The following is a 72,089-nucleotide window of genomic DNA, read 5'->3' on the forward strand; positions in this document are numbered from 1 at the left end:
GTAGTTTGTTCTTCTGTTTCTTTGAGTGAAATAAAATAAATTTAGTTTTTTGCGCGTTTAATGATAATTTGTTAGCACTGAACCATGTTTTAAGATTTTGAAGTTCAAAGTTGACTTTATCAAAGAGGTCATTGATAGAGGTAGATGAATAGAACAGATTGGTATCATCTGCAAACATTATACAATCGAGATTTGTAGAGGCTTTAGGAAGATCGTTAATGTAGATAAGGAATAATAAAGGTGCAAGAATAGATCCCTGGGGGACACCGCATTTAATTTTTAATAACTCCGTATTAGTGATACCGTTTATAATAACACATTGTTGCCTGTTATTTAAATAATTAGTGAACCATTTATTAGTTTGATTTTTTATACCGCATTTTCTCATTTTTTCGAGCAGAATTTTATGGTTGACAGTATCGAAAGCTTTTGTAAGATCGATAAAAACTCCCAATACAAATTTTCCTTTATCAAATGACGAGCTAATGTTGTCCATTAGGTCTAAGGTTGCATGTTCCGTAGAATGATTATTTTGAAAGCCGTATTGACATTCACTTAGAATTTTATTGTCTGCTAAATATTTATAAAGTCGGTTGTACATTATTCTTTCCAGGAGTTTGGAAAACACTGGAAGAATTGAGATAGGTCTATAATTGGTTAGCAATGCCGTGTCTCCAGTTTTAAATACAGGTAAAATCTTCGCAATTTTTAATTTGTTCGGAACAACTCCAGTTCTAATTGATGGCTTGAAAACATTAAATAAAGGATCTGCTACAATGGATAAAATATCATATACTACATTGCTGGAAATGTCATCGATGCCCGGAGCTTTGTTCTTTCTGATTGATTTTTTTGCTTCTTCAAATTCCTCCAATTTTAGGTCACTCTCAGAAAATGAACTAGTATGGTCAGTAAAATAGTTATTAAATGAATTGTTCGAGTTGTTCATCTTGGATGCCAGGTTATGACCGATATTTACAAAAAAGTTATTAAATTTGTCGGAGATTCTTTATCTGTATACTCAATTCCATTTTCCGCAATTCTGGAGGGTAACATTTCGGATTTAGTTTTGGTTTTTCCGATAATATCGTTCATAATTTCCCATGTTTTTTTAATGCTACCATTGTGTTTTTGTAATTGTTTAGAATAATAGATTTTTTTTGATTTATTTTTAATTTTTTCAAAAAGATTTTTGTATTGTTTATAGACAGTAAGATTTTTTTCGTTTCTATTTTTTAAATATTTAATGTATAGTTTTTGTTTTTTCTTTGACGATTTCTTTATTCCGTTAGTTATCAATGGACATTTCAAATATTTAACTTTTATTTCTTTTTCAATAATTGGAAAGTGTTTATTGTAGTGCTCAAGAAAAATATCAATAAATATATTATAAGCAGTATTTGTAAGTCCTCGGTTGCATTGTTGATAAACATTTGACCAATTTGTTTTTGATAAAGTTTCTTTAAATTTGTGAATCGAAGATTTGTTAATTTTTCTTTTATATGTTTTAATTTTTGAATTATTTAATGAGGAAGAGTTTTGTGTAAGTGAGAAGAATATTGGAAAGTGGTCTGATATATCAATTTTAAATATTCCTGTTTTTAAAGATATGTCTAAAAATGAGTTGGTCAGTATATTATCTATGGCTGTAATTGAGGTTGAAGTGACTCTGGTGGGTTTATTAATTAATGAGAATATACCGAGCTGAAACAAATTATCAAAGAAAATTTTAATGTTTTTGTTTTCATTGTATTTTAAACAATCTATGTTCATGTCTCCTATGCAAAATATATATTTTTTTTCATTGTTGAGTTTTATAAAGATTTGGTTCAGATAGTTAGAAAATTTGATAATATTGCCATCAGGTGGCCTGTAACAAGTAGTTACTAGAATGTTTTTTTTATTTTTATTGATTATTTCTATGGTGAAGGCCTCATTGTCGGCATCGGAGAACGAGAGGTCGTTTCTAATTTTTTTTTCAAGATCATTCCGAGTATAAACTAAAATTCCTCCTCCTCTTTTGGGTATTTTCCTTTCAAAAGAAATCACGTGGTAGTTAGCAATTTGAAGGTTTGAATTTGCTTGAGAAAATTCGTCAGTACACCACGTTTCTGTAATACAAATCATGCTGAATGAATAACTACATTCTAAAAGAAAACTTTTCAATTTGTCGATATTTGAATGAATTGAAGTGTGATGTGCTAGAACCCAAAGAATTTAAAATAGTACATATACTTGTCAAAAAGTGTAAATAAAATAAACTATGGAGAAAACGACTTGAAAAATCTTTAGTTAAAGTTTAATTTCTAATTTCTTATTTAAGTAACTTTGAAGAATAATCTTCACAGATCAGCACGTTTTTTTTAAATTTTTGCCAGTAGAATACAGCTGGAAAAATATCTTTTTCTTGACCCTTCGAATATTTAACAGATCAACACTTTTTTTAATTTTCGTCAGTGAAATGCAACTGGCAAGAGATTTTTTTCTTGACCCTTCGAACATTTAATTTAATAAATAACGCACAAAAACAAATGCAGGAAGATCCTAAAATTTACCGGGGGGTTTACGCAGGAAGATCCTAAAATTTAATAAATCTAACCTTTAAAAAAAAAGGATAAAGTTAAACACTATGATGATTCAAATATACCACAATCTATAAAATCAAAAGTATTTAGCATATTTTTTAGAAAGCATAAGAAATACAAACTAAAAAGATTGTAATGTTAATTATAAAATAAATATGAAAAAAAGTTTTATTTGTCTCTCCATCAACTTCTTTTAAAAACTATCGTTATAAAAACATTTAAAAGAGTTTTGTATCTAAATAGTTTGTTTTGACTAAAAGATTTTTTAAATAGTTTTTAACGCGTGTTTTTGAAACGTGACGCGCGCATTGTACGCGTCAAAGCTGATCATGATTAATATTTAACAAATTTGAACTCTTTAACCGAGAAAACTGTTATTTTAATATATAACATGTGTATTTACAAAGTTTGTCAAAGTTTGTGATCATTCTGAGGCATAGCGCGTTAGCGGAGCAATAAGTACGCATTAGCAAGAGATTTATTACATTAGCAAGTGTGTAATTGTATAAATATCCTCCTAACTTTAGGTGCCTTTGACTTTTTTTGAAAATTTGTTTGTTAAAACAAGATTTTATAATTAACGTCAAAATTTATATTTGTAACTTATATTTAAAAAGTTGAATTACATTGGTGTATTAAAACGCATTATTAAGTTTTTTGTTTGCCAAAATTTGATGAAGTTGTGTGAATAAAAATTGACATTTATTTATGATCGCAAAATCTATAAACAAACTGTGTAGAAGGTCAGTAATTAGAAAAGTTTTATGAAATTCTATAAACAAACTGTGTGTAGAAGGTCAGGAATTAGAAAAGTTTTATAAAAAGCAAACTCTGGTCACTCAAGTAAAACAAAAACTTTTATTTTATCATTTGTTTATAAAAAAAATTGTTTATTGAAAAAAATTGTTTATTGAAGTTAGAGAAGTCAGGATAACGTTACTAAAATTTTAGATGTTTTTATCGACAAAATCTAAACTAAAAAACATATGGATGATATAGGTAGCAAAATATCCGAAAGTAAATATTCACGTTTATATTACAAGTGAGTTTTACAAGTTTTAAAAACATGTGTATATATTGCTTTAATATATATTATTTCTTAAACATTCTCGTAAAATAAAATTATATTATAAAATAATATAAAATAAGATTCTAAAACCCAAAATTATAATACAATTTTTAACAATACAGATATAATAATTAAGTATATATTTAGATAAACGACTTCATTATATTGAAAACTCAACTATCAAATAAAAAACTTCGAAGAAAAATTCTACAAAACATTCAAATTTTTCAATTTTGTTGACAACAAAAAACTTTTAAAGAAACAAATGGCGAAACTGTTAAAACTCAAAATAACTGACATAAACATAAACTTAGATTAAAATTAAATCAATCAATAAATAGAATATAACAAAAATTAATATATAGTTTTTACTTAAATTAATTATAATTATATATTTCATGATCCATGTAATAAAAATTATAATTAATGTTTATCAAACAATAAACATAAGAAAAAATCCAAACATCTATTATAAGATATATATATATTTTATATGTATATATTTTATATTATATTAAGTGGTCTTAAAATATATTATATTAAATATATTTTAAGATGAATTAATTATATCAACCTTAAATAATAAAAAGTAAACTATTAAATATTATTAAAATAAATTCGTATATTTTAAAACATTTAATTATAAAATTATATACTAAATATTTCATTAATTAATTTATAAATATTATATTTCATTTAAAAAATTAAATATTTTTCTGTGTTATAAAATATTTTAATTCATCGAGGTTAAGAAAATATTTTCCACAGTAGTAGATCCTCAATTTCTTGACATTCAAACAACGAATCCATTCATAAATCTCTTTAATGAAGTCAATGTCTTTGTGAAGTTGAAGACGTAATTGTTCACAAAGATTAATCCAAGGAAGAAAATTTTCTTCAAAATCTTTTTTCGTTATTAAATCACTTGAGATGTTTATAGACAGCTTTTCAATCTTATCTTTCGGTTTCCATCCTTCGAATTTAATTGGACAACGAATGTCAACATGGCGAACATTTGTTGAACATTGAATAATAAGATTTTTTTCTTCATCACTTAAAATATTTTTATCAACGTTTAACCACGTTAACTTTCTTCCAGATTTAATGTAAAAATTTACGAAATAATTCTCACAAGAAGTTTTGTAAGAAGTTTTTCCATCGTGAATCGAAATCCACCACCACTTTCGTTCATCAACGATGAATTTTATTTCATCAGTAAATGATGATTGACTTTCATAAAAACATTCAATGAACAAATTAACGTAATTAATTTCAAGTTGATAATCAGGTCGGTATTTAATATAGTTTTTAAAATCACGTTGACGAGATAATTTAAGTAGACGATCTAAAGAAAAAATAAACATTATATATAAATTAAACAAATAAATAATAATATAAATAATAATGGAAATTATAAAACATAATATATGCAATAAAAATATCTAGATATTAATACATATATTTATATTAAGTTATAATTATATAAAAAAACTTTATACAATATATTATTATTAAAAACATTATATTTTACTTAATAATATTATATACATTAATATTAAATTAGGATAGTAAATAAAAAAAATATTGAATTATATAAATTTATATCAAAACTTTGAAACTTTTAATAAAATAATTTTTTTATTTATAATTATAAAAATATTTTAATTTTCTTAATTTAAACATAATTTCTATCACATTTTTAAAACAGAATACTTTCATTTTATCATAAATGTAAAACAATTTGAAATAAGTTAATCATTTAAATAAATTAAGAAATACCTTAATATATTCATAATATTATATATTTATTTTATTTTGCAAATAAATTAAAAATTGATTTATATTCAACCATATAATATAATAAGACACCAATGAAAACAAATATTATTTAAACATCGATGTGGAGTGAAATAAATGTTTTTATAAATCGAATTTGTAATTTTAAATTTAGAACTTTGAAAATCTCCTTCGACAATCTTTTTTAAAATAAGTTTGAATAAATTATACAAAACTTAAAGAGCGAGAGTTTATATTTGTTTATTCGAATTTGACGTTGATTAGAAACTTAAAAAAAAGAGAGGAAACAAGCACTTTAAGAGCAGTAAATATTTTATAATCTTTGATAAATTCTATAACAAAAACATTTGGTATAATATTGATACAATCGCAATAATTAAAAATAACTTCATCTTTAAAGCGTAGCTGTAAATCCTATGGTAGCCAGGTATCCGGCTTTTACGTAAAAGCGCGCAGTGCTAATAAGGATGTCTTAGAGCAAGGTGCTCTAAGAAGTCCTTATGGTCTTACCACTGTTAAAATAAAGATTTTCACTATGCTACCCTACGCACAAAGAGGAAATATGGTAACACCTAGCTACAAAAACATATAAATGATTTTAGAAAGAAAAAAGCAACAAACAAAAATAAGATAAAAAATCAATATACTAATCGATCAAATATAAAATTTACCATAATTCATATCAAATAGTTGTTGTTAATAAAATAGATAAAATTTCGTTTTAAAAAATATTTTTTTAAACAAATATTACATGTCATTTAAATTTAAAATGTTAAAAAAGTAAACATTTGTAACAAATGTATACTTTTAAATGCCTAAGTAACAAAGGCAATCGGCGAGCTTTTGTATTTGTTGTGAGAAAAAAATAAATTATAATTTACTTTCTGGAATAATGTCACTATATTTAGATGAACTAAGACTTGTATCAACTGTTAATTTACAGAAGAAGAAAAAAAAAGACCAAATTATGGAAATTTTTTATATAGATATTAAATCGATTGAAAAGAAAGTCAATCAAAAAAACAGTCTGTTGAAAATACAATCGATTAACACCCAAGCTATGTTAAAAATCAATGCCATGTTTTATAAAATCTTTTGACAAATTCGAACAAAACAAAGGAAATGTTAACGAAAGAAACGTTTTTTCCTTTGTTAACAATTCCTTTGTTTTGTAATGCGACCATTAAAGCTTGATCAATAATTTTTCAATGATTTAGAAATTTTTACAAAAACACTAAAAGTTTTAGTGTCTTGTTAAGGTTTTTGCGCACTGAAGTAGATGAATGTTCTCATGTAACACCGAGCATGATATTTTGCTTGTTTAGTTGCGATGGAATCTCATAATGAAAAACTTTCATTCAAGTGAAATTATTTATCATTAACATTTTAAATAAAGCATGAACTACAAACTTATCTATTTTCACTTTGAAGATTATATGATGTTTTGTCTAAAAATATTATTTAGTAACTGATTTAAACAAAGTCTAACCAAACATTTTCTTGCTGAAACTACATATTTTTGTCTCTTATGTATATCATTGTAAATAAAAGAGGTTTTCGCTTAAAATTTTGTTTAGTAATAATTTTTTACCCAACTAATTTATTTCAGGTGATAACCTTTTTTATTTACAAAGATATGGTTTGTCAAAAATCAAAAAAATCTACTATAACCTCCAGAAACTTGTTTGAACTTGTTAATATTGATTAAAACATAACTTTTGAACAAGTTAGTCATTATATTTTTATAAAACCTGTGGGTGGTCAAAATTAGAAGCAAATCTGAGGTAGTACTATGATGCACTTTTGAAAAACTAGGTAATTTCATATGGAATGAACTTTTATCAAAAAACAACTAAAAGGTACAAAGATTTAAACTCATGTCAACATGCAAAAAACAAAAATGATTCTAAAAAAACATTAAGTATAAATAACTTTATCTAAAAACACCTAAAGAAGTCTATTTGATGTGATTTTAAAAACAATCTGACCAATGAAGAACAAGTTATTGTGCTCTGTACAAAGTCACAGAATAAATTTTAGTAAAAACTTTTTAACGCTAGCTTTCAAACCTCGTTTTTTCCTACTTTCCAATTCTATATCTTCTTAATTTCAAAGCACTCACTTAAAGCTTAGACTCAATATTGTACTCAATATTATCAATTTTAAATATTATTTTAAAACTAAAATCAATCAATCAGATCTACTTTTTTAATGGAAATCTTATTTACTACGGCTTTAGTTATACTAATAATGGTTATTGATTCCATGTACCTTAATGCATTACGCATTTATTTTCACACTAGTGAAAGAGTAAAAATATGTATTATATTACATAAATTAACATAAATCAATAAAAAAAAGCATAAATCAATATATAATATTTAAATAAATATGTTTAATCTTAAAAAATAATTAAATAAATATGTTTAATCTTTTAAAATATTTAAATAAATATGTTTAATCTTTAAAAAATTCATCAGTTCTACTGGTATAAAAGTAAAAATAGTGAAACTAAAAAAACTTTTTTTTTTACTTTTAAATCTCAGTGAGGACATTTATTCTATGATTTGCAAAGAACCTAATATTCACATGCTTAACTTAGACATATACTTACATATCAATTTATCTATCTGTTGTTAAATTAGATTTAAATCTTATTCTATTTATATATGCTGTTTTTAACATTTCTTTTGGTAATTCCATGTCAAATCAGCAGAATAAAAACAAAAAATGTCAGCGCATGTTTTGGATTTTTTACATGTTATAGAGTTTATAAAAATTAAAAAAATCTGAAAGTTGGAACCTCCAACCCCTTACTGTTTTTGAGATATTCAAGATTCAATTTTCTTTTTTATGCCGACTCAAAATACTTTTTGATATTAAATAGCTTTATGCCTTACAAAATACTTTTTGATATTAAATAGCAATATTTTATGAACCAAATGAGGTATCATCCTGAAATTTTGTACATTGAGTGTCTTCCACATGGTGGATACAAATTTCAAATAGAAAATTTTTTTTGACCACCATAATCACATGTAAATTAGATAATAAAAGCATACACATTTTGGGCACATATATTTTGGGGTATTTTGATGGTCAAAATGGTGATGTCGACTTGATAATTTTTGTTATAGCTTACAATATAGGTATCAAACATTGATAATTATAAAATATATATTACTGCATTTTTCAACTTTTCTAAATGCAGCCAAGTAAAGCTTATATATATGCAGAGTCAACTTAAAATTTATTGCTAACTTATTTATGTCGAAGTTAGCTTTGGGCAATGAAGCATTTTACCAACCCCCCTTCCTTTTTTTTTTTTAAAAAAAAAGCATAAACTAGTGACTAGGAGAATTTTGTAGTCAAGTTGTGACAATTACACATACTCACATATAGTTGCATTTAAACCAAATTTGAAAAAATAACATACAAATATAAAAATAATAATGCATTATAAATTTTTCTATAAATCTTTATTATTTTTTTCAATAATTTTTTCTCAGTTTCTGAAATTTTATATATGCGACCATTTGTTGTAGATGGCGGATCAATGGTACATAAAATATGATTTGATGGGATCCAATACATATCTTCAGGTGCTGGCTAAAAAAAACTTTGGTTGGGACCATATGGATGCATAAATTAAATTTTATAATCTCCTTATCTTCATCTTTTTTGGTTATAATTCCAATCCACCAAATATGACAATTTTTGGTGTATTGGAATTATAACCAAAAAAGATGAAAGCCACATAATCCATATGATTATAAATAACCTGCTGCACAACCAACTCATTTGGTATCTACACAAGGTTAAATGTCTGAAAATCAGTTTGTTGACTCATTCTTTTAAAAAAAATTGTACATATATTAATTGATATAAAATGGTGGAGGCATCTTGTTCCTGGCAAGTTATCTTCCCAAAGTAAACCTTGGTTCTAATGATGATTGAACGTCATTTATTTCTGTTTTATAAACCAAAATGAATTGAATGTTTTTTTAAATAGGTGACACAAAATTTAAACATCTTATCTACATCTAAAACCTGTCCTGTCATTGTCCTTTTAAAACTGGCTTGTGCAATTAGTCATTTTAAGGTGCCCCCAATACCATCACAAGCAGATTTATCATGGCTTATGGCAAAAAAAACCATTCAGCATCAATATCAAAGTCTTTTTGATGGCAAAGACTAATAAAATTCTTAAGTTTTTTAGAAAACACTTGCAAATTTGTATTAGCCAGCACAACCATCAGACAGATACTGAACTTATGTGGTATTGAGAATCATTTCTTGTACACATTTAACAGTTCTTTTTATTTTACTACAAATAGATTCAACATCATGTGGACTAAGTTTTCTGCAAATTCAACAAAACAATAACTTTATTTGGGGGTATGGATGACTTTAATTTATTCAAACATTTACTTTTTGTTTTAGCAATATAAGAATGGGATGCAGTGAGTGATTTTTTGAACTTTTAATGAATTTGCCTACTGTAGATGCCTAACTTAGAATCTCTGCTCAATATCATTGTACTCCACTGTTTTTATTCAATTATTTCATCATTTTGCAATAGATTTGCATTTACATAATTAATAATATTTTGAATTCCAGGGCAACGATTACTAAGAGATATAGAAATGTAGGAGTGGTCTTAGATTACGATCTAAGACCTCTCCTACATTTCTATATCTTTGTTCTCAATAAGTTCAAGGTAATTCTTCTCTAATTTAACTGCATTAAGTATAAACTATAGATTTTGATGTTTTTAACATATTTAAATAACATGGATTCCATTTTGACAATTATAGATAATCCATTTTAGCTTTAACTGAGCAAATTTGGAAAATCCTATTTTGGTCTGAGAGTGATCTTGCTTGAATTCAATAAATAATGCTTTAAATTGCAAAGAAGAAATTGTTTTGATACTTTTTTTACTTTTGGATACACTTCCACAATTAATTAACCTAGCAACTGCCGACTGAATTGATCATTACAATTACCTTGTTAATTATATCTTATTCAATTCTAATAATGTAAGTTTTTTCTGGATGTGCTAATACTCTCTTTTCATATTTGAGAGTTCTTAGTTTAAGTATGGTTGACGTATTATTGATGTATTAAATACTTAAACTGCTTTCCATAAAGGCCATAAATCTTGAAACTGTCAAAATCTGATTCTTTTTTTTTTTTGTTGTTGCCACTTTCAGCTCAGAAATAATCAACTTTTCTAGATCATCACCTTTATTCTGATGTTCAATGTTGGACTTCTCAGTAACATCAATTTTTCGGTCTGTTTGTTAACATTGAGGATAGCTGTTACCTTTTTTGTATTTTATATATTTTGCTATTTAGGTGCTTCAAGAAGACCTAACGGTCTTGTCACAGAGCACCGCAAAAGTGCATTTAACAGGAAGTTCTTGCCTCCTTCCTTACTGTGACGCGAATATATGTCCAGAGTTTGTTTCAAAACTGGATCTCCTGCTTCTAATGCAAGCGCTCTAACCAATGCGCCGGGGCTGCACAAAAAACAACTGATATAACATTAGTTGCTGCATTAATTTTTTTCCTAAATATTACAGAATTTAGAATACTGAATAATAGAGAATTTAGAATACTGAGCATTCTTCTAAAATATTTATGAACTGCTGGAAGTGTCCAGAAGTCCCAAGAGTTTTCTAAAACTTCAAAGAAATTTTTTTGATAATTCAAGAAATTTCCAGAATTAGGAATTGCAATCCCTTACACTTTTCAATCCCGCAGGATTGGCGCAGAAATTTTGAATTTCTGTGCGGATCCCTCGCGGGATTGGTAGATTTCTTATGCACATTATAAAAGGCAAAATAACAATTGTATTTTTGCTTTAAAGTAAAGGGTGGTTAAATTTTAAGGGCCGATGATGAATGTGAACCAAACCTAAACGTAAATTATTTTTCTGTATTTAATGTGTCATTTCTCAATTTCAGACTGACTCAATTTGAACCATGGAAAGTTACACAATTGAGCAACGCAATAAAGTTATTCAGGCCTATTATGAAAATGGGCGTTCAAAGCAAAATGCATATCGTGCACTTCGTGAGTTTTTCGGTCAATTTAATCGTCCAAATGTGCGTACAATCGGAAAAATCGTGCATAAATTTGAGCAAACCGGGTCTGTAGGAGATGTGAAAAGACCAGCGCATGCTCATACAGCTCGTACTGCCGAAAATATCGCTACTGTTCGCGACAGTGTGGCTGAAGAGCAGTCCACATCAACTTGTCGTCGTAGCCAACAATTGCACCTCTCACGCTCGTCGATGATGAACATTATGCATAAAGACTTGCATTTACACGCTTACAAGGTGCAGTTGACCCAAGAACTAAAGCCCACTGACCATCTCAAACGTCGTCAATGGTCAGAATGGTGGCAAGAAAAGGCAACCATCGATGATCAATTTCCGACGAAAATCATCTTCAGTGATGAAGCCCATTTTCACCTTAGTGGCTTCGTCAACAAGCAGAATTGCTGCATTTGGGCGAATGTTAATCCGAGAGTGATTGTGGAAAAACCAATGCACCCACAAAGAGTGACTGTTTGGTGTGGTTTATGGGCTGGCGGCATCATCGGACCATATTTTTTCCAAACTGATGCCGGTCTGGCAGTTACTGTGAATGGTGTTCGCTATTGTGAGATGATAACGAACTTTTTATGGCCCGAATTGGACCATATGGATGTGGAGGATATGTGGTTTCAACAGGACGGTGCCACTTGCCACACAGCTAACAAAACAAAGGCTCTTTTGCGCGAAAAATTCAATGGCCGTGTTATCTCACATGGTGGGGATGTCAATTGGCCGCCAAGATCATGTGATTTGACACCGTTGAACTTCTTTCTTTGGGGGTATTTAAAAGAAAAGGTGTACCTTGATAAGCCAGCAACAATTCAAGAGCTAAAGGAAGAGATATTTGGCCAATATTTTATTCCATACATAATTGAATCATACCATATTATCATAATAAAAAGATGTTACAATAAATTCCTTAATAATTTGTGTTTTATTCAAATTTAACATCGGCCCTTAAAATTTAACCACCCTTTATTTCAGAAAAAATATACTCAACTTATTAAATTAATAAGATGAGGTAAATAAAAGCCAAAAAACACAATTAATTTGTAAATCAAAATAACTCTTTACATTTAATGAACAAAAAGATAAGCCAAAATATGTAGAACATCTTTTAGCTCTACGTAGAATGTCTATTAGCTTTATTTATTTTTTAAAATATCAAATATGAGAAAATCATTGTAAGAAATGCGCTCTTAAAAAACAGACTTTATTTAAAGCATCATCATTTAATCTACTCCTTAAAGGACTGCATATATAACCGGCAGCTGAAAAAGCTCGCTCGGCCTCTACGCTTGTTGGTGGTGTGGTCATCAAGTAACTGCGCTATATATAGAAACTTGCCTTACACTCCGTTACCTTCATAGGCAGACATTTCCTGTTTCAATAATTTATCAAAGTCTTTCAATAATTTATCGATTTTCCAATTCTTTATTCAGCGATAGAATTATAGGAGTAAGTATTTGGGAATTGTTAATAGAATCTACAGCTTCTTTTTCTTCGAGTTCACTTTCTTCGTCTTCATTTCTTTCAAGTGTATAAACTCTTATCAATATTTTTCTTATTTCTTGACACATGAGGTTTCTTTTTGGCATTGAAAAAGTATTTCATTTTTTTTAACTTTTTGTTCATGTTTTTTAGGATTATGTAAGTAAACTAGTAGTCCATTTAAATTCTTATTACAACGTTGTGTAGACCTCTCACAAAGTGCCGCGGCTAACCCTATGCTTAAAAGTGATGATTGCTTTTGTAATTTATCTAACATAAATTGAAAAGTTGTTTCTGCAGTGACAAGGATTGATTCTTTCCTGCATAATAGTTTGAGACCAAATTTTAGAGGTGCCAGGCAAATAATTAAGTCATTGATTTGGGACCATTCTTCTTGGGTGAAACGAATTTCTGCCCCAACATCAATTAAAGCTTTTTCAAACACAATTTTATTCTAGGAAATCTTTCTAACATATAGAACATACTGTTCCACCTAGTTTTACAATCAAGAACCAACTTAAGCTTTTTCCTGTGTTATTGTAGGACATACTTCTGTAAATATGTATCATTTTTAGCAATACTTTCACAACCTTTCTCACTTTTTTCATGAGATCTTTCTAATTGATAACCAATTCAGCAGATGGTCAGTCCAAAATTATTGTCAAATCATATTCTTTATTTATAATTTCATCATCATCAGTGTATTCATCTTCTTCACAATTTTCATATGTAGTAAACAGTTCTCCATTGTTTTTCTGGTATAAGATATCAAAAACTGCAAGTTTTATTCAATGATAGCAAGACATCATTTTACCGACATTCGCCATCACACTTGCCCCATCAGTGGTCATGGCGATAATGTCTTTTTGGAGGTCAATATCAAAGCTATTTAGCCTTCCTGCAACTAACTTGATGCAATATTCTGCATTACACGATCCATGGATTCAAATCAATCCAAGATTAAAGTGTTTCGCCTCCATATGTACATTTAAGTTTAAGTATCTCTGACTATTTTGTGATGTTCATTTGTCAAATGTTATTGAAAACTTTTTATTTTGCTTTTTCAGTGATATGAATTTTTGCTTTATATCGGCTTTTACAGAATCTGAGAATTGAACTACCATCGATTTCATAGTTTTAGGTGAAGTAGGAAGGCGGAAAATGCTTTTTGAAAACAAATACCGCAAATGTGAAGATGTGCAAAAACTATTATTTGTAAAGCCATCTTTAGTAACAATGCGCGATAACATTTTTTCCATAAAAATTTCATTTACGAAAAACATGTCAATTGTTCTGACCTTTTTCTTAGTTGGTACTTTGGTTTTAAAATCTTGATGTAAATAATTTTTAAAGTCTTTTTAAATAGTAGTTTTTAAAAGTATACTTTTTATTATTAGACATGCATGTTTTCAATTTCATGCTTTCAACATAGTCATTAACAAAAATTTCAACATACTTATTACCAAAATTTCAACATAATCATTAACTAAACAAAAAAAAGATTTGAACGAGTTCGACTAATGTTTTGCTAAATAATTGTTTATTTTTGAATGATTTTTTTATATTTCTAGCTAAGAAAAATATTTTAATAGCTGAAGATATATATACATATATATATATATATATATATATATATATATATATATATATATATATATATATAAATATATATATATATATATATATAAATATATATATATATATATATATATATATATATATATATATATATATATATATATATATATATATATATATATATATATATATCGGAAGTAAAATTAAAATGTTAAAAATCTTAGACAGCTTCTGATAAATTGCTATTACTTATTTAATAAACAACACATCGTTTCTCATAGAGTTAATAAAACATCAAGTAATCGTGACTCAGTATCATCGTGTCTGCATATAGTATAGAAGTTTTTCAGTAAACACTTTATTGTGCATTGTATGACTAGTAAATTTCTAAATGGATTTGTTTCGCAAATACATTAAACACTTTTAACTTGATATCTTTTTTTGTCTTTTTTGTTTAAAAGAATTTACTTTTTTTGTTTAAAAGCAATAGTTTCAAAATCCCACAAATCCCGCAGTAGTTTTTGCGGGATCTCGCATGAGCTAAATTAATGCGGGATCCCGCAGGATTGCAGGATCCCACTATGTGGGATTGCAATCCCTATCCAGAATTATATGTTAATTGGTCAAAATTAGTAATGCAGAATTTATAAAATCAAGATCCTACAATTACTTTAGCATGCCAAGCAGGATTGGGACAGGTCAAGGGCACTGCATATAATATATATACATGTGTAAGTTATCAGACAAAATAAAAACACAAATAACTTATTTATAAACGGAAAAAAAAATTTTTTAGATTTTTTAAAAATAAAGTAGTTATCTGTTAATAAAAATAAGTTATTATTCAAATGAAAAAACACAACCATCTGCAATTGATCTCAATTTTGCTCTGACGCCTTTCATAAGCGACTATAAAAAACTTAAAGCAACTTTTTGTAGTTTTAATTTAGTTCAATCAATCAAAACTTGTTCTGTTGAAGCTTGCCAATCTGCTCTGTAAAATGTCTGTAAAATGTCCCCAAAAGTTTTCTATTGGTCATGCTTGAGGTACATTTGGGGATTGGATTTTTTATTAACGTAATAGACATATTGTTCCGTCCAACTTAGTGAATCTTTGGAACAATAGGAACTTGCTAAATCTGGCCAAAATAAATAGTAAAAGTCTCCATGATACTTGCAAATGAATGGAAGAAGCCATTTTTCTAAACATTTATCAATATAGATTGATGAATTAATTGATACAGCCTTGGAAGTGCAAAACAATGGCTTGGACATACCACAGTCAGATATGGCTAGTCATATTAAAAATTTTTTTGGAAATTTTTGTTTTCCTACAAAACGAACACTTTGTGGGTTTTTTTGTTATTTGTGTAGTATCCAGAATTTCCAAGCATGTTGTTTCCTGCAAAACAAAAGTATTTTTAAAGAAGTGATTTTGTGTTATAGAGTTGGTTAACTAGTTTCCGGCTTCTTTTCTTTACCTTTAATTGTTGTTCTATAGAGTATTTTGGAGTATTTTCACATTTTCTATATTTAATATTCATTTTTTTTAACTGACAACCGATTGCCAATTGATTTACACTAAATTTAAAACTAATTTTTTTCTAACTGACCTATTTTCAATTGTTGACAAGCCTTGTTAATTCGGCTTTCTTTTCCTTAGTCTTAGATATTGAACTATTGGGGTGTTTATTATCAGAAAAGGATTAAATAGTTTTAAATCTTTTTAGGTTATCATTGCACTTCGAATAAATCCTTTCTTATCAAAATTGTTTACGATTTCTTTTTTTTTTAATATTAGGGTTATTTACAAAAAAAGATTTAAATTGCTGTAAAAAAAAGACTCTCGTTCAGCTGCATTTAACCTTATTTTAAATAATTGTATTTAAAATAATAAAGTTTATAATATATTATAATTAAATTTAATTAAAGTTTATAATATATTTTATAGAATGTTTATGCCTTTGCATAAAACCACAAAAACAAATTACTATGCTCAAATAATTAAATTCAGATTTGTCCGATAACTTCCACATCATCCGTTAGCAATTATATTATAAATAGTTATCGATAGTTATGCAATATTACAGGGTGGTACAGGGATGATAACGTTTGCAGCCTCACAAACTTATTGACAATCAATGGACCATGCAGGCAACTGCTAAAATTGTATTATTAATATAATTGTAGCAGTTGTACAAAATTTTTAATCAGAGCAATTGTCAAAAATTGTTGTTGCCTCAAAAGTTAAATGCTGATCTTTTGAAATGCTGATCTTTTGATAAATGCTGATCTTTTGGTTGCAATACCCAGAGCTGCCAGTTCCCACTCTACCTAAAAGGAATCAGTTATCTTTAATCAATCTTGAATCAGAATCTCTAAAAGAAAGCAGTTAGTCTGATAACAAGAAAGTTATTTGAGGTGTAAATTATAGTTTCACCAGTAAAGTTGAGGGAAAGAGGCCATTATTTTCAGTCAGAGAGAATAAAAACTTAATCAGAGACCATCTTCTCTAATTTTGTTGCCTCAAAGGTCAAATGCTGATTATTAAAGGCTTAAAAAGTGGAATTTGTTGGACAAATCACAATTCAGAGAAAACTTAACAAACACTTTACAATTAATTTTGGCAAAAAGGTGGGCTGTGCCTCTGCAATAATGTATATGCTATTTTAGAGGTTATTGGTATTGCGTGCTAAGTAAATGGCACCTATTTAAATACAATTCATGCTAATATTTTGGCGAACATTTTACCTGATACTAAAAGCGAAATTTTGGCAAAACAAAATTAATATAAAATTGCATATTCGCATTTGCTGTTACTTCTTATTGATTTTTTTGATGACTTCTTTCTATCTTATATAATAATAAAAAATTAATATTTCATAAATAAATATTTAGAAAAATCAAACTACTCATAGAAAAACCTATAAAAGCAACAAAAAGATTGCAACTAAATTTAAATAACCTAACTTGTTTTCTTTAAACAAATTTTTATCAGTGCAAGATTTAAAATATTATGCACACCACAATAGTTTTACTATTTAGATTTTTGAAATTTTTAAGAAGTAGATAGATTTAGGCTACTTACTAACTAAAAAGTTAAGTAATTTGAAGTTTTGTGTAGGCAAGAACAATGTGAAGAGGGAGACACTGATAGAACATCAGAAGGTGCTGCCACTACTACACATCTTGTTAGGCTTCATCAAGCTCTTTTTCAGAAGCCATCTGAGGCTAGAGAAGAGGCTTGAAGCTGTTTGAGGCTACAGTTAGAGCTAGTATCTTAGTCAAATCAGAGATCATGAAGATCATAGAATATGATGCCCTGAACATAACCATAAAGAAGGTAAGAGCTTTATCAAAATATACTTGCATTGTACACCGTTATCAAGGACAGCATAACAAAAATATTATGGAGGGCTACATTTGCAGACTACTCTGTGAAATTATTATTTTTTCAGCTCTAGTGCAATTGTCACTAAAGTACAATTGTTGTTAATCTAGTACAATTGTTACTAAAGTTAAAATTTTTGTCTTTCTTTATCTCCTACTCAGATAGTCAATTTTCAGACTCCCTAATCAATTATCTTAAAACAAGACTGCTGTGTCGAGGAGCAGGTTAAGTGCAATACTTCCAGATTTCCAGGTAATATCTTCCAGATATGGATTTAAATATTAAACCTTTTGATTTACAGTACACTCTAAAATCTAGAAAATCTACCCCTAAAATTATTTAGTTATTTTTTACTGTCTTTTATTTACACAACTGTAAATCAGTGATTCGTCAAATCACATTGCCAACCATGTTAAACATTACATAGATGAAAACAAAATCATTAACTTCATCAAGTATACAGAAACTGCACTTAATATAACAGCACTAATACCCTAAATGAGTATTTAGCAAGAGGCAATATTAGCAGAAAAAATTTACAGAAGACATGTTTCTAAAAAACCAGCAACTAGGATATTTGCTTAAAACATTTAACTTTACTTCTTTGTTTTTGGCTACATAAACTTTAAAAAATAAAAGTGTTTAATTAAAACAACCAATTGGTTAATTTAAACATTTAAATATATATATATACACACATAAATTATATATATATATATATATATATATATATATATATATATATATATATATATATATATATATATATATATATATATATATATATATATATATATATATATATATATATATATATATATATATATATATATATGTATGTATATATATATATATATATATATATATATATATATATATATATATATATATATATATATATATATATATGTATGTATATTTATTACATGTTACATTTTTATGTATGTATACATATTTATTACATGTTACATTTTTGTAAGTTATAGAACTTTTTTTTTTATAGTTTGTACAAAATAAAGAACATCAAAATATATATTTTAAGTTTCTCTAATATAAAATAGTCTTGCCAAATACAAAAGAATAAAGTCATTTAGAGAAATTAAGATAAACCTAAATAATGATGAAATGACTTTTAAAATTTAAATTTTAAATAAAATTAACTATGAAAAAAGTCATTTGAACTTTATCTAAAATGACCAACAAAGTATTAAGAACCTACCTAAAATAGAAAACAAAAATAAAGATTCCTCAGAAGACTGTTTTGTAGGATTCAGGTTAACAAGAAACTTTAATAAACTATTTTGACTTTTATTGGTTAATCCACATATCATTGATAAACAACTCTCCAACCTTTTATCAGCCATAATCTCTTCACTACTTAAATAATTATATGCATATACAGATACACAAAACTCCATTATTGTAAGATGTGCAAATTGATAAAAAGAACCTAGGTTCGTTTCAATTCTTTCTACAAATCCAAAAAAATTATCTTTACTTTTATCAAAGCCAATGATAAAAGTTTGAATATCTTCTTTTGAAAAAACTACTTTATTTTCAATAAACAATTGATATGCAATTTTACAAATATTTAAAACATATTTCTTATTGGAATCATTTTTCATTATCTGATAAATCAATTCATTGTTTTTGATGATGTGTTTTTGCAAAAAGAATAAAAAAATATTTGCATACAAATCTGTCATTGTTAAAAAAGAACTTTCATTTTTTGAGTCACTAATAATCTTACACATGGAAGACAAATAAAATGGAACAGATGACATGGATTTTGCAATAGCAGATTCCTTTAAAGTTGCTTTAACAACATCTTTTTTTTCTTCTAAAACATTATTTTCTATGTAACTACTTATTCCTTTTTCATTGAAACCCATTATTTGAATTGATAGCTTATCACTATGCTCTGTCAATATACTTTGGTATTGATCAATTGCATAAACTCTACCAGCAACTACATAATTGTATTTTTGAATTTCTTTTAAAGCATTAACAATTGGATAGTTACAACTCGAACTGTGATTTAATAATTCATTTAAATATTTAAACTCATCTAATCCATCAATTATAAATAGTGCAGTATGATTACTAATACTAAAATCATTTACAATATTTTTGTAGAAAACATTTAGTAACTCATTAACATTTGAAATATTTTGATTTTGATTCAGCCTCCTGCATTCCAAATAAAATACAAGTTTAACATTTTTCCAAATTTGATTATTTGACCAATCAAGCAAACTTTTCCTAAGCAACCATGTTTTCCCAATACCAGCGATTCCAGATATTAATATTACAGATTTTTCTTTCATAAATATTTCACTATATGGAATTGGTGCATAACGTAATTGCTTTTCAAGAAATTTTTTTCGTTCAACACTATAAAGAGCATCTCTTTCGGTATTATCTGCATCAACGATAAATAAATCAACAAATTTTAGCATTAGATCAACATTTGCAGGTGATTTTAATGGTGGTTGAACTTCGTTAATTTCCCCATAATTTGTAAGATAATAACTTTTGAGTGCTGTGGATATCTCAGATATATCTAAAAATAATCATTATCATCATCATCATCATCATCACCATCATCATCATCATCATCATCATCATCATCATCATCATCATCATCATCATCATCATCATCATCATCATCATCATCATCATCATCATCAAGGTTATTTATTTATTATTATTTATACAAAAGATGTAGCACTTTATTTTAAAATGTTGAAGCATAATTTCTTTAATAAAATTTATTTAAACTCATTTTATAGAAATACTGTAACACACATTCTTTTGCTAAATCACTTTTGCTAACTCATTTTATGGTAATACTGTAACACACATTCTTTTGCTAAATCACGGCCGTGTAAAACAAAGCTTTTTTGTGAAATGAAAATATGAAATTATGAACAATTTCTTATTTCTAATATTATCCATCACTTTTTCAAATAAACCAATAGTATAATTTTACATTAACATATGGTGAATCAAAACTGATGTTGATAATTGTAGGAGAGGATGGGTAGGAGTGAACCATAAGTAGAAGTGAATAATTGATCCCATAGCTAAATGTGCCAAGAAAAATACCCCAAACTTTCACCAAGTAATTACAAGCAAACTTGTGTTAAGATTATCCAATTTTTTACTGGTTACCCCCCTGTCTATGTTAATGGTGTTCTACGCTTTTTATTTTTAATTAAATGCAAAATTTTGTCCTGGTTGAAAGTTCTTTAAACAACATGCCGACTATTTCAACATATCAGAAATTATTAGATAAAATTTGATTGAAAAGTAATTAATAAACAATGTAGTATCTGGAACAGTTTTTTATTTATAGATCTCATTCTTACTAGTGCATTAAATATATTGATCCAGTTGGACAGCTTGGGGAGGAATTATCTTCATGGTAGAAGTGAAATGCCACTACCTTTTAGTGTAAAACTTGTGTTTAAAAAAGTGAATATTTGGATTGAGTGTTTTTTTTAACGTAGCAAATTTGTTATCTGGATCAGTTTAAAATAATGGAAAGATTTATTATCATTAAATATTTACTTAATCATGTTATTCAAAAATTTTTAATGGTAATAAACCTTTAAACATTTCACAACTTTAAATAACAAGTAAAGAAAAAGTTTATAAAGATTTATTTACATATACGTTTAAATGTAAATATATGCACCAGATTTGCCTAGACAGTCAAGTCTAAATGAAAAAAATTTTTTTGTCTAAAAATTGAATATAAAAATATAAATTTCAGCAAATTTTTTTAAAATTTTTATCAAACGTAAAAAATTTTCCTTAAAAAATTCAAGTCTTAAATTTTTAATATTTCATCATATATTTGAAAAACTGGTGATTTGGTAATACTAAATTATATATTATTTTGAAAGTACATTTTATTACATTTAATGTAATAAAATTGTACTTTCAAATTTGCAGTGAATTGCGTTTAAAATTGTAGTGTTTATTGCGTTTGATAAATTATGAGCATTGCAACCGATGATTTCACAATTAACGTTTTGTGAATATTGTTATTACAGTTTTGTTCTAAACCTCCAAAATTGGTATTGGTGTTGTCTGCAGAAATACCCAAAAATTTTGAAGAAATATTGTTAGCACTAATGTATTTAATGATAACTTCTGCTAATATATTGGATGTTTCTCCATTTACACAATCCATGTTAATCAGCTGAATTTGCATTCCCCTTTAACATCAAAATAACAAGCCAAAATTATATACATTTTAACGTCCTTGTGGTTTGATGCATCAGAAAGAATTGACACATATATGATGCTTTTAATAAAGCATATTCTGAGTTAGTTTAACAATATTTCTTGAACACGTTTACAATTGTTGCTTCACATTTTGTACGCGCACAAGCAAATCTTGGATTATAAAAATTCTTAATTAGCTTTGATGTATAATCAGCACTTTTAAAGTTATGGTTGTGTTTGATTGTGTGAAATGCAATTGTTCCTTCTTGAATGGCTAAAATTTTTACATTTTGACCGAAGCTCTGACTTTTCATCAACTTTGTGATGAACTTATGTTTGACGATATAGAAGCATCTAATGCCATTTTGTGTTTTTATAGATTTCTAATGATCTTCAATTGCAGACCGTCCACGACTACTTATGTCAAATAGGCTTTGACTAATAGTACATTTGAGGAGCTCATCTTTGATCTGCATTGAGAAAAGGAAACATTTTCTTGAAATTATCATTAAATGTTATTAACCTTCTTCTTTTTTTCTTCTTCTTACTATTCATTTTTTGAATTTGATTTATAAATAGTTATAAAAACCTTAAATTACTTTTTTATGAAAACTTATTTTTATGAACTTTTTATTAAAATAAATCACAAAGCATTATTTACAATGATTAGGGAAAAAAGACATTACAAAGCAAACAAAATTTGCATAAAATGAGCGCATTTTCTTTGTTGTAGTTGAAAAATCTTTTGAAGTAATTTTTTTCTTCTCTAATGGGAGTTTTAAAAACTTTTTTTTTTAAAATGCTAACAGGAATTTAAATTGTTTAGTTTCGTGTTTTATAGCTAAGTTTATTGAAATTTTTTTCGTTTTATTTTTTAACTAAATTTTAGAAAATTCATTAAAAAAGCCTTTCAAATGATATTTTTTGAAGAATTTAATTTACTTTTTTTTTAATATATAAACGCATACACAAATGCGTACAAACCCCAAATGCGCAAAACTACTGTCAAACGCTTACTGTATATATATATATATATATATATGTGTATATATATATATATATATATATATATATATATATATATATATATATATATATATATATATATATAGAACTGTTACAAAATTTGGGAGTATGCATTATTAAAGAAGTAAAACATTTTTATTGTTTGAAGAGTATCTATTATTAGAAGGATCTTTAAAGCAAAAAAAATAACATGTGTTTTTGTTTTAAAGTGATTTTGTTTAAAAAACAACATGGAATAAGTGTGTTTAAGTTTTTAGTAATGAATTATTTTTGCCTAAATTGAAGAAAGTTTAACAACAAATTTTTATCAACAACCACATGTTACCATAGTGATGTAAAAATAATTTAATGACTAATAATAGAAAATGATCAATTTTTATTAACCACTATGAATTAATAGGAAGAGAGGTCTGAACAGGTTTTATATCATTGATATAACTTAGAATCAAATCCACAGCAACAACAGAATGAGGATAATTATAAAGTGCAATTTGTGTATTTTGAGGTTTAAAATATGAAATATAATTTTTTTTTTTTAAATTTATTTTTAATGGATTTTCTAAGATATTATAATTTAATAAAATTTTATGTTTGCTGAACATTTTATATTGAAACAACTTATGTTGAATTGAATTATATTTTTAAATAATGACAACAGCAACAACAGCAACAAGAATGAAAATGGCAACAGGTAAACTGACATCTTTTATGCTAAAATAGAGAGCTCACATCCTATGGGGCGCATAAATTATGGGTCTGTGATAAAGGCAAAAACAACCTCTTCTTTGATGGCCTCATTAAGGAGGCCATCAAAGAGAGATGTTAGAAAACATTTAATAATATTTACAATTAATACTTTTGTACTTTATTGATCTACTAATAGTAGATTTAGAACTGTTTTGTAAATGCACTTTTTTCATTTTAAATTCTTTCTGTATTTTGTATTGTTATGTTTGTGTAAAAAAATTATAAAAAATAATGCCTGTGCTATAAAATTTGAGACTAGTTTAAATTAGCAACAATTATTTAGCAAGTTTGATAAAATATATAGTATTTGTTATCAAATTAATGCTCTAACTTTCCTCTATCAAGAAGTATATAAATTGTCTGACTATTTTTTGTTTAGATACCAATTTAAAATGCCAAATCAACAAGCCCTAAAAGGTTTTGCGTACAATTTTTACCTAAAAAGCATGATAATGCTAAACACGTCGTTTGAAAATATTTCAAGATGGCTTCTCAAAAGCTACAATATAAAGTTATATGAATTGTTAAAATCAAAGTAAACCACATGGACCACAAGTGAACAACAAAGTAAACCATTGGATCAGAAACCTGGATATGAAAATAGGCCTACTTTTAATACACAAAACAACCACATCAAATTAAGGAAAATGTTTAACCATCAAAAAGGTGTGTCACTTTTAAAGGTTGCTAGAAGACTTGGTTATAGCAAAAGCATATCAGATGAATCTGAAAATGATTTAAAAAAGTTAAAAGTTTTTAGTTATAAAAGAAAAAAAAAGACCATGCAGAACTACTGAACAGTAGTTCTGCATGGTCTTTTTTTTTAAGGTCACCAAAAAAAAGGTTAAATTTATTTAAAATATCACAACCACGAATTTATTATTGATGATGAGTCTTACTTTACTTTGTCGAATAGAACACATAGGATTCATATAATTCCTTCTGGCCAAGCAATAAACCAAGAGATCTATTTTAAAGAGTGTTTACAAAATGGCTTGAAATCTTTTATTAATCAAGACACCAAATACATTTCATGGTCCGATTTGGCAACATCACACTATGCTAATTTGGTAACAAATCGGCTAAAAAACCCAGAAAATACTATTTGTTCAAAAAAAAGACAATCCAGCAAACTTGCCAAAAGATAACGCTATAGTGGATTTTCGGGCAATGCTTAAGTGGAATGTATTTAAATATATATAACAATAAAATGGTCAAATTCGCAAAGTTGTTTATAAAAGAAAACCATTACCATTGTAACTTAAAAAAAAAAGACGAAATCATTTTAGAAATAAATTATTATAAATAATATATATACAAATATAAAAAAATCATTTTGAAAGTTGTAACTGCTTCTTTTTTATTTTGAGGAGCAGCTAACATGGCTCATTATGTTTTTTTTAGGCGAGCTTTTCTCAGCTTTCGTACTTATTAACTCCTGCCAAGGCCCGAAGTACCCATACCAAACTTGACCAGATTCAAACATATTGAGTCTTGTGATAAAGTTTTTTATTTTCTGCATATTTTATTCTATGTACATACCAAAGATCTTTTTTTATCGTGTAAGTTTTCAGTGATTTAAGTTTTTATTGATTTAAGTATGGCTTACTTTACTTACCTATTTGAGACTGGCTGTCTCAAATTTTATGGCACAGATGTAATATATATTTTTTGTATATATTATTTGTTCTAATATTTTTTTTGTTTTACTAACAGTTCCACCTAATTAAAAAACTTCTTAATTTTCCTGATTAAAAAACTTCTTAATTTTCCTAATTAAAAAACTTCTTAATTTTGAACAAAATTTACTAAGCTTTTTTTTTTAAATTCTGATTCACCCCCAACAAGGCTGCAAGCAACCACTTCTAAGTTGGGATTTACTAGGAAAAAAAAGAATGAAATCATAGAGCAAGAAAACGGTTGAAAATAGTCTTGAAGAGTTGTAGGTTGTTTGAGTCAGGAAAACATTAAAATAGGAGTGAATTCAAAAGGTTAAAGTGCGGGGTGAAAAACTAGGCAAATAAAATTTTTCAGAGCATGCAGGAAAAGATACAGTAAACAAAAGAGACTTAACTAAATGATGAGTCTATCAAGAATAAGTTTTACTTGATAAAACTAGAGATGATAGAACCTTTGAGAAGAAACCATGAAAGTATTTGTAGAAAAGAGAAAGAGATGCAACTTTACATTGATAGGGAAGAGGCTCAAGTTTAGCAGATAGAGCGGATCCAACTATGTTACAATGCGTTTTTGGACCTTGTCTAGAAGAAAAACCATCAGAAAAACCAGCCCAAATAGGACAACAGCATTCCATACAGGGATGAATAAGAGATTTTTAGAGGTAGAAGATTGAATCAGAGGTAAGAAAACAGCTAACACAATAAAAAGGAACAACCTTAGCGGATGCTAAGTTTACTCCTCTTTATTTGATTGTATATAAGGTTTCCATGAGAGGTCAGTAGTAAACGACAATCCAAGAAGACGTAAAGAATAGGACTCAGTGAGAGGATTGTCATTCATTTATATAGGAATATCTACAGTTGTTTGTAGTAAATAACTAAGGTTTGCTGAAGTTAAAATTTACAAGCCACAGTGAGCTGTCTGTTACAGATGTGTGATCAGGTTCTAGTTTGGCTGACTGTCCTAAGCATTCGAAAAGAGACGACTTTTTGTCAAGACAGGAGGTATAAAGTATTGTCAGCAAAAAGTGCTACTTTTGATGTAAGGTTATCAGATAATGTAGATAAGAAACAAAATAGGACAAATGATAGAACCTTTGGGTATCCCAGAAGTTACTGAAAATAAAGAAGAGTGTTGGCCTTTGAAAATGATTTTAATATAGCGGTTAGAAAGAAACAATTTGATAATCTTAAAAACCTTCACACATACACTATACGAAACAAGCTTATGGTGAAGACCAGCATGCCAAACTTTGTCAAAAAATATATATATATACAGTCACAGAAGTTAACAAGTCAGTCAGAGAGCAGGAGGATCGAAAAGTTAATTGATTGTCCGACAGCAAATAACAGTAAGAAGACTGATCAGATGATAATTGGAGAGGTCAAAAAGTTCTCCAGAATTTTTGAAAATTGGAACAACAGATGCCATTTACCAGCAGACAGGAAAACAAGACTCAGTCAAGCATTTTTTCAATGGTTTAGATAGTCCTGGAGCACAGTTTTGTGAGACAACAGGAATGTTGTCTGCACTACAAGCCATTGGAGAGTTTAATTGAGACATGACTTGAGCTACTGAAGCTGGAGTGATTTGAATTTCTAACAAAGGGTTAACCTGTTTAATTGGAATGGAAGGATGGGAATGGCCATAATATTCAACAATCGAATCAGAGGAAGTTTTTTGTAAATAGTTCAGCCTTGCATTGAGGGATGTAATGATATCAGATAAATTAGAAATAATATGTTAGACTTACCTTTTTTATTGACACTGTTGAGAATTTTAAGTCTTTAGAGCTAAACATGTGAGATAAGGATGGTCATAAGACTCAAGAGTCAGGAAGTTTATAAAAGTTCTTTGCAAATAGTTCTGCTTTATCCTTGAGAGAGTTAATAAGATCAGTCCTATGAATGAGAGATGGAATTTTAGACCTACCCTTGTTAATGACGATGTTGAAGAATTTTCAAAAGTCACTAGAGCCTAACTTCTGAGATAAGATATGAGATTTAGTGAACTGAGAATAACAATTATAATAATAAATAATAAGAACTAACTGATATATAACTTAGCATCAGACAGCACCTTTTTACACCGATTTCGTGCAATAGTAAATAATCGCTTGTTCTAAGGAGAGTTCTTTAGAAAAAGATGAAAAAATGATTATGATTAGATATAGCAGCAGCACAAGTTTGAAACCATGGAGTAGAATGAGACTTGGAACTAATGTGAAGGAATAAAAGCTTCAATTCCTGCCCGAATCCAAGAGGTTATGTAGGAGGCACATTTATCAGCTAAGAGAAAAAGACATAAGCCAAAGGAAATCACAAAGAAAATCATTGAAAGAAACTTAGTCAGCTAGTGCCATGATAAGAAGTACATGATGAAAGATTTATAGTGATCATTGCATGGTCAAAATCACTTAAGGGAGAAAAGGGAGAAACTGAACACAAACTAGGGTCAGAGACAAGACATAAATCAAGGAGAAAGGGTAAATAATTAGGATTGTCAGGAAAATGAGTAACTAAGTTTACTATTTTAGTAAGAGATTAAGAAATGCAGAAGTTATAGGCTTTAGTATAACACAGGTTTACAACTACACCAGCCTAATATATGAAGAAGGAGTTTGAGTTTTTTTTCATATCTTATTTAACACATAATCTTTATTCAAAATTAATCTTTTTAATTAAAAATTAATTGTTTTAATCTTTTTTTAACTTTAAAAAAAATCTTTTTAAAAAAGTTTATTTTTCGAAAGAAAAAAAATTTATTCTGTTAAAAAACTGAATTTTTTATAAACATCTAAAGCATGTGATTTGTTAATTTATTATTGTTGTTCTTATTTTGAAAAAAAGGTACAAAATATAAGAACTGCAGTTTCTCTAGAATAAAATTAATTTCAATGCACAATAATGATACAGATGATTATAATCATTTAAATGTTTTGACAAATTTTTGTCAAAACATTTAAAAAGATTAAAAAGATATTGTTTAGGTGAAAACAAAAAAAAAAAAAAGAAACTTTTGTAATTAAAACCCATGTTTTATAAAACAAAATATAATTTGTTTTGTTAATAGAACCCTCTCTAAAAGTTATGTAATACAAACTCAAAAAACTCAAAGAACGGCCTCTGCATAGATAAACAAGTTGAGCAAGATAATACTAAGGATGCAGTGGGATATTAATCCAAATTTTTAGTTTTAAACAAGATTTAAACAACTTCAAACTTTTTGTTTTATATTATGCTTCTAAGAAAAATCAATATTACATAACACTTGATAAATGTTTATATGAGACATCAAAACAATCACTTTATAAATGAATATTATAAACTGTGTTATTCAAACAGTAATATTTATTATTTGATTGTTTAAAAGCTTTAAAGCAACCAATAATAATAACCATTGATAACCAATGATCACTTACATGAGCAACTGACAAAAAAAAACAACTAATGATTGTAACGACTATTAAAAAAGCAACCGAACGAAGCTAACATGATGCTAACTTGATGTATAGTAGGGTGTGTCATACTATGGACAAAATTTAAAATTCATACTTATCAGTGGCATTTTTAAGAAAAGGGTGAGGTTTAACATATTAAATTCAGAAATATCAAAAAAATTGAATTTAAAGGATTTTAAGCTACCAGGGAACTGCTTTGAAAATTGCCAAAAATTGTGAATTTTTGATATTTTCATAATTTCTCAAAACAAAGCAAGTAAAGTTATAAAACAAAAGTTTAACTTCGTTATTGACAAACTATTTGACTTGGTGGAGTGCAACTGTAAAATAGTTCTTTGTTTTGAGCAATGCTGTCCTCCTGACTGTAAATTTGGTGCCCACATTACCTGCATCTGTCCTAGGGAGAGAAAAATACCAATTATTGAGCTGGTTTATATAAAAGGTATGAGTGAATATACGACAACCATTATAAAAGTGTTAGTAAAGCTGAAAATCAAATTTAATAATATTTTACTGATCTCTTTGATTATTTTAAAAGGAAAATTTTATTTTAATTTGTCTAGTTGTAAGCAAAATGTTGCTACCTTTTTTTAGCCCAAAGAGAAAAGATTGGATCTTTTAGTTCATATTAACTTGGACCTGCTGATTTGATGGAGTCCAAAAGGTTCAAAAAAGTACAAAGTTGCAAACGAAGAAGAGAAGAAGAAAAACAAACAAGAGAAAAAAAACACACAACACAAGAAGAAAATAATACTCAAAATGAACAAGATAACGAACATGATAATTATAAAGAGTTTAAATCTGATGAAAATGAGATTTTTTCTATTCAAAAGCCTTGTACAAAATATTTTAAAAAATCTAAAAATTATGAAGATATCTCTAATATTGCATTGGCCAGTATTCGATATGGTGTTGGTTTAGGAGCAACTGCAGTCATAGCTACTGCAGCATGGGTAGATGGCGGACTTGTATCCCAAAGTGACACTAGATTAATAATAGATCACAGTAAAGTTCGGAGAGCTAGGGATAAAGTAATGAATGAAGTTGCTATTCAGTTTGATGATTATTGCAATAAAGAGATTATTGACTGCATATTTTTTGATGGACGAAAAGATCTTACTAAAGTATTTTTAACTGTAGATGGATCAGACAGACAGTATCCGGCTAAAGTTAAAGAAGAACATTACACTATTTGTTCTGGTGATGGTAAGTATTTATTTCATTTCACTCCAGCTAAAGAAGCAAAAAAGAACCACTTTGAAATTATAGCAGATAAGATTATTGAGTATACTGCAATGAGGAACATTAATGTACACTTAAAAGCAATTGGTGGAGACTCTACCAATGTAAACACTGGTTGTGAAGGAAGAGTAATGCACTTTATGGAGCTGAAATTAGGGCGAAAGTTAAATTGGATTGTATGTGCTCTACACACCAATGAATTACCACTCAAACGTCTAATTAAATTGTTAGATGGTGAATCTAAAAACGGTAAAAAATGGAGTGGACCCATTGGAAGCTTACTTGATGAAGCAACCAATCTTGAAATTAACCCTTTTTTTAGTAAAGTTGAAACTGGTGAGCCTCTAATTAACTTAAGTAATGTGGTTAACGACCTTTCTACAGATCAGTATTACGGCTATCAAATAGTTAACGCTATACGCAGTGGTCATGTTCCTCAGCAACTAGGACTTCTTGAAATTGGCCCTGTTAACATGGCCAGATGGCTAACAACAGCCAATAGAATATGTAGAATTTGGGTATCTCATCATGGTCTTCAAGGCGATGCAGCCCAAAAACTTCTTAAACTAGTTGAGTTCATTGTAGGAGTGTACTTTCCTGTCTGGTTTAACATCAAAGTTAAACATAGTTGGACAGAAGGACCAAAACATGTTCTTTACCAGCTTAAGTTGCTTCAACACCAGTCACTCGATATTCAGAATATTGTCATTCCAACTATTAAGCGATCTGCTTGGTATGCCTTCTCTGAATCTATTTTTCAAACTATGCTTTGTTCTGAAAATAAAGAAGAGAGAAGTTTCAGTGTACTCAAAATTCTAGAAATAAGAGGAGAAGGTGATGAAAATGAACAACTAGGAGATCTATCTGTTAGACCAAGAAGGACACCAGATATCAATACTAAGGCAATTTGTCTCAAGGATCTTATTGATTGGAATGAAGCTTTTGAACCACCTTTGACTTGTTGCATGACAACTAAAGACATCAAAGAGTATTTATTTAAACCAATGATTGTACCAAACTGGTGTTGCCACACTCAAGCTGTCGAAAGATGTGTAAAAAAAGTTACCCAGGCATGCGAAAATGTTTTTACAGAAGATAGAAGAGATGGTTGGATTAAAGGACTAGAGTTGTCACAGAAGTTGATGTCACGTAATCTATCTAAACAAAACCTTATTGGCTTGACAATGTTCAAAAATTATTCTTTATTGTACTTTATTTTAATAAATGCCAGTAAATGTTGTGTGGATCTATATAAAAGTTTTATTTTTAGTTCCAAAACAACCTAATTTTACAGTTTCAGTGGTAGGCAATGGGAGGGGGCAAACCCCTCTACTTGTTTTTACAAAAAAAAAATTTTTTTCCAAAAAGAGATGACGTTTTTCTACGTTTTGTAAGTTGTTTTTTTTTAATACTTTTATTTTTTAAGTTTTTACCTCCCCCTCCCCCCTGGCTTTTAGTGAAATGATCTCACTGACTCCCTGGTAGCTAAAACTTTTTTTTTTTTTTTTTTTTCACGGTTCTGAACTTTTAATATTATACCTCACGCTTTTTTAAACTATGCAAAGTAAAATTCAAAAAAAAAAGTATGACACACCCTAATGTATAGTATTCTTCCATAATGAAACAAAATCAAGCACCATTGTTAACTGTACCTTTTAGGCAAAAAAAGTTCATTTAATTCTCATTGTTAATGTTAAATAAAACATTATTACCTTTCTTAGCAGAAATTTCTGGTGTATTTGAAGTTTCTAAATAAAACAAAAAGTATAGATAATAAGCTTATTTATATATATCTCTATATATATATATATATATATATATATATATATATATATATATTATATATATATAAGTATATATAAATACATATACATACATACATATATATATATATATATATATATATATATATATATATATACACTCAAATTTAATCAAAACACATTTTGAGGTTTTGGAGTGGTGATTGTGTAAAATTATTACTTCATGGTATGTTTTTTAATTTTATAATTACAAACGTGCTAAAAATTAAGAAACAAGTTTATAATCTGAACTTAAATGATTTAAAGTTATATTGCACACCAACTGCTTCTTTTTTGCCTAGTGAAATAATTATGTTAAAAGTAAAGTGAGCTGTGTATTGCAGCAAAGTAAAACTTTAAGTCAAGATTTGTATCATTTGTTAGACCATGGTTCTATTTTATATTCTGAATAAAGGTGGTAGATCAATCAGTATTTCAAATTAATAGATTACCAATAAATTTCAGAAAAAATTATTTAACTACTTTCAACTATTTAAAAAAATATAATCTTAAAAAAAAAAATTATTACAAACATTGGCAAAAGTGTGAATTACCATAAGTCCAAACTGGCATAAGTGCAAACCTGCATATTTTGATTTGGCATAAGTGTGGTAAAAGAATTTGCAAATAATTGCATAATTGCAAACTGACATAAGTGCGAACTGGCATAAGTGCAAACTGGCCTAAGTGCAAAGTAGTTGCAAAAACTGGATCAAGTGCGAATTGGCATAAATACGAACTGGCATTTGTGTGCAGAATAAATTTGCAATCATTAGCATATGTGCAAATTAGCATACGAGCAAACTGGCATTAGTGAGTAGCAGTTACAAAATCTGGCAAAAGTGCGAACTACAAATATTAATATAAGTGCAAATTTTGAATTTATTTTGAAAATAGATCATTTATGGTGTCCAGACTAACAATAATTGCATAATAATCTAAAAAATTGCGAACTTAATAGATAAACAGATCATCAGTTATTTTATATTAGATCTACAATCAGATATTTTTTTTGTAAAATAATTTTATCAATAATGTCAGTTCTTTTCTTATTGCAATTGGGAATAGAAACGCTTCAATCAAATTAATTCCAAACTAATTCCACTAGTGTATTATCAAAAGTCAGAGCAAAAAAAACACCACATAACAACGCAGCATTTAAATAATGTCTCTTTATTACAGCAAATAATTGCATAAACTGATGTTAAGCAAAGGTGTTTTTCAGATAAGTTAACGAATTTGTTTAAAAAAACATTTTCATAAACGATCTTTTATGCTCTCCATATATCAGAGATGGTCTTTCAAAGTACATATTCTTAGAAGATGATAAGAACCTATCATTCAAGTTAAAGTTTTTTTATCTAAAATTTTGTAAAGTTGCAGATCAGAAAATAATTTTCTCACAGATCATTACCTTTGTAGGATATAACCTAGCTAATCATGTGGGCAAAACTACATAAAAAATGAACCATCAATGACTGTAAATGTGGACTGGAGTGTTAAAGTTTTAAATTTTTGATTTCAAAAAAAGATTGTTTGGAAAAAGATGATAAAATAGAATGTATTATCAACTGCAAGACATGGTAGATTTAGTGTTAAGGTGTAGGGCTGTTTTGGTCGGAATACCACAGGTAACCTTGTAAAAACAGAGGAAATAATAACAAAAAGTTCACTTGGACACTTAAAAAGTCACGCTATACGATTGGAAAGTTGGGTTAATGGGCAACCATTTATTTTTTTTAAAAGAAAATGACTTAAAAATGAAAAAAGTAAAAAATCTTTAGAACATTGTATATGTTATTTGACTGAGTTCGAGACTGATCAAATATTAAATAGAATGATCTGGCTGCCCCAATCACAAGATCTCTCTCCTATCGCACTTTTATGAGATGATTTAGAAGTAATGTCGAATAATAATGTCCAATGGTGCATAAGAATATGTCGGCCCATTAATAGCTGGGTGATTAATAGGCAAGTAAATTATATAAAAGGACTTTATATTAATTTTTTTGTTAACCTAATAAATAAAAAGATAACATAGTTCAGGAAGATTTTGTTTTCAGTTTTTCTCTTAACTGTAAGTAAAACTTTGATATCTTATCTCGAAAAACAGTTCAAGCAGCAACAAACAAGGGATTTGGAAATAGAAATAACACATACTGCATTAGCGGTATGTGTTATTTCTATTTCAGCAGGTGATGTTTTTAAGTTTGTACAGTCTTCTTCAATTGTGTTTACAGTTGTGGAGGATGTTGTAACTAAAAGCAGAGAAATGATTATAAAATATATTCGTCATTTGCATTTATAATTTAGCACAATAAACTTACTTAACTTTTTAGGATCAATAGACAAGTTAAGTTTTATATTTTTGTCCAGATGTTATAAATGGAGAGATATAAGGAGGGGGAGAGGCGATTTGAGCGTTTCTGATAGCAACAAAGTTTTGAAAAATTAAAATTGAAAACAACCAAACAAAAAACTTATTTATTAGCTGTTATTAACAGCCTTTTTTTTAACAGTAATTAAAAATTTATTTCTAAACAAAAACCGATCAAAAGACATTTTAAAAAGATGGCTATATTAGTGTTTTTAGTATAGTTTTTTAAACTTCAACATCAAATTAGAGTACTTTTTGTTTATTGTTGTTGTTATTAATTGTTGTTTTATAAAACAACAATTAATAATAATAATAATAATTCATCTAATAAAGAATTATGTTCAGGAGATGATTTTAATATCAGCCTTAATCTTAAGTTTTTATTTGAATTAGATCGACTGTCTAAGTATAGATTTTAATAGTTTATCATCTAAATCCTGGTGCATATGTTTATCATATATATCCGCTGGTGAGTTAAAAACTGGTTCATTACCACAAACTGGATGCTAAAATTTAAAATGACATTATTAAAAACAACTAAAAAAACTTTAAAATGATGTTATTAATATTAAATTAAAATTATTTTTATAAAGTTTTATAAGTAACAAATTTAAGTAAATGTGACCTTTTTTTTTTTTTTGGTTTATTTAAGAATAGACACTCTCCAATTTTTTGTAACAACTCTAAATAAACTAATCAGAAAAACATACCAAAAAAAAAAAAAAAAGAGCCACATCGGCATTTTTGCAATTGAATTTGCCCCAGTAAAATTGCAGAAAAGGTTGAAATTTCAGAAGTTATGTTTATTTTTAAATGTTTTAGTTTGTTTATTAGATTCCTTCACTCAAAATATGTACGTGTATATATTTTTAGCTTTCCATTACACACAGAACAGAATCAAAGACAAACCCCTATTCTTTTCAATATAGCATATTTTTGTTGGTTCAATGCAAAGTTTACATAGTTATATCTCTGAAACCATTTGGAATCAGATGATGAAATTTTGGGGATGTTCATAATTTATTAAAATCTTTAAGTAGTGTGAAAATCAGCAAAACTTGCTTAAGACTTAGGTTAGCAAGTCCTGGATATTTTTTACGTGAAATTGCACTGATACAACCCTCTCTCAAAGCTATAACTATAAAGTACAAACTCAAGAAACTCAAACAATGGCCACTGCATGGATAAACTAGCTGAGCAAGGTAATACCAACAGCATTTATCTTGATTCAAACCATTAATTTGACATATATTATGTTTTAAATATATATTTAAAAAATCATGTTTATAAGAAAAACCAAAATAATGTATCGCTGGATATATGATAATAACAAATATTTGTTATTAAATTTTTTTTAAAAGAACCAATAATATTGTATTGAATGAATTGTAACAATGATAAAACAGCTAACCAAACTTTTAGGTAATAAAACTTAATATATGTGTATATATATATAAATATATATATATATATATATATATATATATATATATATATATATATATATATATATATATATATATATTATATATATATTATATATATATTATATATATATTATATATATATATATTATATATATATATTATATATATATATTATATATATATACAACTTTAATATGTATTCTACAAAATAGAGTGCTTAATGTTCTTAACAGAATAGGAGGGTTGAAGTCCAAAATTACCTTTTCTTAGATTTTTTGTAGTTCAACCTATTTTCTTAAATAATTTTACATTCTAATTTCAAATATAATATTTATACTTAATTATAAATATTTAGCCTTCTACTTCAATTTTAATAAGTGACTATTTTGACAAAACATTCAATTGTTAAATTAAATCATTATTTTCAAATTTAAGCAAAGTAGAACCCATGGTAAATATATTTTTTCATTTTCATCAAAATATGAAATCATTATGTCTAGTTAAAAAGAACTCAAAAAATTATACATCATACATTATATTAAGAACAATTTACTAAAGTAATTAAATTAAATTTATAACTATATTAAGAACAACTTGCTTCGATTTCCAAAGTGCGAAATAACGTTGTTGAAGTCATCATAGGTAATAGATGACTGTAAGGATTTTCCAAGTAGAAACTTTAAGTTAGTAGCATATTCTTCAGTTTATATATGATGGCCATTTTTTGTATTTTTATCAACAACCATGATTTTAAATAGAGTTTATCTCTGCAGCAATTGACCAACTATCTCTAAAATCTTATTCTTCAATCATTTTTAGCATTTTAACAAATATTGTTTATTTCAAAATATTTGTTGAAATCTGATTTACAAGTAAATGGACCACCTTGTAATTTTAAAGAAACTAAAATAGAATTTCTCCTAGTCGCCTTAGGTAAAGCTTGTTGTTCTTTTTTAGTTAATCTGCTTTGTCTAACTTGTATCTGTTGCTGGTTCTAACTGCATTCTATACTTCAGGTTTTTTTAACAATAGGACCCATTTTCTGAAATACTTCAAATTTATTTGAATATTTATTTCTCAAATGGCTTGAATATTAAGAAATATTACCACAAAACTGTTAAAATTGATGGCTTTTTCTGAGTCTTTTTGATACTCCTTGAACACATGGCTTTTTAAAATTAAAAAACTTGTTTATTTATGACATCATAAGATAAACATGAATGCATTTTGCTAAATAATATTGCAATTTAGAATGTGTGACTTTTCCTTTAATTTTACAAAAAAATGGTGCAAAGACTTGAAGTCAAAAAGATACTCCCATGACTAAGGTAACTATAATGTTATCAAAATTCATAGTTTGATTACATTATAGTTAAGTTTATTAGTGATATATTTATGTTAGTCTCCAACATAATTATATATTTATTAGGGATGCGCCGAACGTTCGGCAAAACCGAACGTTCGGCTGTTTTGCCAAACGTTCGGTTCGGCCGAACCTTAGCAAATGTTCGGCCAATAATGCAAATTTGGAATTTATCATAAATTTATCTAAATATAAATAAAATTTAACTCGTACCATAGCTACAGTTTAAATGGATAAAGTTTTTATCAAAAAAAGCGTACCAATTGAACATAGAAGTACAAATGATTTAATAATTGAATTTCAATACAGTTTTGGTTTAAATTTTATTATGTATTTTCAATACAGAATAAATTTAATCTGACCAAATGGAATAACAGATTTACCAAAACTATTACTTAACTAAAATAATTGTAAAATAAATACCCCTGCATCAATTGAGTATTATTTTAGTTCATCACAAAAATCTAATATTATAAAATCACCAATTGTTAATCTTAAAATAACAAATAGGAATTTAAACGAAAAAGTTATTTTATTGAACTTAAGTTTGTTAAACGTGATGCCTATTGTTGCTGAGGTAAAATAAATAAATTTCTCTACAGAGAAAGTTTCTTACAAGCTTGCTACTCAACTTGTTTAACTGATAAAAAAAATATTTGAAAGAAACAAACTTAGGGAAAAACATTATTATGGAGTTCCATAATAACACTCCAATTAAGTATTTTGTTATTATTGTATAATTGTATTATGTAATAGTAATAACAATCACAAATCAATAATTTCAGAAAAATAAAATGTCAAAATCATGAAAATCAATCATCACTTGTTGGTTTCACAAACACTTCATTTGTGTCACTTACTGTGGGCTCTTCACAATCTGAATCAGAGGATTCAAGTTCTAAATTATGTTGCTGCATTTCTTGCATCTGCTCATTTAGCCAATTTTTTATTACATTCATATCTTCATTTTGATACATTAATTTATACCTAGGGTCACAAAAAGTGGAAAGACATTAAAACTTATCATGTAAAAATATACTCAGTCTTTTGGCTACTGACTCTTTCAATTGTTCAACTAAAGTATTTATACTTAAAAATGCCTCACAAACTAATGCTTGATTAAAAAATACTTTAAGAGCCATAATCGAAGGAATAACATCTGATAAAAATGCCTCACATTTGCTGAGATTAACAGGTAAAGTTTTAAATGGTTCTAAAATATGAAAAACTTTATCTAATAGCCCCATTGGAATGAATTTAATGTTGATTGGGTAGCATGATCAGCTGTATAAGTTGCCAAAGGAACTCTTTAATCAAGCATCCTTTCAATCATATTGTAAGAACTATTCCATCTTGTAGTAACATCTTGTATTAACCTATGCTTATTTGTACCAAGTTGTTCCTGAATTGCTTCTATTTATGCTGCTGCTCTTGGTGAATGGTGAATGTGTTGCCAGACATCTGTAACAAACTAAAATTTCTTTCACAAATTGTTGCGACAAAATTGAGTCCTGTACACATAACTGTATTGCATGTATAAAACATGAAACTGACTTAAAACCACTGTCTCTAATGCCAGCTACCATGTTGGCAGCATTATCTTGTAAAACAATGTGAATTTTTGAGTGCGGAATTTCAAAACTTAGCAAACCTTTATGTAAATACTCACTTATATTTTTTCCTGTGTGACTTTCTGGAAAATGCATAACTCTGAGTACTGTTCTCTGTTGGGAAAATTCATTATTGAGCCAGTGTGCTTTCATGCCTATGAAGGCAACATTTAAACTATTTGCTGTCCAAATATCAGTTGTAAGGGAGATATAACTGGCAGAAGATATATTACTCTTGATTGAATTAAACAGATTACCATATATTTGTGGAACAATATTTTCACTAAAGTAACTCCTACTGGGTATTTGGTAATTAGGGCATATCCCTTCAATTAGTTTTCTAAAACCAAGATCTTCTACAATTGTGTATAGTTGAATATCAAATGCCATCATTTCTCCAATGCAATTGTGAACCTTGATTGCTCTATGGTAATTAATATTCCATAACCCTTTTTTATTAATACTCTCTACTAATGTTAATTGTTTTATTATTTCTGAATCACTTGATGTAGAAACAGTCGATGTTTCAATAATTTTTTTTTTATCTGACTCTTTTTCAGCCAATACATACTCCACAAGGTGCTTTTTTAAATGGCGCCTAATTACACTAGTGGTAAATGTCTTTGGACAATTCCCACCTCTAAAGAGTATTGCTTTGCATTGTAGGCAGATACAAAAACGAATGTCTTTCTTAGAAACTTCAAAGTATTTCCACACAGTACTTTTAAAAGAAATTTCTTCGGAAGACATTGTTTTATACTTTTCAAAGAATAATATATTTTTCTAAATTATAAAAAAAAGTTCAACCAAAATTAAAGCACTTTAAATTTAAACTGTGTAAATATATCTTAAAATATAACGAACATGTTACATATTATGTTATTTTATCCAATACGTTACAGGTTATACATTTATTTATATTACCTAACTTTAGTAATTGTATTATTTTTTCAAAAAAAATCGTTAACATTTTTATTTACACTACAAATAAAAATGTTAACATTTATTTTCTTTACACCACAAACAATCATCCACTAATAAATTAACTTTTCAAAGTTACTTTATAATTTTTCAAACAAAATTTATAAACCTTTGTTTTAACAAATTTTTAATAACACAATAAAATGTTAAATGTTTTATAACACAATTTTTCAAAACTGTCTTATTTTTTCAAAAATAGTAAAAATTCGGTTGCCGAACCGTTCGGTGTTCAGTAAAATTTTATGGCCGAACGTTCGGACTCGGTGTTTGGCCAAAAACCGGGTTAGGCGCATCCCTAATATTTATATAGTTTTTTTATAAAAGAAGATTTAAAATTAAATTCAAAAAAAAAAGTATTATTTTTACATAAGGCATAAAAGTTTTTAATTCTTTATGATAATTCCATGTTTTTTGAATAAAACTCAGAACAAATAATTTTAATAACCATGATAGAAAGGTTAATGATAACGTTTCAAAACTTTTGTTAATAGATAAATCTAAAAGAAAACCCTTTAAAAGGTTATCCATATTCATATCATTTTCAATTTGAATTAAGGCTTTTTCTACAGCTGTTTTTATGTCAAAACCTAAAGCTGTATGTGAAGTGTAAAGCAGTTGACCAGCAGGAACTTTTCTAAATATATCAGCTGTGTTTTCATATATCCTATATTATAAACTTTAGTGTCAGTCATATGAACATCTGCCTCCTTGTATAGTTCTTTTGAGTCTTTCTTTAACATTTCCAATGTCGTGTTTACTCCATCTGCAATATTTGCTGTAGTTTTTGAAGCAATTGTTCATGTAGGTAAAACAAAATAATATCCTCAAATAATACGTAAACCAGAAGATGCAAAGATCCCAACTTGTTTTGAGTGGAAGAGTCAGTTACGTGAGGTACTATATCTCTAAAATAGCCTGCACAACATTGCCTGCAATTAGACCAAGAGAATACGCATGCATCTTTTTTAGATTTTTTACATATGTTGCATGTTGGGAGTACGTTAGAATCAATGAATGTGTTCACTATAGCTTCACTATCATTTTATTGTACTTAGATATTCTGTCATTTTCTTCTGGAGTGATTTATTTTGCTCTAAAAATTCAACAGCTGAATACTTTCAGTGCAAGTTGCATTTCTATTATGGAGAATCTTTCTCCATATAACTCATACACCCATATATGCACACGCATAGTATACTCACATATCATTTAAAAACACATTAGAAAACACATTAACACATTACGAAACCACTGCAAATATTTTTATTTATTATGTTTTGTAGTATCTTTAAAAACTTTTAAATAGAAGTAGAAGTGATTGTGGTTGTGGTAGGCTTAAAGTAGAAGACCAACCACAAAAAAATAGAAAACACAGAATTCTTTTTTAAACTTTTCTAAAAAATTTAATTAAGAATAACTGGTTAAAGATAAAATATAAAGTTTTGGACCCCTTTCTCCTCCCTTCCACCTTAGTATATGCTTAACCATGAAACATAAATAACAGACAAGAAACAATTTTTAATTATAGAGAATAACTAAAGTAAAACATTTTAACAATATAATATCAAAAGTTAAATTTTTAAAACATAAAAATATCAGTAAAACTGTATAATTCTCATGTGACAATTTATTGGCTGTTTTAGTATGACATCATTAGTGACATTTCAGAGTAGTTAAATCTGATAGATGTAAATAAATGTGTGTAATGCTTCAATATAATACTTTTATTACACTCACCAGGAAAAAAGTTTATCAGATCATTCCTACCAATAAGTCTAAGTACCTCAAAAAAAGCTTCATAGTTATTAACCCCTAAAAGATTATGACGTTCTAAAGTTTGAATTAAGTCAATAGGAGTTGTAATCTTTTCTTGATGACCATAGTCAATTTGTTGTGAATAATAAAATTGAATTGCTTTAACATCTGTATCCAACAAATTGTTTGCAATTTTAAGCAAAGCTTCTTTATATTTTTTATTATCCATATCTTCAAAAAACTAAATAAAAATTTTATGCAACATTTTAAATATTTAAACATTTTACAAATGTAAAAAAAATTTTATAAATAATAATTGCTTAACAAAATAAGTATACAAAAATACTATGTTTTCTATAATAACAGATATAACAGGAGATATAATATAAGATATAACAGGAGAGTTTAATATAACCATTTAAATAGTGCCTTATTTGAATGGTTATATGAAACTCTCCTGTTATATTTTAATAAGAGTACAGCTCATGGTTCTTAAGTCAACAGGTAGTAAGACTTTTGAAACTCTTTTTTGAAGACGCTGATTCTATTAACAGGTGTAAAATATCATAGTAAAACAGGATATGTAAAATACCAAAATTGCTGTATTTACACATTGAATATGTTAATGTATTCCATTAATGGGTTTATTAAAAAGTTAAAGCAACTACTTACTTAAACTAATACAGGATGAAGCAACTGCATAGCTTATGATTCATTCTATGCCAACTGGACCAAGGTTCAACATGAACCCCTTCAGATTTTGATGAAACTTGGTGGGTAGGTTAATATCAATAAAACATGTTCTGTTCATACTTTGAAGCTCTATATTCTATTAACATATATTCAGAAAACCTTCTAGTTGTTTTTGTTATATACAACTCTAGACTTACTTTAATAAAATTTTGCCATTTAATTTATGAACATCGTATTTTATTCATAATGGCAAGCTAAAAAACCTAAAAAATCGCTTGCAAATATAAAAAATTGATTTTTGATGAGCCAATATACAAAATCTGCAATTTAAGAAGTGAAAAGACGTTTTTTTAAATTTTTATAAATGGAAGGCTTCCAAAGTATTAGATAATTAAATTAACTGATAAAATACAATTCAGTAAAAATTATTATGGATTTCTAAAAATGGCTTTGGCTGAAACATAAGAAAATGTGCCTCCACTTCAAACCATCGGTAACCTATGATCAACACTGGTTTTAATAAGGGTTTTTTTTTCTAATGTTTTAATAGACTTAACTACATTGATTTCAGAAAAAAATACATGTCTCATATTTGACAGTGCCCTGAAAAAAAATTTTAATAGCCTTTTGTATATAAAAGTTACTAATATCTCAAAAAAAAAACCTTTTCTGAAGAAAAAATTCACAATTTTTGATTCGTGGTTTAGATGTTGGTTCTTTTTCAAAATTGTGAACAATTTCTAGCGCTCTCTAACTCTCTGGAAATGTCTGGTGAGTAGAAATTATTGTAAATTTATAGCAAAGTGTCACATCTATCTTTTGATTCTAAGTTATACACACATATATATATTATATATATAATTAGTAAAAAACACTTATCTAACTTTTATCTTCGACTTGATGTTTCACCATTGCTGGATCATCAGGAAGAACTCTTCCTGATGATCCAGCAATGGTGAAACATCAGTTCGAAGATAAAAGTTAGATAAGTGTTTTTTACTAATTAATTATCGCTCTGTTCTTTAAGAACATTGAGCACTCTATTTGTAAAATACACTAACATAATATACATATTATATATATATATATATATATATATATATATATATATATATATATATATATATATATATATATAATATATATATATATATATATATATATATATATATATATATACTATATATATATATATATATATATATATATATATATATATATATATAATATGTATATATATATATATATATATATATATATATATTTATATATATATATATATATATATATATATATATATATATATATATATATATATATATATATATGTATCTATATATGTATATGTATCTATATATAAATGTATATATATATAAATATATAAATATATATATGTATATATATATATATATATATATATACATATATATATATATATATATATATATATATATATATATATATATATATATATATATATATATATATATATATATATATATATATATATATACATAGATATATAATTTTATATACTCGATATATACTGTATATATATGTATAATTTTATATACTCGATATATTTTAAAAATATTAAATGTTTTGAAAACTTGTAATATCTTTATTCTCAATCTTTAAATAATAAAAAATATACTTGTTTAAGTCAACTTTCACACTTGTTTAATTCAACTTTCTGTTGATACTAAATGCAAAAGATGAAGTCTCAAAGTAGGTGGAAAGTCTATTACTTTATTTTCATTCACAACAGTAACTTGACTTAATAAGAAAGCCACACACCCATTTATTGGCTTACATGATTTGGCGTACTTGATTGTTTTCTCATGTTACACATTAGCTGCGGTTTGTCTGAAAATCTTTCTGGATGATTATCTGAAACTTAACTAGGAGATTTCCGAACTTGTCAGGAGATGAAATTTTTTGATTTTTTAAATTGATAAGTTGGTGAAAGTCGGGTATGCACCCGAACACTTAAAAAATAAGTATTATATTGTTCATACGCTAACAAAAAACAAAGTTTCAAAAGACTGGAAACGAAAGTAAAAACACCTAAATATTGAATTAAAAGAAATATAATAATTATAATTATTGTACTTGAATAAAAAACAAAATTTTAGAAAAAAAATGTCAGGAAACTGATATCTTTCAAATTTTTTCATGGTATATTATTTTAATCATAAGGCACTTAAATAATATATACTTTTGAGACTTAACGCCATATTAAAATTATTACGTACAAAAGGAGAAAGTCAAATGTATTTAAGTAAGTCTAGCTCAACATAAAAAAAGTTAATATTTTTAACTTGTGTTGTATAAAAGAGCAATCTGCTCTAAACTCACACTCAATATCAAGAACACTTGACTCCTTTTTATTACAAATTGCTTTCTGATATTCAGTTTTTTACCAATTTATTCATTAATTTTTTAATACTATAATGTTATTAATTTTGATAGTAAGATGCTGTCTGATGCTAATCAAATGTTTCAAATGCCTTTAAAAGATGTTTTAATACTCCTAGCGCATGCTCTCCTTAATCAAAAAATTAAAATATTTTATTTGTAAGTTCAATAATATCATGCTATGTTGAACAACTTTTTTTGAAAATTAAATTGATTTTAATAAAATGGTTTGTTTAGCATTAAGTAAGCAAAATAAAAGTAAGAATGTTAACTTTTTTTTCTTCATAAATTTCAGAGACTTTAAACACTAGACTATAGAGACTAGTAAAAGGGAAATTGGACGGTATTTTATTTATTATTCTAACCGCTATTTTTACAAACAGGAATTTTTAAAAACAACTTCAGCCAGCGGCGGATTTAGGAATGTTCCGCTCAGTAAAAAGCACATTGTATTATTTAATGAGTTAAACTTATTTACATTTTCTTTTTAATTTTTTGATTTACAAATTTATTAATAATGTCTTCAAATTCAATTTCCATTAAAACGTCGTGCTCGATGTGCTCGATGTGCTCGATGTGCATATTCGAAACGTCACTTAATTTGGTTTCTTTTATTTGTAAACGAAGATTTTTATTCTTAATAAACAAGAAACGATCTTTCAGTGGAACAATTTGATACTAGTGACAGATAAATTATGATGATGATTTCTAAATTTCGAAACACGTAATTAAATTTTTTTATAAATTAAAAAATTGAACTGGTTTGCGATTTTTCTTTCATATTCAAATATTTAACTTTTCCGTAAAAGCTGTTTAAAATGAAGAAATTCTTCCATTAGTTCCTCACGGTCTAGATCCATTTCATCAATTTCGTACCATTCGTTGGCTTTTTTTTATTATAAATATTCGATAGAACATATATTTTCGACATATCCAAGCTTTCCATTCAAAAAAATATATGACTTTTTACACTTTTGTAATTTTTTTAGCAAAACTGATATAATTTTATAAAATGTATACTTTTTAAATAATTCATTTAGGCTATCTGTTATAATCTCATCTTCGTCGGATTCATCAAAATGCATTTTCTTTTTATTTTTACTTTTCTGTTCAGAACTAACCAGAACTAACCGAATTTGGCAAAGCATTTTCTTGAAATCTAAGAAAATTTTCTTTCATTATTTACAAGTAGTTTAATAACGAATCGTATAGCTAAACACCAGTAAGCATATTCGTACTTGCGGGTTGTAACTTTTATAATATTTTCTGTGATATATATATATATATATATATATATATATATATATATATATATATATATATATATATATATATATATATATATATATATATATATATATATATATATATATATATATATATATATATTCATAACGGTGAATATGACTAAAAATTAGCTAAAAATTAATTTTTTGTAAATTTGAATTTTTTTTTGTTGGTTACATGCAATTTTTTTGCCGCCCTCTAAATTTGCCGCCTTATGAAGGTACCCAATATGCCTATTCGTAAATGCAAGGTTAACTGTAGCAATTTTTAATATTTTCTAGTCTATCTATTTATCTCGTCACTATATATTTTACATACAATTAACTTTATTAGATTTATAAATATAAGTATATTTATATGTATACATTTATAAATAAGATAAAAATTAAAATAATGAGCCTGAATTTTGTAAAATAAAAAGAGTTCAGTTTATTGTTTTTACTTTTATATAGTTATTTTAGGCATTTTTAAAACGTAGGAGGTGGAGTTACCCCGGTTTACCCTATTTACATTTTACAAAAAAAGTTTTTTTTAAGTCCTTGTCATTTGTTTGGCTCATTATATTTATATTGTGTATTTTTATATAAAATAGTGAGAGGAGTAAGAGTTTTTGAGTCAAGTATAGGTGATAATTCTTTTTCTCAGCTAGAACGAGCTTTTGAAGAATATCATCGTTTTTGACAAGGGCCTTGCGATACAGGCGTACACAACATCTTACTTTTGAAATAATGTGTCTCAGATCTTGACGGTCTTCAGGGGGTTGATCATCTTCAATTACTACCTGAAAGTGTCAGTAATTAAGATGATTTTTTTAACAAAAATAATCTTATTTAGATGCCTTATACTTTTGAATAATTATATATAATACTTACCTGTAATCTAACACTTTCTTCATCTTCGTAATCGCTGTCATCAGAGATGGAAATATCATCAAGTGCAAAATCTACTTCTTCATCGAGATCAGGAATGACTTCTTGGACCGGAGTTGTTTTGTATAAAACATCACAGACTACTAAGTGGATGCCATGTGCCAAGCACAATTGATGGGTAGGTAAAATAGCTTTTCCGAATTTTTTCATTACAGCAGCTCCATCAGTTGTTGCTGCCACAATATCAGAGTCCAGACAAATTCCAAATTCTTTTAGCTTTTCTCTAACAATGATCACAGCTTTATCCACTGGCATTGAGCCAAAAATTCTTACCATTCCTAAATTCCAATGCCGATTCTTGACATCAAGATTGATATTAATAAACCTTCTGTTACGAGTTGATGTGTATTCATCAAGAGAAATGCTAAAACAAATTTTGTCTTTCTTCATTTCTTCAAACTGCTTTTTATAAATGTCTTTAACCTCAAGATAGTGCTTCATAATAATTGCTTTGATTGATTTTGCATCTTTTGGCAAGTGGTATCCTTGAGCTCCCAATGCCGCTCTTAAACGTTGACTTTTTGCCAGTACTCGAATTGGTAATCCATCAATGGCGACTAACTCGGACAAGACAACTGCCAAGGAATCTTTTTGGGTCACGAAGAAGTGATCAATTTTTCCAACTTTTTGTTCAACTTTGGTTGATACTTGTTTCATAGCCTCGATATGATGCATTAATTTGAGATGAGATCTCATACCACTGGTAGATCCACCTTTGCACTTGATTTCTTTGCTACAAGTTTTGCACTTCGCCAGCTGCAGATCCTTGCTGTGTAAGAAGTGCTTCCATACCTCGGAATTATTGTTTCCTGCAACGAAGGTTACCTTCGTGTTTATTGCTTTTTCATCAAAGAACTGCTTTCTCTCACTGTGTTGCGTCTTTTAGGAGTTGCCAAATTAAAATGAAAGCAAAACACCAAATTCTTTAATTAACAAAATATCATTTTTAAAACCGCGGTAATAGACTGAGAAAAAACCGGTAACGGTAATTTTTGGGAATAAAAATTACCGGTACGTAAAATCAAAGCCTTGTACGTAAAATCAAAGCCTTGTACGTAACAATCTGAAAGATGAATATAGAAAAGAAAAGCTATTTTTATTGTGATATAATCATTGTTTGTGGTAATCCAAAAGGGGTAAATTCGTTTTAGTTAGTTATTTTTAAATTGATCTTTAAAAATAGGAGAGTAAGTTAACGTCACTTAAGTTAAATAGGTGCTGTTTGACTGCTGCTTTAAAGAGATTTGATGACTTCATGTTTTTTATTTGTGACGCATCTGACAAAAACCAGTCGGATGTCGCGTTATGTTATATTGAGAAAACCATCAAAACATCTCAAAAACTCAATTTTTATCATTATTTATTTTTTTGCATAATTGTTTACATAATTAACTTTTCTTTGCTATTCAAACTTAACTTTTAATAAAAAATAATTTTTTGATGGTTAATTTGGTGATTTTTGTGGGTCGTGGTGCACGAGGGCGTGGTCTAGACTTTTAACTGTTTTTTTTATTTTTGTTTTAAACTTTTAATGTTTGTTTTAGCTTTTCGCTTTTTACTCTGTTATGCTTGCTTTTAAACCAGCACATGAAATTTTTTATAAACAACATTTAGGTATTTTTTTGCTTTAAATATTGTCAATAGATTTAAAAATCTAAAAATTAAAAAATTGATAATAATTTAATTTTCTTTATGTACTAAAAGTGTTATAATTTAAAAAGTAATCAAGCTACAGTAATAATTTTTTCAGGATTTGTTGCAAATGTATCACTGTAGTTGTGTGCCAAATTAGAACAAAATCAATGCATGGTTGCTAAGGAGTTTTCTATTTTATATGACATCAAACCTTTAAACGCGTTTTTTTCCGTTTTAAAATTTTAGTATTGATGTTACATTTTTGCTCATAACTTTAGCTAGGGTCAAGCTAGAGCAATAATTTTTGCATCATTTTAAAGCAGAATATTATACCTTTTCAAATATGTATCACACTCAAAACTTAAAATTTTATACATGTGACTGGTTTTGGTCAGATGGGTCACATTTCCTCTATAAGGGTTGAATTCCATAGCCGCAGTCCTTGAGATAAGATAGAGAAGTCAGTTATTTTAAGTAAATTCTTCGGAATTTTAAAGTCTTGAATATAATACCTCGTTGGATATTTGTGATCAATGGTGGAAAATTGATTTTCAAAGTATTTTTCTAGCAAGTTGTTTTGCGTTTGAAACATAAATAATAAATTTTGGAGGAGGTTCAGTTCATAAGTAGTTAGAGCTCTTCAGTTCATAAATATTTAGAATTTTTCTGGATAATGATTTGGCGTGGGTATGTCTGTTAGCATTGCATACTATTTGATACGCTTGCTTTTGTTTTACACATATCTTTTTAGGTACTGAAGAGTATGTGCTAATAAATTCAATTCAGGTCATTTAATGTATTAGATATATTGCTTTATTGTTTGCTAAATTGATCATGCTGAATCTAAATCTAAAAAAAGTAGTTATTGATTTAAAGGTTTTGTTGTTAAAATCTTGCATACGCGGCCAGTCAAGAATTTCTTAAAAAGTTAACTTTCTTTTGGTTGTAATTTTTATATATATATATATATATATATACATATATATATATATATATATATATATATATATATATATATATGTATATATATATATATATATATATATATTTTAGGGTGGGTTTTTTTATATAGAAAAATTCTTTTTTTAAATTTTAAATCGCACAACCTCTTATTTGGTGAGGTCTGATATAAAAGGTATATTGATAAAATTTTTTTGCAAACTGAAAATGGGTAGTGGTCCCCCAATTCCTAGTTCAGAACCCTAAATTGACCAAAATTTGTCTCATACCTCAATCTTGTAGTTCTATTTTTATTTCATACAAAATACTGCTATAAATTGATAAAGTATTAGAATGTTACAACATAGATAGTTCACAGAAGACTGGAAAGTACAACCAAATTTAGATTTACCCCCTCAGCATTATTTACCAAAAATCGCTCCTAAATGCATATTTTGATTTCATTATTGAAAAATGTAAAGAAATAAGGGGGGGGGGGTTGTATCATATAGTTATATATATTAAATTTTTATTATATTCTTTCTGTTATAGTAGAAAAGTATAAAAATATTACTTACGAAGATGGCTGCTTCAGAGAAAGCAACACGCTCAACTACAAATGATTGGCTAGTTGGACATTAGGGGTGCTCAGAAAAAAAAAAATTTGAATTTGAAAAACCAAACCGTCTAGATTTGAAGCAAATATGTTTAATCTTACTCACGAAAAATTGAATTTCTCTTTCCTTGCCCTTAAAGCACACTTTTGGAAAAAAAGGACCCAAAAATGATCAAAAACGGATTACTTTTAGTGTCTTGAGGGCAAAGCTAGCGCAAATATTTATGATAATTTTTTTTTCAGGGTTTAGATGAATATCTGTACTTTTGATTAAAAAAGTATGGTTTTTTTCTTTCTTCTCAAAAAACAGTATAACTTACATTTTAAATCGGCTAAAAAACGTTTATTACGTGGTGCGGCGTTGTTTTCATAACCTATTCAACAATTAAATTCAATCTTTGTTATTTAGATTCATAATATAGTTTGCAAATGTATATATTCAAAATAAGAATAGAATTACTCATTTTATGTACGTTTATTATTTGTAATATTTTAATCAGAATAAAATAAAATACTCCTTAAGTTATGATTACAATTTATTAATTTGTCTTCAAAAACCACACTTCGCATTTTTTTTACTTTTTTGCAAAATTTGGAGATTTTATTGCGAAAAATGTTCCTTATGTGCAATATCAATGATATTCTGAAAAAAACATGTGCCAAAGTACCTTACATCAATAGTAAACACGCGGTTTTCAAGTGGTCTATAAAAATATATCATTAACACTTAAGAAAAAAAAAGATTTTTTCAAATTTACCGAAATCGGTGATTTTGTAACATATGTGGGTTTTGCATATCACGATTCAATATTATTTATCAATTAAAAAAACTTACTTATCAAATCAAAAAAAAATATTTTAAATATCTAAAAAGGTTTTGTAGAAGTTTCTTCTATAGTCTAATTAATCTTTTTTTTTGTTCGTGTTTTGTTTCTTCGCTAAGGAAGAAAGACTACCAGATAATCTTTTTTTGGTAAGACTGGTGGAGCTTTTTCCAGAAATCCTGAAAGCAGAGCAAACTCTGTCAACAAATATCAATCTGTTATGCTTTTCCTCTTCGTTGTTGTAACGATGGTCATATTGCTGCACCATGCTGACGGCTTTTTCCGAATGGTCATTGATAGCAATAAGGCCATTGGCATAACTTTCGAAAATTTTAAACGAAGACAATGTAAGCCAGTATTGCGGTAGAAATGAGATTCAGTCTTTCATTCTTTCTTCAGTTAAACCGCTTAAACTAAACATAAGGTAAGAAAGTCCATCTACCAAAGGGGCTAAGCTTGGTGGATCTTTCTCCGTAGTAGCGTTTTTCTCTTTTCTGTTGTATTTCTTTTCTTTGTTTTCATTTTTAAAGTGTTCGGTCTTAGGAACTTTAAATAAAAGAATTGCAGCTGCAATTTTTTGTTTTTCATGTGAAGGCAAATCCTTATTCAATAGAGCTAGTGGAATCAAAGTCTAAGTACCATGAGTCTAAGTACCAAGTGTGCTTGTTAAGCGAATCAAGCACAGCATCAAATGCTTTTGGATTCCAACAGATATTTTTAAATTGAAGGATCTGATGGATAGCTTTAATATCTAAGTTGGGTGCCTTTGACACATTACTCGATTTTAAATACCACTTGGCATAAAAACAGACCTTAATCTCCGCGATAAGCTTGATTTCTTTTTTGAGATTGTTGTTTTTTTGAACGAAGTCAAGTTGAGAAAACAAAAGCTGCATTTTCAGATAGTAAATTGCTTTACCGAGAGAACGGGCATTATGGATAGCTCCAGTTTTCCTAATTTTATAAACTAAAGGTGATAGATAAGTCGTAACTAATTCAGCCAGCTCTCTTCTGTCTTCACGTTTATCTTCTCCTGCTATCCCTTCTTCTATATATGCTTTGCAAAAATTCATAGAATCTTCAGCAGCCTTTTCACTTATACTATCAATCACTTCCTTCCAGTTAAACTTGCACAGATCACTTGGGGCATAACTAAAATTAGGATTTTCAAGAAGGCACTTATATTTTTGAAACAATTAGTTTTCTGGTCCTGTAGTCAACTCAATTGTTGTATGTTTCCTAAAATGCACCATTCTTAATTCTGTTATGTGATGCCTGCATACTAATTTTAAAAGATATTTATTTAAATTGTTGGATATCTTTATGATTGAATCATTTTTGCAGTTGTACTTTTGATTCAAGCTTATTTTCCTTTAGTAGGTTTATAATACTTGAAGTTAAAGGAGGAACACTCAATGTTCATAAGAACTGCAGCCTGTCAATCTTGAACTTTTTTCCTGCATTAATTTTCTAAAGTGCTTTTCCATCAAAATGTATAACGCATGGATAATGAAAAGCTTCTATTGCATTTTTTACATCCTCTTTTGCTAAGGTTGACATATTTTCAGTTTGACATTTTTCTAAAGGCTGTTGATTTACTGCAATGTATATCAGTAAGTTCAACACCAGCTTCAGTTAAAATGGCACTTGTCACTTTTTTCAAAACATTTGGCGAAACATCACTTAACGTAGCCATTAGGGCAACGTTCCCGGCATACACATCTATTGGAATTTCTGCAGTTACTGTACAGTTAGATTGAGATGGTTCTTTCTGATAATAGTTATTAGGCTCAAAATCAGAATCATAAGATGAATCAGAACTCAAATCAGAATTGAGTTCAATTTCATAATTAGATTTTTGCTGATCGCACATCCTTCGTACTATTTTTCTTTCTAATACTCTCTGCTTAAAATAATAGAAATTATAACGAAATCTTTTATGTGAAAAATACCACTTAATACTTTTAATTGTAAAGTTTTACCTTTCCACTAAATTTCTTATCTTCTGCCCCTAGAATAAACTTTCTTTCTCCTTCCTGATCTTCTAAAACATCAAGTCTTCGAGCTTATCCTTGTCGGTCCTAATAATGTTCTTCAAATATGACTTGCCTACCCAATAAACCTTTTTTAAGTAATTCTCAAAGTTTTTCTAATTTGTTAAATCTTTAGAAGGGCCTCTTTTTTCGTTGTTTTTTTTTTAAATTAGAATATTGCTTGTCAAGTTTAATAAGATTTTTAAATAGTTAAGTGTCATTAACAACTTCAAACCCTGCTTTTATCCAGCGTTTCTTAACCTCAGCTAAAACACAGTTACAACCCAAATTTTCACATCTTTTAAAATTTTTACGAAACAGGCACGTAGCCAAACTGATTTTTTTGGTGGTTTTTGGCAGTATAGATTGCAGGTATGCTAGATGCTGTAGAATATCCACGTTGGTAGTTGAATATCTAAATGTGTATTTGTTTTTGTTTATCATATTTTAATGAGATAATTTAGATCACTCTCTATCTTAAATATATAATATACATTAAATTGCTCAAGTTTCTTAAAATTAGAAATTACCTGTAACTTCTGGTTTAACTGCTTTAATAATAAACAATTTCTTTTTTTTATTTGATCTTAACTTAAATTTGTTTTCAAACTCGCACTTTTCGTTTCCTTTATACATATTTATCGCATGTTAAGTATTAATCATTATCATTAATCTAAATAACCAAGAATATATTTGTTAATATTATAAAAGCCGGAAAAATACTTAATATATTATTTGCTATATTTGATATAGTTTTATTTCACTTGTTAAACGATATATTAAAACAACATTATATCTTAATTTGTGTTTCATATTGCTACTTATAAAATTGCAAATATTATAGTTATAAGTTAAGAACATATTCTTTTGTTTGGTAATGGTATTAAACATACATATAACGTGTAATTCTATTTTATTTTTGAATATATACATTTGCGAACTATATTATGAATCTAAATAACAAAGATTGAATTTAATTGTTGAAAAGATTATAAATACAACGCCGCACCACGTAATAAACGTTTTTTAGCCGATTTAAAATGTAAGTTATACTGTTTTTGAAAAGAAAGAAAAAAACCATACTTTTTTAATCAAAAGTACAGATATTTATCTAAACCCTGAAAAAAAAAAATTATTATAAATATTTATGCTAGCCTTGTCCTCAAGACACTTAAAGTAATCCGTTTTTGATCATTTTTGGGTCCTTTTTTTTCCAAACATGTGCTTTGAGGGCAAGGAAAGAGAGGTTCAATGATGCTGAAATTTTTTGTGAGTAAGTTTAAACATATTTGCTTCAAATCTAGACGGTTTGGTTTTTCAAATTCAAATTTTTTTTTTCTAAACACCCCTAATGCATATATTGTGGTTATGAAGAGAAACATGCATATATTAAGGCTTCTGAATTCTTTATAATCATCACATGGTTGCGTTTCCTTTAAGAATTTTTTCAAATTTTACACCACAATTGATTTTTGAGATGCAAGCCACTCAAACTTTGTAGGCGTCCAGCTCCGCTTTTATCACTTTCAAGTGGTTCAATTTTGATTTTTCTATTAACTCCCACTGGGACTTCACTCTACCAAAAAGTTCGATGTTTGGTACTTTTAAAACAAAAAACGCATCAAACACTGCATTTGCACAGATTTCAAGAATATGATGTTGACAGGCTAAAAACAAAACATTTTAGTTCATTGACTTCTGTATGACAGTTATTGCCCCATTATGACTTCCTGTATTACTTGCAGTTGCGTCAAAGCAAAAACCTGCAAGATGCTCCTCAACGCCAGGCCATTCATGAATGAACTCAACTACCTTTTATCCCATTAGAGCGCCAGTACTAGAAAGTATTTCAGGGATCCCTAATAGTTTTTCAATATCCAAGCCAGATAATACAATTGGCAGACATTCACGTCTGGTTCCAACTACATTCGACAACTTTTTACCATCAAAATGAGCAACTAGTGGAACCAAGGGTTGAAAATTTTTTCTTACTGCTATTGCAAGAGATTCACGGGATGTAGTTTGAGCTTCCACTTGAGTGGAACGTGAAAAAGTTAGTTTATTTACATCAATACTAATTGTAGCTAGAGTTGGTGTGACAACCATCATTGCTTGTCGTGGTGTTATTTTTTTTCGGTCTAATGCTGCATGAAAGAGTCGATTGTCAAGAATACAACGTTTGGATATTGTAATCGAGAGATGACTAGTGCCCAGGGTAAAATGTTTTGAAATATTTGGACTATTAAAAGTTTTTTGTGTTTGAATTGACATATCGCAGTCAGAATTGACAGTTATGGTATTTAAGTGAAGATCTAGCCGCTCTCCCATTATTTAGTGATAAAATTTCTGTTGAAGAGAAAATGGATATTGTAAACGCCTTACAAAAAAAACCATTACCAGGTGACAATAGAAGACTTGCTCCAAACAAGATTTATACATCAAGATTCATTCATCATCTCTAAACTTTCTATAGCTAACATTGTTACACGACGCTCAATAAACTTGTTTGACTCTCTCAATCTACCAAAAGAATTCTTGACATCGTCTCCTAAAACTTGGGCTAATCGTGATGACTACAAGTCTGCTTGTAAGGTAATTCGTGCCATGAAAGTGGTTAATGACTGTGCATAACGGGCAGTTAAATTAGCCACTGACTTTAATGAAGTTTTGATAAAAAATGACAATCAACGTCAGCTTCTCTACCAAGTAATTGAGTATCATTGAAAACATTTTTCAACTGAAGCTACAAAGAAACAGTTAAGCCATAATCGTTCCAAATAACAACAATTTAATCTATTCAAATATGCATATATATATATATATATATATATATATATATATATATATATATATATATATATATATATATATATATATATATATATATATATATATGTATGTATATATTATATATATAATATGAACTAAATATATAGTTAAATACATAATAATAATAATATTAATATATGGCTATTGTTTTTCTGTTATATTTTCATTTAGTTATACGTCAAGGTTTGATTAAATTAGTATGTTATTTCATCCAAATAATTTTAAAATTTGTTATTTGTAATATGTTTTCTTGAACGCATAAGAAAAAATTTAATTCTTTTAAAAGTTTCATTCACAATATTTTTTGTTATTTTCAAATTTATAAATTTCAATTATGGCTGAGGTAGAAATGGCTGGTAGAGGGACACCATTTGGGGCATATGGGCCACTGCTACTCACAATTAAAAAAACTGAAGAAATATTAAAAAAGGACCTTTTTTAAGTACTTATAACAGCTTTTTGTATCTTTACCCCCATCCCCTTGACCCAAGTTACCCCCACTACATTCATACACTTGTTGTCACCCTAAAAGTAAAACTGGTGCACGTAACACTGGCAATAGTTTGTTTTAATACATTTCAGAAATTTATCATTTTCGAAAAAAACGGGTCTCAAAAAGGCTTAAGAAACAGATCCGGGTCCTGGCGCCCTGAGGGTGCGGGATGGGAATAGGTCACTGCTATATACATTTATTTTATTGTTATCACCCTAATAAGTAAAACTGATGCATGTAACAGTGGCACAAGCTGATTTTAATAGATTTCTGAAATACATTATTTTAAACAAAAACGGGTCTCAAAAGGGCTTAAAAAACAGGTCCGGGACCTATCATTTTTAGGGTGGAGTCTGGGAATAGGTCATTGCTATATACATTCTTATAATTTTTATAACCCTAATAAGTAAAACTGATGCACGAAACACTGACACTAACTGATTTTAATACAATTTAGAAATATGTCATTTTAGACAAAAACGAGGTTCTGAAGGGGTTACAAAGGAGATGTGGGGGACCACTTCCCATCATCAGTTTGCAAAAAAAAATTATCTGTAAACTTTTTTTATTGAACCTCACCAAATAAGAGGGTGTGCAATATCAAATTCAAGAAAAAAAAAAAAAACACCTTAATATATATATATATATATATATATATATATATATATATATATATATATATATATATATATATATATATATATTTATTTATATATATATATATATATATATATATATATATATATATATATATATATATATATATATATATATATATATATATATATATGCACGGCAATCCCGAAGAGATCTTAAATGCGGGTGAAATATCTGTTTTTTGACGACTAAGACTTATGGGTGGCTATCGCAGACTGATAACGTTTCCCCTCGTTTAAACTTTTTAGATGTTGCTGAGTTCGAGTTCTATTTGCTGAGTTCGAGTTCTTTATCAAAATTATCGATATATCCCTTTGATAAAGGTAATGGTTTTGTAAGAATAGAAAACGATAAAGCTCTGGAAAAAATTCGCGAACAAATTGGCCCAACGAGAGTTTTAAATGAAGATCCAACATATAGTTATGCTATTAAAATTAAAACTTATCTCTCACAACTTAATAAAAAACAGCGATTTTCAAAAACGGAATATGATAGTATATATCCAAGTGATATCTTCCCCATCCCGCCTCGTATGTATGGTCTAATTAAAGCTCGCAAACCTGAAAAATCCAATCCTATGAGAATAGTTATATCAATTATTGGCACTCATAATTATGGAATTTCGAACTACTTAGTAAAGAAAATACAACCTGTCTTAAACAAAAACCAAACACGTCTGAAAAATTCTTTTGATTTTTTTAGTAAAGCAAATTCAAGGGAGGTTGACAAAAACGAGGTTCAAGTTTCATTCGATGTAATAAACTTGCATCCATTAATACCATTAAAGGAAGTTACTTTAATTCTAATAGACCAATTTAAAAAAAGATGATTCCTACAATTATTCTACTAAGCTTACTATATCTGAAACAAGACAACTCATTGAGCTTTGTTTACATTGTTGTTATTTCTTGTTGAGCAACGAAATCCATGAGCTTGAGAATTCTGGTGCTATAGGTTTTCATTCATGGTCGTACTTGCAGAATCATTTTTACAACGTCATGAACAAAACGCTTTCAAAATTGCAATGGCAATAAATCCTCCTCTTGACCTAAAATCCTATCTAAGATTTGTCAACAATAGTCACGCTAGATTTACCAACTTTCAAGAAGCAAAACAATTCCTAATTATCTTAAACAAACAACACCCTGCGATACAATATACGATCGAAACTGAAAGCGAAAATAGAACTCTAACCTTCCTCGAATTAACCATAATAAATAACAACAAAGAAAAATACGAGTTTGAAGTTTACAGAAAGGAAGCCATTACTAATATTCAAATTAGGCTTCACTCAAACCATGACCCTAAGATTCTAAACGCAATATTTAAAGGTTACGTTAACAGGGCTTATTGTATATGCAGTAATTTATATTTACAAGAAAAAATTAATTTTCTTATTCAAATGTTTAACGAAAATGGTTACAACATATGCCAACTTAAACGAATTGCAAACTTAATTGGAAATAAATGGTCTCTAACAATCAACAAAATTCAATTAGACTCTCTTAACCTCCCTACTGTATCGTTACCGTGGATACCATCACTATCCCCGAAACTAAGGAAAATGTTTCGGAAAGCTGGCTATAAAGTAGTCTTCAAATCAATTCCAAATATAAGAACATTACTAACGTCAAAAAACAAAACAAAACTGCCACATAATAGTCAACCCGGAACTTATTTGATAGAATGCAAATGCTCAAAGAGATCCGTAGGCAAAACTAAACTTCAAATTAGAACTCGAACTCCGCAACATCTAAAAAGTTTAGGCGAGGGGAAACATTATCTGCGATAATGTTTGCGATAGCCACCCATCATAAGTTTTGCGATAGCCACACATTATAAGTTTTAGTCTGCGATAGCCACCCATTATAAGTTTTGCTCTCAAGAAATAAAGTGGGAGAGCATAAAAACAATTAAAGTTGAAACAGAAAAATTTGATCTAAAAGTGCGCAAAGCTCTTCAAATACAGAGGTTCCAATGTTCGCTTTTACATGGCAGAATTAATTTAGATTAACGGGCAGTTTGTGAAAACTAAATTTTGGACTCAGATTTTTACATTTTTACGTAAGCAAGAAAGAAGCCATTCAACTGCTGACGTTAGTTAATAACTGTTTCTAACGTTACAAAAAAATTTTTTGTATATATTTTTTACAAGCTGATGATGTTGGTAATCATAATCCAGCGAAAATTTCTAATAAAAAATTACTAATTGTATCAAGAGAAATCGTATTAAATGATGTTTTCTTACGAATATAATATAATATAATATATATATATATATATATATATATATATATATATATATATATATATATATATATATATATATATATATATATATATATATATATATATATATATATATATATATATATTACCAAGAGGTTTAAAAACTAAATATTTATTTTTTATTTAAGATGCATTTTAGCTGAATTTAGCTTCATTTGCTCAAAAAAGTTGGTGGAACAGAGCTGGTAAAAACCACTGCATATGTTATGTCGCGAAGTTACTAATTTTTTAATGTCAAAAATAAACATGGATGGTACAAGAAATTTCGGAAACTTCCATTCAGAAAATCTTTTTTATGTAAAGTTGTTCTGTGTAATTCTAACTTTGATTTATTAAACTTAAAATGCTAACTATTTTACCCTAGTTTTTTGAGGTTACAAATCAGGTTACGAAATCAGATGATCAGAATACGAATGTTTAAGTTGATGTTGCACAAACATGTGCATGATGAACAAGCGGTAGACAGTATTCTAGGCAGATTTTTGATAATACATAAACCAGAGAAAACAGTGACCCAAAATATTTGTTTATGAATTTATCAATTTTATTAGTAATCTTTGATTTAATGTAAACTTTTACTTTCTGCTAATTAGAATAAATTTAAAAATATTTAATAGAAATTATTTCTATAAAATTTCCACTGCAAAAAGATTGATCATTTAATTTTTTTTAATTATCGAAACATAAACAAGTATAGTGCACAACAATTTTTCTCTATATCCGCACTATATGAAAACGTTTTATATAAGTTTATAACTTTATATATAGTTTATAAGTTTATAAGTTTATAACTTTATATATAGTTTTATAAAATAAAGTTATAGTATAAGTAGTATAGTATAAGAGTTTATAAACATATTATAATAGTTATAAAAAATATCAAAATTAAGACCAGGTCATTTATAACTATATCTTATTTATAAATTTCATTGCTTTTATAGCTATATCTTATTTATAAATTTTAAGACCTATATAGCTCTTATTACTTATATAAAGTAAAAAGTTATAACGTAATTTTATTTATACTAGTTTTAAAACTTAAATAAATTGAAATTTATTTAAGTTTTATATTTAAAAGCTTAATATATGTTTATTTAGACTAAATCTAAACGCTTTATATACGTTAATTTGACTAGATTTAAACGTAAATTAGACAAAATCTAAACACTTTACATACGTATAATAATCCTATAAAAGACGTCTAAAATACGTTTGCTTACAGACGTTTTATGGACGTTTGATCTAAACGTTAATCTGGATTTCATTCTAAACGGATAATCGATCAAATCTAAACGTTCTATCAAAACGTTGTTTTGACGTTTAATAGACGTTTGTGTGTTTACTGAGAATAATAAAAACTCGTCAATTCTCGAGTACATTTGTTCAAACATAGGAAACAAACTGTTTTCCTACAGTCATCATGTTTTTTAACAGAATTTGGCATTTTGCTTTGAAGTTAAAAAAAGTTGTCATGCAGAATTTAACACTTGACAAAAACTGCTTTTTCCTGGAATTACAAAAACTTGTTTAGAATTAAATATTACTCTTTAGGGCTTTGTAATAATAGCAAAATGTTTTTAATACAATTTCTGTCTTATTTTTATTATTTTTATTCCAAAGATACATATTGTACCATTTTGCAAACTTTTTGGACAATGCCGAAAACTTCAAATTGATTTTTTTTTTGGACGGTCATAAAAAATTTCAATTTTTGGATTTTTCTTATCAGAAAAGTGTGTACATTGTTCCCACCAAAGGGTTTTTCTGGTGCTTTTCGGACAAGTGTGAATATATTCAGAAGGTAGGGAATTGAAAGCAAAGGTGAAAGGAAAAAGATATATATTCAGAAAGTAGGGAAATGAGAAGGAAAAGATGAGACAATCATGTGGAGAACTAAACAGAATTCAAAAACTCCGGAATCTCATGTAATCGGAAATGATCAATGCTTTAACAAAGAATTGTATCTTCAGTACAGAAGGATATGGCTGCGAAAAAGAAAAGCAGAGCACGTAATCTCTTTAGAAGAAGTTTTATTTTAAACTCAATTAAGTAAATTTAAAAGTTTAATTTAAAAATAAAAATTTATTTCTAAAATGGTGGTCTTGTCAGTTGATCTGTATTCGAATTGCACACCACTAAAGAAAATTTCTACCAATCCGTTATTTAACATTAAACGGAAATAGATCTCTAAACGGCAGCTATGGATTGAATAATGAAAATTTAATGTCTCCATAGAGTTGTTTGAAATTTTGCCCTAGCAAACTGAAATTTTTTTAAAAACACAAGCAACAAAATAAAAATTTGATGACACTATTGACATATTTGAGGACTTTATTGAGTTGCAAAAATGGTTTCGTTAGCATAACATATGAAAAAACCTTCTTTAACTTTTTTGTAATAAACCAAGATCATCAACAAGACATTGTAACTTATGAAATAAAATAAAAAAAATTAGAGAGTGGCTTTTAAATATAAGGTGCAAATGTTTCCAAGTTATTTTTAAGTGTCTGTGTACCTTATTCGAACCTCAAGACAAGTTAAAACTGAGAATCTCTGGAAAAAAAAAAGGTAAAACTGAGCAAGAAACTTATTCCAGTGTTTTTTCAGGTAAATCATTGCCTGAAAAAACACTGGAAACCCTCTTTCACTAGAAATAGTTGAGTGATTATTTTATCAAGTGATTATTTTATCAAAGTTTTTGAATGATATGAGTTTTTATGACTTTATAAAATTCTTTATAAAAACATGTTCAAAAAAGATTATTTACAACTCAAAATTGATGAACATCCCACATTTAAATAATAATATCCTAATGTAAATGTAAATGTCAAAGTCAGTTTTTCAAAGTTTTGTATTTTGAAACGTATGCAGTGCATTAAAACTAATGCATCAGGTACTCACTGTGAGTGTTAATGCGAACATTATTAAAATACAAAGTTTCTATTGATGCAATTAGGAAAAATAAATTTTCTTAAGATTTAACGATTTTGATTGGTTATTCTCTTAAAAATATAGTTTGTATGTTGCGTTGATGCAACTAACTCCATGGTAGCCAAATCCCTCATTTAAGCAATCCCCTGGGATTTAGGCATTAAATACCTGTTTTTTTGGTGCAAAAAATTAAAAGTTTTTTATAGTGCAAGAGTTTGTGGACCATAAGCTAGAAAAAAATGTAGCATTAAAAATTGGCAGAACTCTTATTGTACGACACTACCGTTGCAATCATTGCCACTAGATGAATTTTATGATTTATTATGTGACAGTATTGACAACCTTACCACACATTAATATATTGCTAAAGTTGTTAGATAAAGATTATTAAAAAAGCTTAGGTCTAAAAGGCTAGATCCGGATAAATAACTGAAAAGTCTAAACATTTTGTGTTTATTTACAATTTAAACATACAAAAACATAATTAAGTAATTGTTATGCTATTTTATTAAGAGCTCTCTTCAAACGATAGCCTATCAACTTATCGACCAAATCGAATTTTGCAGTCTGTGATACTAATGTTCCTAAAAAGAAAAAAAACCATAGAAATCTTTCATGCATTTCACTAGCATGTAAAAAAGTAAATCAAAATATAAATAATAATAATAAGAAATAAGTAATGTAAAATTTCACACAGTATATAAAAGGAACAATATAAACGACATCCACATTTATTAAAAAATTACCTATAATTACTCTATACAATAAAGTGTTTTTTTAAATGATCTATTTCCATAAAATCCAGCATTCTTAAACAATTCTTCAACAATTCTTAAACACATTTTGACATGTCATTCAAAACATTATTAGCAGAAGCTGACATTAGGAATGGTATATATGGTATCATGGTATCCACAAATACTGCATATTGAAAACCTTTTATAAAAGGAAAAAAAATCAGAAAAGAGTAAAATATTAATGAAAAACTGCTGTAGAAAACTGAAAATTGAATTAAATACCATAGTATCTTTTGAAAAATGAAAAAAGTCAAGGTTTATAACATATCACAAAATCACATAACGTGTTTAGGAAAAATACTCGTCTTTCTTGCTCAGGCCCAAGTCTTTACAAAATAAATTATAAAACTTTACAGAGTGTCAATTTTTTAAATAATTTGAAAAGCTGTATGCTTCTTGATACTAAATTTATTGGACATACACTACGTTGATTGTTGAATATTTGATAATAAACAGAAAAAACTCAAAAGGTGGACACATGGCCTCTTGGTTCTCGGCTGACGAGATGGTAAAAAAAGCGCTTTAGAAACAATAAATTTTGCCAATTGATTAACAGCCACCATTAAAATAAGCTGTTTTTCTTATCTGATGTTTTTATAAAACTTATTTACAAAGATTCTCAAAGGACTCTATGTTTCAAAAAAAAATGATTTACTAAAAAAATTGGGGTTTGATTATATCTTTAGAGTTAAAATATCGATGTTCTTTTTCTAGTATATATATATATATATATATATATATATATATATATATATATATATATATATATATATATATATATATATATATATATATATATATATATATATATATATATATATATATATATATATATAGATATATATATATATATATATATAGTATATATATATATATATATATATATATATATATATATATATATATATATATATATATATATATATATATATATATATATATATATATATATTTATGTGTAGGGGAGACCGGGGCTAGTTGGCTCGATTTTTAATCTATGAGCTCTGTAGCCCTAACAGTACATTTTTTTGAAAATATTAAAGTTTTTTCTTAAAAAGTATGGATTAGGGTAACTTATAAAATTTGCATTCATTTACAAAAAAAAATCTTGTGGCTTTCCGGGCCCTCGAAAAAAAAAAAAATTGCGCTAACTTACCCCACCACGGGGTAAGTTGGCGCAAACTATAAAAACGATTATTAATGCACTATTAAGTGCAAAGTTAATAAAAAAATTTTTACTATTAATTTTTGCAACAATTTTATCCCAAAATTTAATATTGCTTTTAGCTGGTTTCAAATATTAGTCCATACAAAAGCCAAAACAGCAGCCCACTTTTTATCTGTGAAAAAAAAAACTAAAAAAAATTCTTTTTTAATTTTTTTGTAAAAATAAGTTTTTTCAATATTGTTAAAAATTAAAAAAAAAAATAATAATAATTTTATAAAAATATATATTTTTTTCCATAGTAAATGCTATGAGCCAACTTACCTCGTGAAAATTTTGCCAACTTACCCCGAAAGCTTTATTTTTAATAAACAGTCAATAGATCCTGAAAAACGGCAACTTTGAAAAAAAAGTCTGACTGGATATAGTAAACCAATTGTGACTGGAACTTTTACAATAATTTTTGCATGTGACTAACTGTTTTCTTTGTAAATTAAACAGGAAGCAATGTTCTAAAAGTTCCGTTTTTGTCCAAAAAACGCATAAATCTTAATATCTCCCATGCGCATGCGCGAATACTGACAATACTACAGTGAATGATGAAATGGTCAATGAGGAAGTTTCTGTGTAGTTTTTGTCACTTTCTGATGAAAGGCTCTGAAGATAAACGCAGTTCGTCAACTTACCTCTGCGGCCAACTAGCCCCGGTCTCCCCTATATATATGCATATATATATATATATATATATATATATATATATATATATATATATATATATATATATATATATATATATATATATATATAATTTATATATACATTTATATATCTTATTTACTTATTTTCAAAAATGGGAACGAATACTTTAATCAATATAGGTTTTCAAAGCTTAAACTTTGACTTTTTTCGAAAGGATAATATTAATAGCTAATGAAAAGTTAAATAAACTTGATTAACACACCAAACCTTAATGCTTTTGACTTCAAAGTAACAAAAGATCATAATTCAATTTTTTTTTACTTTTGTTTTTTAGGTGCCCCAAAAATTTACGCCTCCTTCCTTACCGTGATGCAAAAATATGTCCAAAGTTTGTTTCGAACTTCGATCTATTGCTTTTTAAGCGAGCGCTCTAACTACTGCGCCACAGCCGCTAAAATTGTAACCAACGAAGATGGGAAAATTAGTTTTCTATATTACACGTAAAGAGTAGAAGCATGCAGCAAAATATTGAAAAGTTGAAAGAATTTTTATTTTGATGTCATAGCTCTAACAGAGACTTGGAATCGTACAGAAAGTTATGTTGAGTTAAATTTTGACTATAGTTTGCCATTTTAGAGTTAGTCAACCAAGTAAGTCAAACAAGAGCCAGCTGAAAAAACGGTTGATTAGGGGTTTATGTCTCAGATAAATATATTAGGGGTTGCCCATAAAGACGTCATTCAGAATTTAAATACTAACCAGAAGTAGAAGTTTATAAAGGAGAAGAACAAGTTTGAAAAGTTTTGAAATATTTTAAGAAGAGAAGAAGTTCAAGAAGTTTAAGAAGGAGAAAAGTAAGTTACAACATCTTTATCGCCGTCAGAAACATGCAATCCGCGTAATTATTTATGCGGATCGTTTTCACTTTCAAAATAAATTTTTGATTATACGAAATGTTTTATGTTTTACTTTTATATGCAAAAAAATCTATCTTTATTTTAAAACCAATGAATAAATACATATTAAGAAATAATAGTTTATTATATGATCCTTTTTGTAGAACAAAAGCTCAATCAATTTTGTATTGCGTATCGTGCATCCAATCTTTGGAATAAAATAGTATTACCAAATTTTGATCCTTATATTACTTTGCCTGATTTTACGATCTCCTATAAAATAATAACTGGATATGACAATCAATAAGGTTAATAAAGTAATAATTCTACGAAACGTGCAGTTATCCAGTTCCGAAATATTCCAAAATTGATCTCTCAATATAGATAAAACAAAATAGATTTTTTTCCAACCTTATGTTAGAAAATACTTTTTACCAAATGACATGCCTTGCTATTTTATTGTTTCGCCAAATTTTGTGCCGTTTAAATTGAAGAAATTCTCTTATGGACAAAATATATCGAAATTTTTGGCAATAAAATATCTAAAAGTACTGGGATATAAGACAAAACAAGAAACATCCAAAATAAACGCACTTTAACTTAACTACATCATTTATTTATTTATTTCATTTATCCATTCATTTCCTCCTAAACTATGGAAATACCTGGTGCAGTTCAATATTATTGAAAAAAATTTTATATGTATGTATATATGTATGCATGTATGTATGTATGTTTATCTATTGATGTTATTGAAATTTGTGAAGCTAACAACGTTAGGATTGTCTTCTTACCTCCTAATAGTACGCATTTGCTACGGCCTCTTTACCTTGTAGTTTACAGGGTGCGTAAAAAGTTCGGGGTCCTTTTTCTATAACGTTTTAAACAAGGTAGACGAACTTTTTAGACACCCTATGCAGTTTTTCAGATTTTACATAATGTAACCCCATTTGTAAACAATGTTTGTATTGTTTCTTAGGAAAAATGTCTGAACACAGACCCGCTATATTCGTCTATTTGAGCAAGGAAGAAGAGTGAAAGAAATTGTCCAACTTTTAAACATCAAGCATCACCAAAATGTATCAAAGTCATTAAGCGATATCAAGAAACTGGGAGCTATAAAGACAGACGGAGAAGTGGACGTCTTTGGAATGCCAACACTCCAGCTAATCGAAATAAGATCTTAGGTCGAATCAAAAGAAACCCACGAACACAGAAGAACTCAACAAGAAAAATGGCCAAAGCTGTTGGAATTTCTGAAGTATCAGTCCAAAGTATTTTGAAAGGAGCCGGATAAAAAGCCAGGAAACATGTTACAGCTCATTTATTTACAGAAGAGATGAAACGAAAACGTTTGAACCAATGCAGGAAGCTTCTGAAACGTTTTGGTGCTGGACGACATCGAAAAATTCTGTTTTCTGATGGGAAATGGTTCAATGTTGAGCAAGCTCAAAACAATCAAAATGACAGAAGTTGGTCTAAGGAACCCCTGCCACTCGAAAAAATAATAATTTCCCATCAACAGAAGCCACAGCAAGTGATGGTCTGGGCAGAAATAAACCACAATGGTAAAACTCCTTTCTTCTTTGTTCCAGATAGAGTCAAAGCTCGTGGTGTTGAATATCGAGCAATAATTGAAGAAAAACTTTTGATTTGGACCCAGCAGCATTTTGAAGATGAAGAATGGACGTTTCAACAGGACGGTGCACCCTCTCACAAAGCTATATAGACTCAAATTTGGCTGGAAGAGAACTTTCCCGATTTTATCAAAGCTGACATCAGCTCTCAGAGACAGATTGGAGAATGGCCATCAAACTCACCAGACTTGAACCCATTGGACTACTCGCTTTGAAGTATTCTAGAGACCAAATCTTGCATGAAACCCCATCGATCGATTAAAGAGTTAAAAAAGACCCGATTAAAGCCTGGAAAGAAATCCCAATGGAAACAATTGCTAAAGCTGTGGATGATTTTCCTAAGAGGCTAAAAAAGTGCATCCAGGTTGAAGGAGAACATTTTGAGAATATGTAAATAACTATGTCTGACGAATTGTGTACATACATTCATAACCTGTATACATACATTCAGAGTCTGTTTTGCAAATGAAATATACTGTGTTTTGTAAAGGAAATACTGTGTTTTGCGAAATGGCCCTGAACTTTTTACGCACCCTGTATGCACCCATGAAATAAGCATGGAGAAAAGTAATTACTGATTGGAAAATTGGAAAATGAAGATTTCACACATCCCTACTAAAAACTGTTTTTTTCAAGATTGCTCTTTAATCTCTTGACTAATATGAATCACATCGTTTTTCCGCACAACAGCCTTGTTCGTCAAGGTTAGTGTTTCGGAGTTATAGAGTTAAGAGAGGGTTATACTACAAATAAGTAGCCTCCTCGTCTGTAGAAGCCTTCTCGGCCTTGAGGAGGTGAACTAACAAAAAATAAAAACAAAAAAATAAAAATACAAGAGTTTTCTGTAAATGAATTTAAAACATCTTGTATCTACACACTAAACAAAAAAAACATATTTAAAAGATATTAAGGACAGACATATCTAAATCTTATCAGAACTTAGTTTCCCCATTAGTTCTTGAACGTCTTGCAGAACTTCGTGAAGCTTCTGCTAAAAAGCCCGGAGCAGTAATGAGCGGGGAAAAAATTTAAGTTTCATTAGGAAAAAGTGTTTCACTACAAGATTTTGCAACAGATTCTTCTGTTTCTAAGTTTCATTCAAAACACAATCTAATCAAAATAAAAAATACCCAATCCTTAATTATAAAAAAACAAGAAAGAAATTCTAAATTAAGTTTGAATACTTTTAAAGAAATGATTGATTATGATATGTCATAATCAATCATTAAAAAATCTGATCATTATGATATGTCATAATCAATCTGATAAAAAAATCTGATAGTATACATAAAGAAAGAAGTAAAATGTTAAAAAAAAAATATTTATTTACTGAAAAAATGATGATGATTATTAGACCTTAAAGTTTCGCTTTTTTCATTAAAATCAAGGACACACGCAAAAAAATTTTGACAACTACTCAAATGAAAACACTTACGAATTAGGTTCTCTTTGCTCTAAAGGAATATGTGATCCTGGAGTGGTTGCAACCTCTGAATATTAATAAGCAGAGGGTTCTTATGTTGTTGTAAGGTTTGAAGAAATTTCACCATTTCATTTTGTAGGCCAAGTTGTAAATATAATAAAAGATAATCATTGGAATAATCAATACTTTAGACGAGGTTTTGATGTTTCAAACACAAGAATCATCTCCTTCAAAGAACCACAAGTTCCTAATTATTTTTTTACAGAAAGAAAATCATCATAAAACAGCTTCCGTGTCCCCTATATGAAAAAAACAACATATCTTTTTTGAAAGAAACTATTGGTGACTTATATATGTGTTTATATTTTCTAGCTTTCTAGAAAATATTATTTTCTAGCTAATATTTTTTTTTTCTTAAATCCAACAATCCTCTAATGAAGATTTAGTATAGTACTAAAAAAACATATCTCACTTTTTTAAAATTATTGACAAGTTTTATCTTTATTTTGGTAAAAGCTATTAAAAAGTTGCTCAATTACCAAACACTACAGTAAATAAAAAAAATGAAATATTTATGATATGATAAACATATAAAAGCTATTTTTATAAAAATGACTAGAATAATATATATAGACTTAGTCTTCTCAATTATCCATTTCCTGAAGTGTATTATAAAAATTAATTAAATATAAACTTTCCTTAAAAATACCAACAAGGCAATTTCGACGTACTGAAAAGGAAAAAAAAAAAACGAAGAAAAATAATTCTAGTGTGGAGCCAAACATAATACAAATTAATTTATTAAAAACTTCAAAGATTTTATTAACAAGAAGCTATTTTGTATGAGCTTACATTAACTTTTAAAAGACACGTCTAACATCAGCGGTTCTTATAACGAGATCTCAAGGTTTCTTTGAGTTTCCGCGTTCTATAATTTTATTTAATTTCTATCTTTATTTTAACGTAATTTTAAATTTTAAACTTTCCTTTTTTTTTAAATGTTTAAAATATTTTATTTTGTGTTAAAAGTTTATATTTACAGAACGTGTAGTTAATAAGTTTTAGTGTAACATTCATCTTTAAAATTAATATAAAATCACTTAAAGTTAATTTGTAATTTTAAAACTTTTTATAGAAAGATTTGAGTAAATCAGTGGAATCCCTTGGGAAGAACCCTTGAAAAAAAGAATGTTTGTTATACAAAAACTGGGAAGAGTAGGTGTTGCAGATAAGTTATTGTATGAGTGTCTAACATTTAGGGTGGACAAAAAAATGCTCAATGTTTCACAAAAAAATTAACCTTTCAGAATTTATAAATAAAACGTTCACTGAACAAAAGAACTTTGTAAACTGTGATCAATCATTTTGTTCGCGATGTCGTCAGATGCTAGGTAAATGGATAAGACAGCCATGCGGACAACTAAACAAAATTCGAAATATCCGGGATCTCATAAACCCGATGGTTTAAAGATTTCACACAGAATTGTATCATCAGTATAAAAGAATTTGGCTGCAAAAAAGGAAAGCAGAATATTTAATCTCTCTACAAGTAAGTCTTATTTTAAACTCGATTAAGTAAATTTAAAAAATCAATTTAAAAATAAAAAATAATTTCTAAAAAGGTGGTCTTTCAACTTCAGTTAATCAGTATGAGAATTAATGAACTACAAGTCGCATTTAAAAAATACTTTCCCAATGCCAAAGTTAGTTTCAATGTTCATAAAGAACAGAGCAATAATAAATTAGTAAAAACACTTATTTAATTTTTTCTTTCTTCTACACAGTGTTTCTCCACCAGTAGGTTCATCAGGAAGAATTTCTCGTATATGTGCACACTATTAAAATAAAAAATTTTTACTTGATGCATTTAGGTAAATTAAATGTTTTATAGATTTTAAGATTTTGACTTTTTGTTCTCTTACAAATGCAGATTGTATGTTGCGTTGATGTAACTAACCCCCTGGTATTTAAGCATTAAATGCCAGATTTTTTTATAAATAAAATTAATTGGTTTTTTAGTGCAAGAGATTGTGGATCATAAACTAGAAAAAGATGTTGCATTTAGAAATGTAAGAACACAGATCGTACGACACTTCTGTTTCAGTCATTCCCACTAGAATTTAATGATTTATTATGTGACAGTATTGACAACCTTTCCTCACATTTTTCTGTTTCAAAAACACAAAGTAGGTACTTAAAAAGCTGTGAAAAAATTCCTAACTAAAACGAATGCCTAATTTTTAAAGACTTTGCTGAAAGTTGATATGTTACCTAGCATGTAGTTCAAAATTATGACTTGAGCAAAATTCAATGTTCATGTACTGTGTATAAGGCTATAAATGTTAACTTAATAACGGTTGACTCGGTTTTAATTAAAACTTTGTAACACGTAACAGTCTTCAACGTACGCAACTACTGAGGGTTTGGGGTTAAATATGGGTATCTTATAATATAGAAAAAAAACTTATAATATAGAAATAGAAAATTTCAGAGGATACAACGACTGAGGGTTTGGGTAGGTCTCCATGTGTTATTAAAAAAGAAATGTGTTTTTCTGGTCTAGCCTTGAATAAGGTTACCATTATGGTAGGTCGTACTTTTTAAATTTTGGATATTGGAATGCGCGCATTATTATTTTTTTTTTTTATGTATTAGGATGTTAGAAGTGACGTAAATAATTTGTTTACTAGTTTATTTAGCGGGGACGCAGGGCGTTTGGAAAATGTTATTTTTACTAAAAACTCATCATATCGGCACTTTTTTGCCTTTTTTTAAAAAAAGCTTTTAGCAGCGCAATCATCGAAAAGCAATTAAACATAATATAGCAATAAAAGTAAAACATAACTTTCGATGCTACTTTACTTTACTTAAGGTCATACAAACACGGTAGACGTAAGAAAAGTTGTCTGCCTTTTTACAAAATAGATTTTACAAAAAAAAAAATAAGTATAAATGTTAAAAATGGTAGTGCTCGTAATAATTTCATAATGTAATAGGATATTGGAGTTATTTATATTATTATTGGATATTTTTACTCAAAAAAATTAGTATATTAATCTTATTATTGTTATTTTCATTGTATATATTGCTACTAATATAAAATGAAGTGAATCATAAAACATAGTCATCAAAATTGTAGGCTTGGGGCTTATATCCCCCTTTCTATTATTATTAA

The 72,089-nt window shown here is 27.8% G+C and overlaps 1 protein-coding gene across 3 annotated transcripts; it reads right to left on the reverse strand.

Moving 5' to 3' along the window:
- Positions 1–4,203: 4,203 nt before the first annotated feature.
- On the reverse strand, positions 4,204–44,399 carry LOC136076808 (NACHT, LRR and PYD domains-containing protein 14-like). Of its 3 annotated transcripts, none has more exons than XM_065790271.1 (5): positions 44,094–44,399; positions 41,707–41,965; positions 32,122–32,157; positions 19,238–20,581; positions 4,204–4,999 (listed from the first exon to the last, which is right to left on the reverse strand). In XM_065790271.1, the coding sequence occupies exons 2-5, from the start codon at positions 41,951–41,953 to the stop codon at positions 4,359–4,361; spliced, it is 2,268 nt and encodes a 755-aa protein (XP_065646343.1). In that variant the 5' UTR covers positions 41,954–41,965; positions 44,094–44,399; the 3' UTR covers positions 4,204–4,358. The 3 variants fall into 3 exon arrangements, with proteins under 3 accessions (XP_065646343.1, XP_065646344.1, XP_065646345.1); XM_065790272.1 differs by lacking the exon at positions 44,094–44,399 and adding an exon at positions 42,397–42,585; XM_065790273.1 differs by lacking the exon at positions 41,707–41,965 and having other exon boundaries at positions 44,072–44,399.
- Positions 44,400–72,089: the final 27,690 nt, after the last annotated feature.

Source organism: Hydra vulgaris, chromosome 02, assembly GCF_038396675.1.
Source record: "Hydra vulgaris chromosome 02, alternate assembly HydraT2T_AEP".
Classification (NCBI taxonomy): domain Eukaryota; kingdom Metazoa; phylum Cnidaria; class Hydrozoa; order Anthoathecata; family Hydridae; genus Hydra; species Hydra vulgaris.

Excerpts from the sequence above, each read along its gene's own strand:
- LOC136076808 (XM_065790271.1), bottom strand. The coding sequence starts at position 41,953 with ATGGATAATAAAAAATATAAAGAAGCTTTGCTTAAAATTGCAAACAAT. Across the intron at positions 20,582-32,121 it reads AGAAATTTCTGCTAAGAAAG|ATATATCTGAGATATCCACA; the intron begins GTAATAATGTTT and ends GATTATTTTTAG. Across the intron at positions 5,000-19,237 it reads ATTTTTGTTTTCTATTTTAG|ATCGTCTACTTAAATTATCT; the intron begins GTAGGTTCTTAA and ends TTTTTTCTTTAG.